We start from the raw sequence: 52,370 nt of genomic DNA on the forward strand, positions 1-52,370 counted from the left end.
ACGTCGGGGCGACATCATAGAAAGGGCTTTAAAAGAAATGCCACAGTCGGACGTCAGGGCGACATCACAGAAAGGGCTTTAAAAGGAATGCCACAGTCGGACGTCGGGGCGGCATCACAGAAAGGGCTTTAAAAGAAATGCCACAGTCGGGCGTCTTAGCGACACCACATAAAGGGCTTGAAAAGAAAGTAGAATACAACAATGCCACAGTCGGACGTCTGAGCGACATCGCAGAAAGGGCTTTCATTCACAAGTAAATAATACTCATAATAAACATTTAATTCATGAGAATAAATGGGTTAGTCCATCCACAGGAATAATCATTTAACCGGAATTAGCACTCATGCGAATCACCGGAGTCTCTGCCATCAAAACTGACATTTGATTAGGATAAGATAATATCGATCTAGGACAGGGAATAGATGATTTGGAGGAATATATGACTCTGTAGAGTTTGTACAAAATTATTCCCACAGCCAACGGATTTCCGTAGTCACGAAGGACTAGTTCCGTTTACGGTATTTCGGAAGAAAACACAGCTAACCAGTACACACCCATCCTACCTCTCGATGCTAGGAATCACCCTAGACATCATCCAAGAAAAACTTTTGAGACGGGGAGATCACAATCTCGAATAGCATGGGATCAAATTTATATACGCGCGCTCTAAGGGGTGCCCCCCTCTCGGTCCCAACCGGAAACACCCATGCCCCCTGACCGGATGACTGGCTTTAATCCAGGGCCATGGAACCATCATCACGGCCTCTCCTTTTTGGTGTGTACCAGGAAAGCGGTTTGCAACTTACTAAACCATATTCCTTGCAGAAAACATGTGGTAGTACAGGGAAGGAAATGAGAGGAACTGGACCGATACGGTTTGACACTGAAGTCACATAGTCTGGCATAAGACTGGCATGCTACGACACTGCTATCTTACCCATCCTCATGCCAACACATGGCCATTCATACTCACATCCATCCACTTATGGATCATCGAGCTCACTTACCTCAATATTGCATAAAATAACGTTCATCGATATGCTTCTCAACATGCCATGAAACTAACTAAATGCAAAACATGCCAAGACACTCATCATATCAAAAGTTCAAACATGCTTGCCCGGTTCAGAGTAGTCGGAGCCTAGCTCGGTGAAGTTCGCGGCTCCGTCACCTCCTTCCGTATCTACGGTATAAAGAAAATATATGCGCTATCGTAAATACCAAGGAGTGCACAAAAAGTATTCCAAATATTTTTCAAATAAATCTGATAAAAAACTAGACAAAATTTTAAAGAGAACAGAAAAGAATCAATCAAAAATACTTTTCTGTTTAAAAGTTATAAGGGTTTTTGTCCAGGGACTCATCTGTAATGAAACAGAAGATTTCCAGGGGCTAGCTTATAAAAACAGAAAACGTTCCAGTGTTGAATACACCAGCCCAGAGGGGAAAGCGCATTTTGCCCAAAGGCGCTTCCAGAAAACGATTCAATAGAGAGGGCAGAGAGGCTGATGGTGGGGTCCCACTCGTCAGGTTTGAACTTTCAAAAAAGGGAGGGACGAAGCTCGTCGACGCCCGAGAGCCGCGGTGGTCGCCGGCGGCGATCCACGGCGAGGCAGGGGGATCGGAGGGTACCTCCGTGTTCAGGGCGCCATTCCGCGTCGGTTGGTGGTGGTGGTGGTCGCCGGCGAGTACCACGTCGACGGCGAGCTTTGCTCCGGCGGACGGCGGCTCGGGTGGTCGAGGGACTCGTCGGAGAGAGCTGTGAAGTTCAAATTGAGGAGGGGGTTAGGCTCCTGGTAGCTAGAGGGAGTAATTGACGGGGTTAGAGCGTCGGAGATGGCCTCACCGGAGCGAATCGTGGTGGAGGCCGAGGCGGATCGGGGCGGCCGGAGTTGGGGGAGGAGACCTCCTCGAGGTCCTCCTAGTGGCCTGGCGTGGCGTTGGTGAGGAGTGGTGATGATGCGTGCATGAGGGTGAGCTCGGGGGCCCTTTTTATAGGCGGCCCGAGGCGGTTGCCGTGAACGGGGTCTCCGGCGAGTGATTACGGCGGTGCTGTGGTTGGGCAGTGGGATTAGGGGCTTGGGCATCGCCGTTGAGGTCCACCGGTCCCATTTAGGTGCTAATCGGGCTGGGATTTGGTGCTATGGGCGAGCTTGACGGAACGGGGGTGGCGCGGCCCATCGGCGGCAGGGAGCACGTTCCATGCTTGCCGGGCCACGGCGACGGTGCCACGGGCGTGCGCTGGCATGGAAGGGACACGCGGAGAGCCAGGGGGTGTTGGGCGGCGCCGGGTGGCGTGGCGAGAGGGCTCGGGCCCTTGTTGGCCGCCACGAAAGGTGCAGCCACCGCAGAAGCTTCCAACGCCGGCGAGGCTCGTTGCTACCGACGCCAGGAATCGGCCAAGCGTGCGTGCGGGGTGTTGGCCAGGGAGAAGAGGCTGCGTGCAACGCGCCAGGGCGCACTGTGGCCGCGTGACCGAGTCTGACGAAGGAAAAAAAATGACTGAATCTCTGAACTTTCTGAACTTGCAAAGGAACGGTGCAGCTCAGGTGTTCGACAGAATGAATTTGGCCTCTGGGGATTTTTCCTTGAGCTGATTTTTGGTGGAGTGGCTTCTCATTGCTCAAGTAGGCTGCCTGAATTTTGGTGGAATTTTTGGAGGAGTGTAGATATGAATTTCATCAAATTTGGCAAATCTGGTCCAAACTTGCAGAGACTGAATTTTGAAAAATTTGAAAAGAGAAGGAGTGGATCAAGATGGTTCTGGGTTGTGGGTACAAAGGACTATCCAGGAGAGTTGGTTTGAGGTCAAAACTCAAATGCAAAAGGGTACTTGCTTTGAAAATCACTCAGGCTCCAAATAATTTCCAGAATTGATTTGAGAGGAAAAATAATTAGAATAAAAACCAAAACTTGCTTGGATTAGTTGGGACAGAGAACTTAGGTTGATCACAAGGAGTAGGGGAGGTTTTGGAGGGGCTTTACCACATGGGCAAAAATGCAAAGTCATGGGTGGTTTTCAAGATATGAAAATCCCAAGCTTTTCATAGAGTTTCTTTTTAAAAGAAAAAGATTAAACTCCCAAAATAAATTTGAGAGGGAACCATCAGAGAAGAAGTTTCAAAATATCAAACATCAAAGTTTGAAAAAAAATAAAATCCTTGCCAAAGCAAAGGAAGTTTTTAAGAGGAAGGATTTTCTGAAAAAAATGGCCTCTTTTCAAAAACCACAAGGTTTTGCTGAGAACCAAAAAAAATTGGAGTGTCACAGATGAGGCATCCTTCGTGATGGCGACGGCACAACGGAACTCTCAATGAAAGCACCAATGTCGGTGTCAAAACCGGCGGATCTCGGGTAGGGGGTCCCGAACTGTGCGTCTAGGCGGATGGTAACAGGAGACAAGGGACATGATGTTTTTACCCAGGTTCGGGCCCTCTCGATGGAGGTAAAACCCTACTCCTGCTTGACTGATATTGATGATATGGGTAGTACAAGAGTAGAACTACCACGAGATCAGAGAGGCTAAACCCTAGAGCTAGCCTATGGTATGATTGTTGTTCGTCCTACGGACTAAAACCCTTCAGTTTATATAGACACCGGAGAGGGCTAGGGTTACACAGAGTCGGTTACAATGGGAGGAGATCTACACATCCGTATCGCCAAGCTTGCCTTCCACGCCAAGGAAAGTCCCATCCGGACATGGGACGATGTCTTCAATCTTGTATCTTCATAGTCCAGGAGTCGGGCCAAAGGTTATAGTCCGGCCATCCGAACACCCCCTAATCCAGGACTCCCTCAGTAGCCCCTGAACCAGGCTTCAATGACAACGAGTCCGGCGCGCAGATTGTCTTCGGCATTGCAAGGCGGGTTCCTCCTCCGAATACTTCATAGAAGATTTTGAACACAAGGATAGTGTCCGGCTCTGCAAAATAAGTTCCACATACCACCGTAGAGAGAATAATATTTGCACCAATCTAATCTGCTGACATATTCCGCGGCGTGACATCACGCCACTGCCAAGCCTTTATTCGAATCGTTTTTACTGTCCCACCTGAGCGCACTTAGCGAGGTGGTTTCCTTGGCACGTCTTGTCGAAGCAGAGATCGTGTCCCCTTATTCCGGGATTCTCATCAATACGGGCGTGGGCAACCCAACCGTGCATGTTGGTATGTCTCCTCAATCGAAGGCGAGTCCCAAATGGTCACGGGGAGGGCTCTTGGTATTCAACCTCTTTATAAAGAGACCAAGGCTCGACTCCTTTCTTTCAATCTCAATCGAATCCGCCTCTCACCTTGAGTTCCAACACCCAAAGCTCCAGATTCAGGCACTTCAGACCTCCGATGATGTCCGGCTCCGACCTTCAAGGCCGGTGGATGCCTTCCTCCATTACGGAAGAAGACGTGCTAAAGCTAAGAGATGCCAGGTATCTAACTGGCGAAATATCGCATAGGCTGCCTGCTCAAGGGCAGGTTATTCCCACTCCCAAGCCTGGTGAGAGCGTGGTGTTCGTGTCTCACTTCCTTCGGGGGCTAGGCTTCCCGACGGACCCCTTCGTGAGGGGGCTCATGTTTTATTACGGGCTGGAATTTCACGACTTAGCTTCGGAGTCCATCCTCCATATCTCATCGTTCATTGTCATGTGCGAGGCCTTCCTCCGTATTACTCCTCACTTCGGATTGTGTCTTAAGACCTTCAAAGTAGAGCCGAAGATGATCGAGGGGCAGCACGCGGAGTGCGGAGGTGCTGTTATAAGCAAGAATGCTGACGCTCCATGGCCCGAGGGCTATTTTCAAGAGGAGTTCAGCTTATGGCAACAAGAGTGGTTTTATATCACAGCTCCCAGGGGCACCAAGTGGGTGGCGCCACCTGCCTTTCACTCGGGTCCTCCACCACAGCTAGCGTCATGGGTCAATAAAGGGTTTAACTGGGGGCCGTCCAAGGACGTGCCCTTGTTGCAGGGCCGCGTTCGAGATCTCTTAGAAAGAGACATCAATCTGGTCGTAGTGACATAGGTCATGTTGATTCGCCGCATCCTGCCCTGCAAACGTCGACCCCTCCGCCCGTGGGAGTTTAATACGGAGGGACCACGAGCCCTCCAACATTTTGTGGGCGCGACGCCCATGGAGATGTACAAATTGTTCTTTGGATCACAAGCAATGTTTCCGGACTCGTCCGAGGATGCAGGTCCGAGCTGCAATCGTCCGGATACTCAAGTAAGTAGCCCTGTACCCGGACATGCTATCCGTATATCTATCATAGAATTGCCCTTAAAAGAGTTGTCCCTTAAACAGGAGTGGATAGCGAAAGCAAAGCTAATAAGGTGTCCGGCCCCCCTCCCCGAGACTACGCCGGATCCCGTGTTAACCAGGATGCTGGAGGTTGCGCCTTTGGAAGAAGGAGAAGAGGGGAACAAGGAAGCTACTGCCTCCCCGATGGAGGCTGCCAGGAAAGGAGGAATCAAGAATTCCTCCAACCAGGGGAAGAAGAGGACCGCCTCTGAAGACCCGGAGGCATGGTCTCAAAGCGGGGGAAGAAATCTTCGTCAAAGGGTCCGGCGCCAGGGGGTGCCTTGGTCGCATTGCGCCCCCAAGGGGATCAGCTCTCCACCGAGCCGTAAGTAAAGAGGGGAGTTTTAAAATGAGAGACATCCCTATTCTATTTCTGAGGAAGATAACTGAAATTTTACCTTGTAGTTCGGATCTCAGCCCTTCTCAGTAGAGCTCATCTTTAGGGGATCTTCATCCGGAGATGATGGAGAGCAGAACACCTCCCCATGTCGTACCACCTTGCGAGGCGGGCGAACCTGAGGTGTCGTCACGGAGGGTTTCTCCGAATCCGACAGGGCCGGAAGGCAGTCGTATGGCCCCCCAAGGCCCTCTGTGTCCGGCCTTCGAAAAAGGCCATCGGACGAGTCCGACACCGTCCGGTGCACGGTCGGAGGAGCTGAAGGATCTGCTCGGGCGAGCGTCTATCTCAGAAGAACACTGTGCATTGATGAATACGGTGATTGGAAGGATTTCATCCGCGGAGAGCGGGTTGTACGAAGTCGTCAGGAGTTTACTGACAGGTTTTGAGGTACGCGAAATGATGTACCTTTTGACAGATCCGCATATATAAGATGCGCCCTGTATAGATAGTAGCCCTTGAGACTCTGTGCTTTGTCAAAAATGACGGCGCGCCGAGGATCATAATCCCAGGTATAATATGTCGCCTTTACTATGTAGGTGACGAAGTGTTCGGTGGCTAGCCGGACTGATGAATTTGCCGAGCTAAAGTGGCAACTTGACGTGGCAGATGCCGACATCGCACTTGTCAACAAGCAGCTTGACGAGGCACAAGGTATGTAATTTCTCCGAAGACACCTGGTAAAGAGGAGCTTGATGCCCGTACCTTACAACATGTGTGCTTGATGCAGATGGTGCCGCTGCCATGGAGAACCTTCGGGTGGAACTTGCCCAAGCCAAGGAGCAGGCCAGGAAAAGCGATGCGGCTGCCTTAAAGGCGGGTGAAGAGCTGAAAGTCGAACAAGCTGCTCACTGCCAAAGCAAGAAGGAAATGGCCGAGATGGCTGTAAAGTTGAAGAATGATGTCGACCGCTGCAAGCTTCTTGAAAAAGAAGATCGGGTGGCACAGAAGGACCTAGAGAAGGCCACTACTGAGGCCAAGGATACTCGCTCTGCGATGAGAGCTATGAAGAAGGAGCTACGTCAGGCCGAAGATATCACGGCTGGAAAGCCCTTTATGCTGCGGATGAAGTTCGGGGATCCTAAATATGCTCCGTTGGACCGGCTGTGGAGTGAGGCGAACACTTATCTGGACTTGGCGGCGAGTGTCGCGGACGCGGCCGAACACTTCCAAGATCAAAAGGACCCCGAAGTGGAAAATCTTTTTTGGTCGCAGTTCCACAATCCAGAGCGCCCACTTCCATTAACCGATCGTTTGGCCGCATGGGCGGAGCTGAATAGGTTATCCGGACTCGCCATGAAGTATGCCGTGAGTCATCTGCGGCCGGAAAGGCCCGAGCCGAAGAGTTATTTTAGCTTGGTGCAGCAGTTCCTTGGTGCGGTGCCGCATATTAATGCAATGAAAAGGTCAGCATGCATAGAGGGTGCATGGATGGCTTTTGCCCGTGTCAAGACATACTGGGCGGAGATGAAGGCCATCGCTGTTGCATCCCAAGATTCGGACGAGAGCCGAGTACCTGCCGAGCACTATTTTCAAGAAGTTCTGCAGGGCGCTCATTTAATAGAGACGCAGTGCTCAAAGGATATTATGTTCGAATAACATGTATTATTGTAAAACAATGTTTTGATGGAATATAAAAGCTTTTTATACTTGTGCCTTCAAGAATTAGAATACCTCATGTGCGGCCGTTAATGTATATGTGTATATAACCTGAAAGATGGCAGTCTTCGGCTTCAGCCCCCACGCATATAATGCGGGGGTGTTCGCAGAAGGCGCATTTTCACACTTGATCCAACGTCTTGGTCCTATTAAGGAGGTGATAGCGCAGTGAACTAGGCAACCAGACTATAATGCTTTATCACTTTCACTTAGCCATAGGAGTTTGACAGTGGGGCTACTATATAGCCCCTAGGGGCACCGCGCTCACCCGAATTCGGGGCGCGTGTGTGCCTGGCCGGGAAACGGCCCTTCGTTAATGCGGAGGAATCCTAAAGATTCCGGCGGGTCATCGAGTGGTTGACCAGTCTCACGCTGTATCATGACAGTCAATTTTCGGCTTTCTCTACTGAGTTGCTCGCCTGGCCAAACCGGGGCACAATCACAGTAGTTCTCCTAGTGCCGCCTTAGCCGATAGAGCGGAACGTAAGGCAGCAAAACACAGGAGCCGGGCAAACCCAACATTTGACCAAAGACATGATTCGGATCTGATGCATATAAGGCCAAACTCGCGACGCCGAACACTCCCTAAGGTATTCGGTCTTTATGAAAACGGGCCGAACAACGCCCTTGGTAAGAAGCCCCTGGTGTCCAGGTACGCGCAAAATTCTGACGTGGCCACATGCCAAGACGCCAGCCTCCTCCTCGGTTATACCAAGAAACCGGGGGATGTGTATCAACAAGAGACAGTGAGAAAGGTTTACGCAGGGTCTTAATCTGAAAAGAATCCTTGAAACGGGTCCCTACTACACGTCTGCGCATGTGTCTCTGTTGTGCCGTATCCTGGATGGGTGTAGCACGGTGTTCATCTATAAAAGAGAGGAACTTAGTTGAAAAAGATCATGCAAAAATCTATGTTATATTAAATAAACAAAGTATAATTCAGAAAATGGGTAAAATTAAGCTTTATTGTCTCTTGTTGTACACGCGCGGAGCCCCTTGTACAGGGGGTATGCGGCTAGTAAGCCCTTGTATGTTTACGCCGGACTCGTCTAGCCATGTCCGGGGTCTGAATGACCTATTCAGGTGCTTTGATTAGTGAAGTTGGTTTAGTGTGTGGCTGTGAAGGCAGCCGCACAGTCTTCCGTGCTCGAGGAACACTTGACATTTCCCTTTAATGAGATGATGCCTCGCGGACCGGGCATTTTAAGCGTAAGGGATGCATAATGCGGTATTGCGTTAAAGCGGGCGAAAGCTTCACGTCCCAGTAGTGCTTGACAGCTACTTGTAAATGGGGCGATGTGGAAGGTTAGCTTTTCACGGCGGAAGTTGTCGGGGGAGCCGAACATAACTTCTAGCAGGAGAGAACCCGTACAATGGGTATCTGGGCCTGGCGTTACCCCTTGAAAGGAAGTGTTGCTATGGCGAATTTTTGTTGGGTTTATCCCCATTTTGCGGATTGTGTCCTGATATAGCAGGTTTAGACCACTGTCGCCGTCCATTAGGACTTGTGTAAAGTGGAATCCGTCAATTATCGGATCTAATATCAAGGCAGTCCAGCCTCCGTTCCGGATACTTCTAGAGTAATCCTGATGGTCGAAGGTGATTGGTTTTAACAACTAGTGGCGGGACTCCTCTGGGACAGGCCGTATGGCGCGTATCTCTATAGGCGCCACTCTATTTTTCCCTTTTGTCATGTGAAGTGAGTTTACTGTTTTGACTTTTTGTGGGAACTTCTTTTGTTCTCCGGTGCTCTGCTTGTGGGGTTCGTCATCGTCCTCGCTTGGTATGTCGAGCCCCTTGTGTTCGGCGTTGAGTTTGCCGGATTGCTTGAAGACCCAACAATCTCTGTGGGTATGGTTTGCAGGCTTCCCGGGAGTATAGTGGATTTGGCATATTTTGTCCAAGATTTTGTTTAGGTTGGATAGCTCGTCCCTGTTATCCTTGAGGGGCAGCTTTTTCTGATTCTGCCAAGAGCTTTTGAATTCGGCGTTGACTGTCATGCTCTTCGGGCTGCTTCCCTTGGTCCAGTGCTGGTCCTTGCTACGTCGTGGTTTCCCGTTTCCATCCCTAACTTCGGATGTACTTGGGTCGCTGGTACTGCTTCTTGCCAACCAGCTATCCTCTCCTGCGCAAAAGCGGGTCATGAGGCTTGTTAATGCGGCCATAGTTCTTGGCTTTTCTTGGCCGAGGTGTCTGGCGAGCCATTCGTCTCGAACGCTGTGTTTGAAAGCTGCTAAGGCTTCGGCGTCCGGACAGTCGACTATCTGGTTCTTTTTAGTAAGAAATCTGTTCCAGAGTTTCCGGGCTGACTCTCCGGGTTGTTGAGTTATATGACTTAGATCGTCTGCATACGGAGGTCGGACATAGGTCCCTTGGAAATTTGCCCGAAAAGCATCCTCGAGCTCTTCCCAACTTCCGATGGTGTTTTCGGGAAGGCTTTTAAGCCAATGCTGGGCTGGCCCTTTGAGCTTGAGGGGTAAGTATTTTATGGCGTGGAGGTCATCTCCTCTAGCCATGTGTATGTGGAGGATATAATCCTCAATCCAGACTCCAGGGTCTGTTGTTCCGTCGTATGCCTCTATGTTTACGGGCTTGAATCCCGCTAGAAATTCATGGTCCAGCACCTCATCGGTGAAACATAGGGGGTGTGCGGCACCCCTATATTTGGGTGTGCCATGATGTTCGGATATTTGTTGCATTGCATTGCTTACTAGAGCTTGCTTTCTTGGCCCGTAGATAGATCTGGCTGGGCCGTCTTTTTGATGCGAATCCTTGTGCGGGTCGCGTGCCGGCTTGTGTGCGGCGCCGTTTGCCGCTCTATGTTGGCCATGGGGTTGTTTATCCGACCGGGTGGCTTCCTTATTTTTTGATTGCAGGGGCTCTAAGGCCTCCTCATCAAATTCTGGCTGTAATTTTCGTTTCGGATAGCTCTTTGTGTGGCGACTGTCGCCGTATTTGTCTGCGGTGTTGAGTACTTTGCTCCATCTAATTCTGAGTGCATCTTCCGCTGTTTTGAGCTTCCGCTTCTGCTTTTTCAGGCTACGCGCAGTGGCGACAAGCCTTTTGTGGAGGATCTTCTGCTCCAGCAACTTGTCCGGCGTGAGGTCGTCCGGACTATTATATTCGTCGGGGAAGGGTTGTTTGGTTTGTTTATCCAAGTTGCCCTGTTCGGACGGTTGCTCGATGGCGTGTTCGTCGTCCGCCGGTTCGCCCTGCTCTGTGGCTGGGTCTGTATGGCTGCTATCTCTGTCGAGGTGGGGTTTGGAGCGGCGCTTACACTGCCGCTTTGATTGCTTTTCAAGGGAACGATCCCTCGTTGCGTCCCTTTGTTCCTCGCCGTTGTTTCTTTTAGGTATGTCCACCATGTATACATCGTGAGATGAGGTGGTTGTCCAGTGCCCTATAGGCGCTGGTTCCTGTTCGTCTCCTACATCGTCGTCCATACCGTCGATGTCTTCGGAGTCGAAGTCGAGCATGTCGGTTAAATCATCGACAGTGGCTACGAAGTGGGTGGTGGGTGGGCTTTGAATTTCTTCGTCATACGCATCCCATCCTTGATGACCATAGTCCGGCCAGGGCTCTCCTGATAAAGAGAGAGACTTTAGTGAATTCAGAATGTCGCCGAAGGGCGAGTGCTGAAAGGTGTCCGCGGCAGTGCACTCCATGATCGGCGCCCAATCGGATTTGATCGGCAGGGGCGCGGAAGGTTCGGAGTCCGAAGAGGAGTCCGACACCTTGGAGTCACGGGCTTCATGGAGGACAAGGCTGGTGTTCGGCTCGATTGCCGTGGAGGTGCAGCCCCCGAGGCGGTGTCTAGCCAACCATCCTCGATTGGCACAGTCGGCTCCGAGCTAAGGGTCGGAGCAGACACGGGTGCGGCCTCCAGGGCACTGTTCGGCGACAGAGCTATATCATGCCCATCATGATAGTGCGGCGCGCTCGGCTGTGGCTCGAACCCATCGAAGATCAAGTCTCCACGGACGTCCGTCGTGTAGTTCAAACTTCCAAATCTGACCTGATGGCCAGGGGCGTAGCTTTCGATCTGCTCCAGATGGCCAAGCAAATTGGCCCGCAGTGCAAAGCCGCCGAATACGAAGATCTGTCCGGGGAGAAAAGTCTCACCCTGGACCGCATCGTTGTTGATGATCGGAGGAGCCATCAGGCCTAAGGATGACGACACAGAGGAACTCTCAATAAAAGCACCAATGTCGGTGTCAAAAACCGGCGGATCTCGGGTAGGGGGTCCCAAACTGTGCGTCTAGGCGGATGGTAACAGGAGACAAGGGACATGATGTTTTTACCCAGGTTCGGGCCCTCTCGATGGAGGTAAAACCCTACTCCTGCTTGATTAATATTGATGATATGGGTAGTACAAGAGTAGATCTACCACGAGATCAGAGAGGCTAAACCCTAGAAGCTAGCCTATGGTATGATTGTTGTTCGTCCTACGGACTAAAACCCTCCGGTTTATATAGACACCAGAGAGGGCTAGGGTTACACAGAGTCGGTTACAATGGAGGAGATCTACACATCCGTATCGCCAAGCTTGCCTTCCATGCCAAGGAAAGTCCCAGCCAGACACGGGACGAAGTCTTCAATCTTGTATCTTCATAGTCCAGGAGTCCGGCCAAAGGTTATAGTCCGGCCATCCGGACACCCCCTAATCCAGGACTCCCTCACCCATGTTTCTGCACCAGAGTTTGACCTCGTCGGCCGTAAAGTTCGTGCCGTTATCAGTGATGATGCTGTGGGGGACGCCGTAACGGTGTACGACCCCTGATATGAAGTCTATCACCGGTCCGGGTTCGGTCGTCTTAACAGGCTTGGCTTTTATCCATTTGGTGAATTTATCCACCATGACTAGTTGGTATTTTTGCTTGTGGGTTCCTCCTTTAAGGGGTCCAACCATGTCAAGCCCCCAGACCGCGAAGGGCCAGGTGGTGGGTATAGTTTGGAGGGCGGTGGATGGCATATGGCTTTGGTTAGCAAAGAGCTGGCAACCGACGCATCGTTGGACTAAGTCCTGAGCATTTGCCCGGGCCGTCGGCCAATAAAATCTTGTACAGAAGGCCTTGCTTACAAGGGCCCGGGCTGCAGCGTGGTGCCCGCCGAGTCCAGCATGAATTTCAGCCAGAAGATTCTGCCCTTCCTCTTCGGTGATACACCTTTGAAGGACTCCGGTGGTGCTTTTCTTATAAAGCTCTCCCTCATGGACTTTATAGGCTTTAGATCGCCACACTATGCAGTGTGCCTCGTTTTGGTCCTCGGGAAGTTCCTGCCTGGTTAGGTAGGCTAGGAATGGTTCTATCCACGGGGCAATGACTGCCATTATTACGTGGGCTGAGGATGTTACTTCGTTGGCCCAGCCTCCCGTTGTGTCAGAATGTTCGGTATTGGGCGGTGCGGTTGGGTCCGGGCTGTTATTTCCGGATTCCCCTTCCCATAATACGGATGGCTTGAATAGCCTCTCCAAGACAATGTTGGGGGGGACTGCATCGTGCTTTGCACTGATGCGTGCCAAGACATCTGCTGCCTGATTGTTTTCCCAGGCTATATGGTGAAATTCGAGCCCCTCGAACCGAGCTGACATTTTTAGGACGGCATTGCCATAAGCTGCCATTTTCGGATCCTTGGCATCAAAGTCTCCATTTATTTGGGATATCGCAAGGTTCGAATCCCCGCGCACCTCTAGGCGTTGGATGCCCATGGAGACTGCCATCCGGAGACCATGTAGAAGGGCCTCGTATTCGGCTGCGTTGTTGGAGTCTGTATACATTATCTGGAGTACGTATTGAACTGTATCTCCTGTTGGGGACGTCAGAACGACGCCAGCCCCCAGACCAGCTAACATTTTGGAGCCGTCGAAGTGCATGATCCAGTTGGAATATGTGTCATACTCTTTAGGGAGTTCGGCTTCAGTCCATTCGGCGACGAAGTCGGCCAACACTTGTGACTTAATAGCTCGCCGTGGCTTATAGGTTATGTCGAACGGGAGGAGCTCAATGGCCCATTTGGCAATCCGTCCCGTCGCGTCGCGGTTGTTTATAATATCATTAAGAGGTACTTCGGAGGCTACTATTATTGAACACTCTTGGAAGTAGTGTCGCAGCTTCCGGGATGCCATAAACACCGCGTACGCTATCTTTTTATAATGCGGGTACCATGACTTGCATGGAGTGAGGACAGTGGACACGTAGTAAACTGGTTTTTGAAGGGGGAATTTGTGTCCGTCCGTTTCGCGTTCGACGACGAGCACTGCGCTTACGACCTGATAAGTTGCTGCAATGTATAATAGCATTGGTTTGCCGAAGTTAGGCGCGGCCAGGACCGGGTTTGTTGCCAATATGGCTTTTATTTCTTCGAGTCCGGCTGTGGCGTCATCCGTCCACTCGAAGTGTTCGGTGCGCCGGAGGAGGCAATAAAGGGGTAAATGCCTTTTCTCCCAAGCGGGAGATAAAGCGGCTTAGAGCCGCCACGCATCCAGTCAATTTTTGTATTTGTTTGAGGTCCTTTGGAATATCCAATTATGACAGAGCTCGGATCTTGGCTGGGTTTGCTTCAATTCCTCTACTGGATACAATGAAGCCCAAGAGCTTTCCGGCTAGTACACCGAAAACGTATTTTTCTGGGTTGAGCTTGATGTCATATGTTCGGAGGTTATCGAATGTGAGCCTCAAGTCGTCTACTAGAGTTTCGACATGCTTGGTTTTGACGACCACGTCATCTACGTATGCCTCCACTGTTTTGTCGATCTGGTTTGCCAGACATGTCTGAATCATGCGCTGATATGTTGCACCGGCGTTTTTGAGCCCAAAGGGCATTGTGTTGAAGCAGAATGAGCCATATGGGGTGATGAATGCCGTTGCGGCTTGGTCTGGCTCTGCCATCTTAATTTGATGGTAGCCAGAGTATGCATCGAGTGAACACAATGAATCGTGTCATGCGATAGCGTCGATAATTTGATCGATGCGGGGGAGGGGGAAGGGATCCTTCGGGCAAGCCTTGTTGAGGTCCTTGAAATCGACGCATAGGCGCCAGGATTTGTCTTTCTTTGGTACCATCACCAGGTTTGCTAGCCAGTCTGGATGTTTTATATCTCTGATGAATCCGGCCTCCAGTAGTTTGGCTAGCTCCTCTCCCATGGTTTGTCTCTTAGGTTCGAAGAAACACCGAAGAGCCTGCTTGACTAGCTTGAATCCTTTTAGGATGTTTAGGCTGTGCTCGGCCAGCCGGCGTGGGATTCCTGGCATGTCTGAAGGGTGCCAGGCAAAAATGTCCCAATTTTCGCGTAGGAATTCTCGTAGTGCGGCGTCTACATCAGGGTTTAGTTGTGCCTCGATGGAGGCTGTTTTTGTAAGGTCCGTTGGATGGACTTGGAATTTGACTATTTCGTCCGCCGGTTTAAAGGAGATGGAGTTGGATCTTTTATCGAGTATCACGTGTCCCTGTTCACCGTGGAGCGCAGCGCAGTTAGTTCCTCGGCCGCTAGGGCTTCGGATAGTGCCTCAAGGGCCAGTGCGGCTGTCTTATTTTCAGCGCGGAGTGCTATGTCCAGGTCACTAGCGAGAGTGATGATTCCGTTGGGTCCGGGCATTTTGAGCTTCATGTACCCGTAATGGGGTATAGCTTGAAAATTGTGAATGCCTCTCGCCCTAATAGAGCGTGGTATCCGCTGCTGAATGGGGCCACTTGGAACGTGACCTCCTCGGACGTGTAATTATCCGGCGTGCCGAACACCAAATCCAGTGTGATTTTTCCTGTACAACACGCTTCCCGACTGGGGATTATTCCTCTAAAGGTTGTGCTGCTTCGCTCAATGCGGCTCCAGTCTATTTCCATTTTTCGAAGGGTTTCCTCATAAATGAGGTTCAATCTGCTGCCACCATCCATGAGTACCTTGGTAAGGCGAAAGTCGTCCACTATTAGACTGAGGACCAATGCGGCTGGTGCTCGGGCTGTTCGGAATTTAGGTTCATCACTAGCGTTAAACGTAATAGCCGTGTCACTCCATGGGTTTATTGTTGCTACCTGGTAGACTTCGGCAAGGCTGCGGAGCGTTCATTTCCGCATATTATTTGATGCGAAAGTCTCGAAGACTGTTAATACCGTACTGGTATCCCTGGGCTGGTGCTCTGTGAATTCTGGAGTTAGAAGCTCTTCGCCACTTCTGGCCACCTGCCGGAGTATCCAACATGCTCTAAGGCTATGAGTTTGTGTGGCGCCCTCTATACTATGAATTTTACAGGGTCCATTGAGCCATCCCTCTAGTACAATTCCATGCCCTATAGAGGGTTTTTGCTTTTTGGTGTTTAACCCAGGTGCCTGGCGATAATGCACCCTTTTATTTTGGACTGGGTTGTATTCAGGGCCAGATTGTCCCAAAAATTTATTTCGGTTTTCCAGGCGTTTTCCATCGCACAGTACTTTCGTACTATGGATGCCAAGTCAGCGAAGCGTGTAATTTCACGGCGACTTATGGCGTTGAGGATTCCATTATCCATGCAATTATTGCAGAAGAATGAAATTGCATCCTCCTCGTGGCAGTCCTTTATCCTGTTCATAACCAGGAGAAATCTGGCCCAGTAATGGTGTACTGTTTCTGCGGGCTCTTGCTGAATTTGGGATAGATCCCTTATATTTGGGTGGGCGGGTGGAATTAAATCCGGAACCTCGCCCAATCTGAAACTCAGGGGCCAAGGAGTTTCTGAACTCGAAAGCTTGGGTTCTTGGATGTTGTCCAATGAATCTAGCCTGCTGCCTGACTTTAGGTTCAGGGCTTGAGTGACGTCCTTCCCTCCGCGGGTATCCGGCTTGGAGGGATCGGTAATCCGGACATAACTAGTCCTTAAGATAGATGAAGGCTTGCCGCATTGTTCCTCCACCATTGCGACGTGGTGGGTGACCTGGGGAGAGTTAATCTCTCTCAGATCGGGTTTAGGCCCAATCTGATCGTAGTCTGTAGCGACTCCCAGGGCGGCGATGCGATCCAAGAGCTCGTTTAAGGAAGATAGCTCCATCGGATCTAACTGCTCGGCGAGTTCCGAGTTGACGTGGAGATTGCTTTTGATGACCCGAGAAGTCATCGTTGGCGCGGCGGCCTAACAGGCGGTCATAAGAAAACCGCCTAGCCGGAGAGTTTGGCCGATAGCCAAAGCTCCTTTAGCAACAGTGTCGTCTTTAAAGACGGGATGAGGCATCCTTCATGATGGTGACAGCACAGCGGAACTCTGAATGAAAGGACCAATGTCGGTGTCAAAACCGGCGGATCTCGGGTAGGGGGTCCCGAACTGTGCGTCTAGGCGGATGGTAAGCCCTCTCGATGGAGGTAAAACCCTACTCCTTCTTGATTGATATTAATGATATGGGTAGTACAAGAGTAGATCTACCACGAGATCAAAGAGGCTAAACCCTAAAAGCTAGCCTATGGTATGATTGTCGTTCGTCCTACGGACTAAAACCCTCCGGTTTATATAGACACCGGAGAGGGCTAGGGTTACACAGAGTCGGTTACAATGGGAGGGATCTACATATCCGTATCGCCAAGCTTGCCTTTCACGCCAAGGAAAGTCCCATCCGGACACGGGACGAAGTCTTCAATCTTGTATCTTCATAGTCTAGGAGTCCGGCCAAAGGTTATAGTCCGGCTATCCGGACACCCCCTAATCCGGGACTCCCTCACCGGCCCTCCTCCCCGCCGGCCGCCCAGCTCCCCCGCGTCGGCCTCCTCCTCCGCCCGCGGCCCCGGCCCCCGCGCCGGCCCTCCTCCACCGATAGGTACTCCTCCATCCTTCCTCCTCCTCCCTCCCTCCCTAGTTATAGTTATTAGAGTAGTTATTTTGAATCCTATGTAGTTGAAAAAATGTAGGTTGTTAGAGTAATGTAGGTTATGATCGAACCCTTGCTAGGACAAATTAGGTATGAACCCTAGTTAATTCATATGAACCCTAGGTTTTTAAATTTAGCTAGGTTTTAAAGTTAGGACAAAAATTCAGCTAGGTTTTTAATTAGGCGTAGTTAATAGAATTTAGGTGTTTTAAGTGTATTCAAAAGAGTTTTAGGTGTTTTAGTTGTTTTAGGTGTAGTTAACAGAATTTTAGGTGTTTTAGTTGTTTTAGGTGTAGTTAACAGAATTCTAGGTATTTTTTAGGTAAAGCAATTGTTGTTGTTTTTTTAGTTAAAGCAATTTTTCATGTTATATGCAAATTTGCAGTGGACATGTCATGTTTTGAACATGTCACGTTTTGGACATGTCATATTTTTCTGAGTGGCCTATGTTTTGCCAGAAATGTCAATTCGTTTACGTTCTGGCAAATTTCAGGCGCTCGATATGTCCTGTTTTTAGCAAATGTCATGCCAAATTTTGTTAAGTGTTTATTAATTTTGTTTTCATAATTAAGCATTTTGTTCTCGACATCGATGATGCCTATCCTGCATCCTCGTCGTTGACTCGGCGGAGGACTCCTGGTTGAGCCGAGGGGCCATGTCCGGGACTGGGCTCCGCCGGGCTGGTACTAGGTTGTGCTACCTTCTGGTGAGCGCAGCTTAGTGAGGAGTCAGCCCGTCGTCGACCCGGAGCTTCTTTGGTGACGGTCACGTGGGCCTGCATCGGTGGAGAGGCTTGAGTCCCCCGCACAGGTGGTACAACACCGTGTCACGGAGGAGAACACGCACGTCCAGCGCTACTTGGTTGCGTTGGCAAACGGCCGGTTCTCCAATACCTGGCAGTTTCTTTGGGGATCTCACCGGAGCTATGTTCCGGTGATGGTTCCTTCTCTTTGGGTGTCCACCACGGCACACTGAACCTAGAGGAGCTATTATTCGAGATATATTAGTGATATTATATGATGATCTTTGCTACAAACTACTATATATGTATTTGATGATGGCTTATTAATTACCTATTAGTTATTTGCTTATTAAATGCAAAAGATGAGCGCGGTTTGTGCTACAAACTACTATATATGTATTCATGATGGATTATATGATGATCTTTGCTACAAACTACTACAAACTACAAATTTTAGGTGTTTTAGTTGTTATATGATGATCTTTGCTACAAACTACTATATATGTATTCGATGATGGATTATTAATTACCTATTAGGAAATGTCTGACGATGAAAGGGAATTCGCTATGTGCGTTTACTGCGAAGATAAGTGCGGTATGTGCGACATGCCTCACTTGGTAGAAGGTCGGCGCTTCAGCATCAAGCTCCAAGAGACCTTCGATGTTGATACGGTACGCAACGATGACAAGTGTTTTTTTGTTATTTTTGCACGACTTCTCTGCTTCTTCAACGTGTAATTTCCGTCTTTTACAATTCGACTAGCTTATCCCATGCCATGCAAGACGCTATGTCTTGAAAAAGATGGGTTTTGAAGATCATGAAAGCACGGAGACAAAGATAATTCAACTAAGAACCCATCATGGTTATGATTTTGCTGTAAAACTATACAATTCTGTGAACTCATCCAATTTTGGTTGCCCGAATTGCGAAGCCCTTTCCAAGGCGTATGATTTTCATGAGGGTATGCTTCTCACCTTCGATCTTGGTGATCCTGACATCGACGAAAATGATATGACCATTTGGGTCCTTGTTGACACGCTTCTAGTTCTACCACCGTGTGAGTTTCTTAAACATATTTACTAAGTAATTTATATTGTTTATTTCAAAATATTTGACAGCTTATTTCCATTGACAGCTTATTTTCATTCTTTAAAAAATATACGGAAGATGGTAGACAGAACCTACTACTACAATGATGAAGCACAATTAACTTATAAGGAGAAAGATGGTCTTATCACATTTTTTACTGATCTTGAGAATTACAATAGCTATTATCGAATTCCTCAAAATTATGGTCCATATGTGCCACTAGTGCACGCGGTGTGCTACGGTAACATCAATGGAGATATCATGCTAAGATTTTCTACTATTACGACATCCGTGCATCTTTTGCATCAATTTTTCTAAAACTAAACTACATTGCTAACTACAAAGTTATTACTATGTTTTTGAACAGAAAATCCGATGGATTGTGTGCCTCATCTGATGTTGCCAAGAGGTCGCGTTGATGTTATGAGCTTACGGCCACCACGGCCAGGTCAGCCACAGGATCCACATCACTCCTGTCCATACCGGATTTCTAAAAGCAAGGAAGCCATGATAATAAATGATTGGAAAAAATGTTTCAACCATCGTAGAGAGCTACTTGGAAGCAACATTGTGCGTAGGCCAAGACTTGGAGACAGGATGATCTTCGTTCTTCATTATGGAGAGTTCAGTTTCCTTAATGAAGAGTCAATGCCTATCTTGTTTTATGATATTTTACCTAAGAGAGGGTAGAGTAGGTCCTATGAGAAGAGTAGGTCCTAGGTAGAATGTGTTATTATGTGCTATAATATGTTAGAGTTGGTGAGGAGGATGAGGAGTTGTGATTATGACTAGTGACCAACTTGTTATATATATGATGTCTCATTGACGAACATTGTTTGGTGGTGATGACTAGTGGTAATGAATATGCTATTTAAACAGACTAGTTCATGATGAGTTGTTATTGTATAAAAGATATATCTGTTTAAACATGTACAACACCAAAATATAAAAAAGACATAAATGTTAGCAATAGCGCTGGCCTAAAAACGCGCTACTAGTAGTTGAAGTTAGCAGTAGCGTTGGTCTAGAAATGCGCTACTGCTACAAAATAGATGTAGCGCCGTAGCAGTAACGCTGGTGCCCGCGCTACTGGTAGCAAAAAAAAACAGCGCTACTGGTAAGCTTTTCTCTAGTAGTGTTCTTTACCGTCTTTAATAGTACAAGTATGCAATTGTGGTTCATCATTCTTTATTTGGTTCTTATGTAATTCTTGATGTGTACCTATGAATCGAATAATGCATTGGTTGTCTGAACCTGATGGATATGAATAAAACTATAGCATGCATTCAATTTCAATTTCAATTTCAATTTCAATTTGATATAGCAGCAATTAAATTATGGTGAAATTACGCTCTCCAGGTTGTTACAACACACACGGTTGGTAAAACACAAACATTTGCGATATACATCATAATCCGAGATGGTTCACAGAGAGGAAACATGTGCAAGCGTGCACACAGTTGCCGTTTGCAAAGTGTGTGCGATGTCAGACAATATCACAAACGGTGCTGGCAAGCTAACCGCTTGCGATAGTTGCCTTATCGTACACGATTCGCAACCATGAACTGTTTCTGATGAAGTATGCATCGTAAACATTGCACCACAGAATATCATGTGCGATAGTTGCCTTATCATACACGATTCGCAACCATGAATTGTTTCTGATGAAGTATGCATCGTAAACGTTGCACCACAGAATAGCATGCGCGATAGTTGTCGTGGACGATGATGTTACGACGGTCCGACGTTTCATAATCCTATCCTACACTCGTGTGACGATTAGCTAATCTTCTTAATTAGTTATCACATACGTTTTGTGAAAAGCGAATGTGTGTGATTGGATGCTTATCATACACGTTCTATAATAGTGAACTGTTTGTGATGGGCCGCGCATCGTAAACGTAGCACCAGAGAATACCGACTGCGATGGCAATGCGAGCACAAACGAATGGAGTACTGTACATGCATCTTGGCTCCCTATCCCCGACGGTTTCTGGGGCGTGTGGGAAGGACCCCCCCTATTGCCCACATTCACTTTGCGACGGTTCCAAATGTCGTCGCCGATAGGGGTTAAAACATTTGTATAGCACCGACGCGTACCAGTGCATGTAATGGGGTTTTCCTCTTAATATCATATTCAAGAACCAATACAATTATAGCACAAAAATAATAATTATGAACATGAAAAATATAATAATACATTCATTGTTGCCTTTAAGGCATATTTCAAACAGGCCATGTCTTAGGTGATCATGTATGAGTTAAATGATGTGTGAAATGAACCCAACTCTTCACCTTGGTATCTTCCCCTCTTAATAGTGTGAGATTCCTACCAACTCAAATTAATAACCATAAAGACTACCCTAAGTCGCCAAGGATCCGCATTTTTGTGTTTTTGTGAGGTCGACGATTATCCATCAACCACCATGCATGTCATTGATACTTGAGATACACCATTCAGGGCTATATTGACCCTCCTCCCTCTCGTCCTATTTGGACGTGGGTTCAACGGGGTGGTCGCGGTCTTCGGCGTTATCCGGAGTGTCATTATCTCCGGTGCTGGTATTACTATCCTTTGCCCGACGCGATCGTGAGTGGCGCCGCTGACGCCGACGCTTTGGTGGTTCATCGACGGGCTTGTCCTTGCCTGGATCTTGAATGTCATTGCCGTCCTTCTTCTCATGAGTGTCCACCATGTTTACATTGTAGGTAGAAGTGGCCATCCAACGCCCAGTGATAGGCGGGTTTTGGCTTTATTCGGCGTCGACATCATCGTCCATGCCGTCGATGTCTTCGGAGGCGTAGTCTAGCATGTCGGTTAAATCCTCGATAGTGGCTATTAAGTGGGTGGTGGGTGGGGTGTGAAATTCCCTGATCTCAGCCCCCAGCTTGAGCTAGGTTAAGTTTGGAGGCAAGGCTTCCGTAATGTCGAGAGATTGTATTAAGCCCAGTGCTTCGTCTAAGAGCAAAAGTTGGATAGGAGTTTGTGGATCTACGGGGCCTAGCACTTGATCGAGCCCAATGGACGCATACCTCGACAGTTTGGAGTTATCGTCCAGAGGCGAGTCCAGCTCTCCGATGACTGAGAGAGTCCATTTGACTCTGGGTTTACCAACAACGCGATCGCATCTGGGTCTCCGGTCGGGAGCTCCATGGTAGGAGAAGGTCCGGCGGGGTCGAGCCCCCCGTCTATGGACGACACGATCTGCCCCAGATCTAAGACCAAGGCAGGTGTGAAAATTGACCCCTGGATGGGATTTGATAGCGGATCCGAAGGGCCTTCTTCATGAGGGTAGGGAGCGGCAGTCGAGGCCGCGAACCCCTCGAAGATCAGATCTCCTCGGATGTCAGCGATGTAGTTCAGGTTCCCAAACCTGATCTGGTGACCGGGGGCGTAGCTATCGACCTGCTCGAGTTGGCCGGTCAAGTCGGCACGTAGCACGAAACCGCCGAACACAAAGACCTGTCCAGGGAGAAAGGTCTCCCCGGACACGGTGTCATAATTGACGATGGGGCGCGCCATCAATCCTTCTGTTGACAACGCAACAGAGCTCTCAATGAAAGCACCGATGTCAGTGTCAAAACCGGCAGATCTTGGGTAGGGGGGCCCAAGCTGTGCGTCTGAGGATCAATGGTAACAATGGACAAAGGGACACAATGTTTACCCAGGTTCAGGCCCTCTTAAAGGAGGTAAAACCCTACGTCCTGCTTGATTGTATTCGATGAGTATAGGGGTTACAAGAGTTGATCTACCTCAAGATCGTAATGGCTAAACCCTAGCTTATCTAGCCTACGAATATTATGATTGTGCCTGCAGACTAAACCCTCCGGTTTATATAGACACCGGAGGGGCCTAGGTTGTACAGAGTCGGTTTACAGGGAAAGGAAATAGCATATTTGGACACCAATCTTGCCGTTCACGCATATAGGAGTCCTACCCAGACACGTGAGGTGGTCTTCTTCCTTTATCTTCACGGCCCATCAGTCCGGCACATATCGAATAGACCGGACGCCCGAGGACCCCTTAGTCCAGGACTCCCTCAATGGGAGATGATGACCCAGTGTGGAGATGGCGTGGTTGTTGTGTAGGCGGTGTGCGGGCTAGTAGATATGCCTGTCGACATTGGCGTTTTGTGAGAGGGTGGTGGTTACGCTACTTCAGCGAAAGCTTGGCCGATGACTACCGCCTGGCGATGATGGCACCCAATGGCGTCTCTATCCTCCTTGGAGGCGTCATCGAGGAGTTCATGTATCGTCAACCCCTGGATTAATCTCTTTTGAGAAAGTCATGCTCCCGCACGGGGGCGTGAGGTAGAGGTGTCTCAACGTCATTCCCCCCCTTTGGGGTGTCGTCTTGAAGTTCTTGATTCACACACACTTCCTTGGTGCTGGACGTGCCTGATCGTGTGGTGTGGTTGGTTGGCGTTGCGACTCGTGTGACAACGATAATGGTAACAAGAGGAGTGGGGTAGTGGCATGTCCTCTGTCGTCGACCGATCGACTTGTCTCTACGGTAAAGTCAGTTGTATAGTTGCGGGGTAATGCGGTGGCAACGATGATGTGTAATGGTCATGATATCCTATGTTTCGCAAGCCGTGCTTCTTTCTCCTACAAAACTTGTTATCGTCAGAGCCGCCTAGCCCTCGGCGCGGTTGACCGATTGTTTGGCATAGGGCAACATGTTTCTAGTGCATTGTTCGTCCCTGGGGCTCTTGGTTGGTCGTCCTGGTGAAGTTAGAGTCACTTGCTCATGGACAAGCGACGACGATGACATCCCGTAGGCATCTTCGGCGTTGTTCCTCTCGTCGGTGGTGTGTGTGTGTGCGTGTTCTAATTATTTTCATCAGATTTTTCATATATTAATTTGACAACTCTATTCGATCTTTTCTAATGAATCATGTTGTAAAGGGTCAACTTCAAAAAAGAAAAGAAAAACTGAACAAGTTTTTCCAACGGTTTGGACCGTTCATAGCACAGCCAAATGAGAGATACTACCCCACGGATCACGATCCGTGGCCAACCCGCACAAACACATCTCCAACGTCCATTCCGGCTGATCCAACGGCTCACCCGACCCCGCGCGCTCCTCCCCCGTGGCGCCAACAATCCGTCCAAAACCGGGAATTTCCCACTCGAAATGCCCCAGCCGCGCGCCATCCTCCAAATCCTCCCCAGTCCCCACCCCTACTTAACCCCTCCACCTCTCCCCCGAATCCTCACAAATCACAGCGCCGCCGCACCCGATCTCCCAACACACCACCACCGCTCGCCCATCCCACCCGCGCAGATGGCCCGCACGAAGCAGACGGCGCGCAAGTCCACCGGCGGCAAGGCGCCGAGGAAGCAGCTGGCGACCAAGGCGGCGCGCAAGTCCGCCCCGGCCACCGGCGGCGTCAAGAAGCCCCACCGTTTCCGCCCCGGCACCGTCGCCCTCCGGGAGATCCGCAAGTACCAGAAGAGCACGGAGCTGCTCATCCGCAAGCTCCCCTTCCAGCGCCTCGTCCGGGAGATCGCGCAGGACTTCAAGACGGACCTGCGGTTCCAGAGCTCCGCCGTCTCCGCCCTGCAGGAGGCCGCCGAGGCGTACCTGGTGGGGATGTTCGAGGACACCAACCTCTGCGCCATCCACGCCAAGCGCGTCACCATCATGCCCAAGGACATCCAGCTCGCCCGCCGCATCCGCGGGGAGCGCGCCTAGGTTTGGGGTCGCCGGTAATACTGGGTGTCAGCTGTTCTTGTCTTGTGATCTGGATGTGTGTCGGGTGCTTCTGTTTGCTGGTGTTGATATGATTGTAACGTCTGGTCCTGTGATTCGTGATGCTCGAATGAAATTGCAATGGGAAGTTCAGTTATAATGCGATGGTAATTTTGCCTCCCAGTTCTATTGTTTGCCACTTTATTCCTCTGTGATTCTGCAACGGTGTTCTTGCCACATGTTGCCTTGTGGCAGTGGTGGATGCATGATTCAGTGTCCCATGGGTGCTGTGGTTTTGCTGGCGTGGTCTGTTATTTTTGTTTGGTTTCTGTGTGATTCTGTTTTGTAGATGTACAGGGATTTGGTGAACTCATTTTGGCTTTCTGATTTGTTCGTTGTGATTCTGAATTATGGTTGGGCTGGTTGATGTGGACTATCTGAAGGTGAAGTGGCTACATGCCATGCGATTCTGAATTATGCGCCGTCTGCTGGTTTGAAACTTGCAAATGATGTGGTATATTTTAACTCCATTTCTCAGATCTGGTTAATTAAGTTCTGTGCTTGATGTTATGTCTGGTGAATGATATAATCCTGGGGATGATTCTTGTGCTGGAGTTTTCATGGTTGTGATTCTTCATGTCTTCATGATGATTCTTGTGCATCAGAAATTTGCAGTTGATAACTACAGTAGAGACTACATTTTTTTGTCTAATCTTTCAGTACTACATGTAGTGGTGCATTATAGCAGAAACAAGTCTAACAGGACACACTATGAAGCTCTTATTTTCTGGTATCATTCTACACAGCTTTTAACTGACAGAATGAGTATTTTGGTGTGAGCGACACTGTCTCTGACTAAACTGGCCTATCTGACAGCGGGATAAGTTGGTTTGAGCAAACACTATATCTGAGTAAACTTGTGCTTTGATCAGAGATCAGGCTATGGGGTCATGGCTGGCAAAGTTTTGAAAGATCTGAAGGTGGATATGAGTACGAACCACTCATCACTGCAGATGCTATGATATTGTTTGCAGCTTCAGTGGCATGGATTCCATCCCAGCTCACGTAGTTCTGCGGGTCTCCGCAGGCCGCCGCACTCGCGATGTTGCCCTTCACAATCTTGCTGGTGCCACAGTACAGATCTGGGTCAAAATTGTAAGCTCCACCGCCGTATCCGCAGCAAGCCTTTGTCCCATACTTGAGCCCTGAAATCATCAGCACCAAACCAGTTTCAGTAGTACTCGATGCTTGTAATTTCAGATACGGCTATGAACCGAACCGATTCACGTACTCGTTGGATGGCAGAAAAAGATTGGAGAGAAAGCTCACCATGATCTTGTGGATGCCTGAACAGCTCGAGCACGACTGAATATTTGTCGACGCATTCTGCAGCGTCTTCCTAACCTCGGCCAAGCTGTTGTTCAGCAGTTCATTGTAGTGGACAACCGCGGTATTGTAACTTGTCATGCAGCCATACTCATCAAGATCACTGCTGCTATCCGGAAGCTCCACGAGAAAAGCCGGGTAACACCCGATCGGCGCCATGTTGAACACCATGAATTTGCGAGCACCAATGCTGTGCAAGTCCTGCAAATAGTTGAGCATGTGCCATACATGATGGAGTCCACCAGATTTGCCAATTATTTTGTTCATTTCAAGTCATACTAACCACCATTTCTAGTTTTCTACCACGGAAAATTACCTGTATTGTCTCTGAGATCTGGCTGATAACCGAAGGAAGCGTTTGCTTGACACTCTCGATGCCCTGCGACCCTAGGTTGGAGGTGAAATCATTCTGGCCGATGTCGATGGTGTACAGAGAATCGCGGAGAACACCGGGCGGGGGAAGTTGGCCTGCAATTCAACCGAACGACCAGTCTCTGTTTTAGCTGTAAAATTCAGAAAATTCAGACCGTGCACTACTTTTTTTTATTTGTCAGGACATTTTTCCTTTACCACTGGTGCCGCCGGCGGCGATGGCTCTGTTGCTGAGCTCCTTCATCTGCCGGAGCTGGATGGCGAGGGAGAAGGGGCTGATGCCGGTGACGAAGAGCGACGTGTTGGGCAGCAGCGCCGTCGAGGCGAGGGTGGCGAAGTTGGCGCCGTGCTGGAAGTCAGAGCCGACGGACCGCAGGTAGGGGCTCAGGAGCGGCAGCCCCATGGCCTGAGCTGATCACCAGCATCAAGCCGTCAGAATTATACCATCAAACCAATGGCGAGCGTAGGTACCTACCTATGAAGTCGATGACGAGGCGGCCGTCGGAGGCGCGTCCGGCGGGCCGGCCGAAGTAGGTGACGCCGAACGGGGGCGGCTGCGCCGGGAAGGCGGCCCAGAAGCCGCCCGTGTCGGAGTTGGAGTCGCCGAAGTTGAACACGGCCGGGAACCTGCAGCGCCACCCCTGGCCGGCCGCGCCACCGATGCAGCAGCAGCAGCACAGCACCGCCGGCAGGAGCAGCTGCCACGCCGACGCGGTCCTCATCTCGGGGGAGCAAAACCACGTGCGAGCGAGCGAGCTCACACACTCACAGCGGCGGTGTCGTGGTGCGTGTGCAAGACGGCGTGGCTGGGCTCGAGATTTGATTGCGTGTCGTACTGATCGAGTTCAACCTGCGTTTCGAAACTGCAGATATATGTCGTCACAGAAGATGTATGCATATCTCCAGAGGCATTTGCTTGTCTCGCTTGGTCCGTACGATGGCGCTCTTCTACCTTTGGAAGCACGTCGCTGCACCAGCTAGCTACTGGATACCTACCTACATACACATGTAGTACCGGGTCCTAACATTAACTTGGCGCCGGCACGGTGGTCAGCCGAGGGGCCGGATGACAAACTACACGCAGACAAGAAGTTCCAGACGAGATCTTCACAGCAATACACACACACATATCCGAAATAACGTACTGTGATGAAAGATTGTGACACGCTCATCACATGGCCGTCGGGACTCCATTACAAGTTACAAGTGGTACAGTGTAGGCATAATGTCGGCTAGAAGCGGGACCCGTCTCACTGTACATACGCGAAGACAAGAATCGCGGACAATGTTATGTCGTGCTGAGCAGGTGCTGGATAACTTTGTCGGGGTCGTTGTCGTGCATCGCCAGCAGCTCGGGGACGTTCCGGGAGGTGAACCCCATCTCGTGGAGGGCATTGTAAGCTTTCACAAACTCCTTCACCTGCACCACAAGGTAAACAAACCACCAGTCCAGGTTTATGCTTTTGCCACCACAACCGAAAATGAAACGTCAGGACAAAATTGTACATACAGAAGATAAAAAGCGCAGAAGCACACATGCGCACTATCGATGGAATGAATGATAGACATAACACAAATGCATACTATTGTTCGACTACTACATGACTGTTGCTCGTTAAACTATGTGATTTACAGCTTTAGCCAGAACGAAAAGTATTCTATTCATTATTTTATAACTGTCCACATCAATTTTTTGGTAAGAGGATTTCTAAGTAGGCAAGCATTTTCTCCCATAGAGACAACTATTGCGACAAATTTTAACTCAAGACTGGATACAACGACAAGCACAATACAGTTCTCCAATCGATTAGTGTGTGGCACTGGCACACACACATACAAAAATGGACCAAATCTATAATACCTAAATAGTTCATCTCCACTATCTTATTTCTTTTCACATGCAGCCCGTCCACATCAGCAAGCATGCCACGTCGTCACCTCAGTGCGTTCCGTTACCAGCATCAGCAAGCATGCCACATCGTCACCTCAGTGCATTCCGTTACCAGCATCAGCAAGCAAGCATGCCATGTCGTCCCCTCGGGGCGTTCTATTACCAGCGACAACGAGTACATAACCGACAAATACCAGCTGTATCGCTGTTTCCAGCCGTAAACCATTGACCCTCCCTACCCGAACGAAAATAAAATGATCGACCACCATCTCCGCCAGAAAGAAAGACACCAATTTCTCCCCGACGGTTGGGAGCCAATCTGCCTTCCCCGGCGCCCATTTGGTTTGTCAAGAAGACTCCCGTGGAGCCGCAGTCCTTATCTCCCATGTGGGGATGAACTATTTAGGTATTATAGATTCCTGCCAAGGGAGCTCCGACGCCATTGGATAGGTTGGTTTTGCCGTTTTGGTAGGTTCCACCAGAATCAGACCACTCGTTGTTGAATTGAAACTATTGAGTTGGTTTCCTTCTCAGCCTTGGTGGTGCGACACCAGGCAGGTCCGCAGATCAACAACGAGAGGACCAACACACACATATGGACCCCACAGCAACCCTGCAGACTAGGCGCACCCATCTTGGGCCACCTCCATGCGCGACGACTCCCGTGCCCCCGTCGGCATCACAACCTCTCCAACGCAGGCGGACCCGCCCACCTGCACGTGAGGATGGAGGCTTGGATCCTGCTAAAACCCCAATTGGAGCCTCTTCTCTCTGCCATGCCCGTCCTCAACGTCCCACAGTTCCGTTGGCATCATGAAGGTGCTGCCACAACCGTGCCTAACCTGTCTCTACCTACAGCTGATGGTAACCAAAGTAGGGGCTCAGTATTTAATTAGCCCCACATTCACCCTTCAATTTTGTTTATGGATCTGAGGCAGTGAGGGATTGGAAACAGATTATGTAGATGTGTTACTTTGTTATTGTAGCTGTGCTGATGTTGTTGCCTGTAAGATGTACTATGGTTTTCCCTTCCGCAGAAGTGCAAAACTTGGTCAGCTGGCTTGTGTGATGTTGAGGCCAACATTATCAGGAAGAGTTTCAGAAATAATAAGCTAGCACAATGTTATCTTGGCTTGCATCCATTCTTCCATTAAATCATGTCTAATGTGAAGCTAATGCGTGTGAAACTATGAAGTATTCCCCACAAAGGTAAGTGTTGTAATGTTTTATGCAGTTTCTCCAAGTGTTGTACCATTGCGGTTAATTCAGTGAGTAAGTCAGTAACTATTGTGCCCTTCCAGCTACTTTTTCCTCTATGTATGTTTTATTCATCAGAAATTAAGCAATTTCCTATGGTATCACACTATCACTACAGGTGGAGCAGAAAACCTGAGGAGTCTCTTCCAAGAGTACAAACAAACTAACCCAAATCGTAACAATTCTGAAACTGAATTGTTTAACTATTGTGCCCTCCAACCTCATAATATGCCCTTCTCTCCAAAATGGAACTTAATAGTTTTTATGCCTTCGTTTTGCATTGCTTCGTGTCTACTATTGGACTAATAATTTATAGGTATAATAGTGTGTGTTTTGTGATCTTAACCAAATGCATCTTGCTTCACTTGGAAAATATATTCTGAATTGGTTGAGACTACCTTTTTCTAAAAAGGTAGAGTTTCATTTTCTTTACTTCAATAGGCATTTGTACTGAACATTTAAATCAACAAGTAGTGACTTTCCTTATTGATTTATACGTGGATTTATCCAGTCAAGCAGGGCAGCCCGGCGCATGTAGCTCCCGCTTGCGCAGGGTCCGGGGATGGGTCCAATCACTTTGGGTCTATAGTACGCAGCCTTTCCCTACATTTCTGTAAGAGGCTGTTTCCAGGACTTGAACCCGTGAGGTCACTGAGGTCACAAGGCAGCAGCTTTACCACTGCGCCAAGGCTCCCCTTCACACATCAAAGCAGGGATTGAATATAATTTCTTTCGTTCGAACTCAGAAAGAGGGTAAAAATGAGATGAAATATGTTCATATGTTTTTTTACACCAAAGAATTTGGCATGTTTTTTTTTCTCATTAGAAGAAAGTTAGAAACACTATGTTATCTTTCCTAGTTTTCTGCAATTTTTCTGCAGACTAGGCCTCTCTTAGCTCTTGATGGTTACTTCACACATCAAAGACCTGGTAAAGTGGCCCATCCATTTGATTATCTAATCTTGATGCATTATTTTTGTCTTTTTTCTCTGATGGTCTGTTATTTGCACATTGTTTTGTCAGCAAAGCTCAAACTACCATTTTTTTGTCTCAAGTGTGATCCCTCTTTCCCCAAATAGTTACTGATAGCATTTTTTTTGTTTCATATGGAATCCGTCTAATATTTCTGGCAGCATGCAGACTGAATTGGAGGGCGAGAACAAACTTGTTATGCTAAGTTTTTTTTTTGGTCATTTGAGGGCTTCATGTCACGTCTATGTTATTCAAGTTTGAGGTTTCTGATTGTACTTCAGAAAGAACATTTAGTGATTGCCATTTTTTTCATATACATGCACAGAATATCAACAAATGTAACACTCATTTTATTGTTATGTAATTTAGGAAATCTGTAAATGTGTGATATCGAAATGTGGCCAAGATTGTAACATCTTCCGTGAACATCTAATTGGTTGAGATGATATTACCAAATTGAAACCTTTTAGTCTAACCTCAGGTATGAACAGGAAACTTTAAGTTATTATAAGTTACCTTTTGTTAGGTGACTTGATTTTTTTCCCTTAATGGTCGAAACATCATTTGATGTGCTGATAACGCATACATGACACTTCCACATAAGTACATTATTTGCTATCACATGTATATAATATATTTGGTATTTGTTTCCTTGAAAATTAATTGCATAAATTCCCGCCGCAACGCATGGGGTATCATCTAGTTAACTGTAAAATGTAGCAGCCATCAGCTGTTTGTACCTATGTGATTGGCCACAATGAAAGATAGTATTGGTTCACCGATACAGTCACATAATACAGCAAAGCATTGGTTTTTTGTAATTGATGACGATGAAAGATAATATTGCTAAACAACAAGATAAAAGAGAAAGATCATGCCTTCGTTGGGTTATCTCCATAATTTAGCACAGCAAATGAAACAGCTTCACGTCCAAGCCCCATAGACATATACTTCTCCACAAGTGGATCTCCTGGGGTAGCCTGAAAAAGGGACAAAACAGAAAGAAAAACAAGTATTCAGAGATACATTATTACACTAAAGACTTCAATGAATATACCCAACTGTAATAAACATCTGGCGTGCATTTATCATGTGGAATAACACAGCTAAGTTACGGATGCAAAGGAGGTGAGGAACCTCTAGCGGAGTCATAAAATAGACTACAGAGAAATGTGCTAATATCTACAACATCAAATTTATATACTACAAAAATATATTTATGATGAATCTAATGAAGCTTATTTCATGCAGTAGTTTTCATATATTATATTATAAACTTGGTCAAACTTAAAGAAGTTTGACTTAGGACAAAGCTAGGACTTAGAATAATTTGGAACAGAGAGAGTATAACCAATCTTTTTATTTATATTTAATAAAAGTAGCAGAACCTTGGTAGCAAGCTGGCAATGGATAGCACAGACTTCACTACATAACTTAAGGTTGTGGGCTTAACAACATAATTTTCATGCAATGCTCTAAGTAGGCAAGCCTTTACTGCCATAGAGACAACTATTTCAACAAGTTAGAACTTAGAATGGATAGAACAACAAGCACAAACATAGGCCTGAGGCTAAACTAGCTTAACCAGTATAGCCTCATGATTTTCTTGCAATTTTCAAGGTAGATTTAAATGGATTTTCAGTCATAGGCCATGGCTGCCCCAGGCGAGTCTCTGCCCCTGCTTAAGGTTAGAAGTGGTAAGTGAGAGATATTGTTTACCATAGAAGTAGTGGATGTTGAGTGTCTTGGCCCTCTTGGCGGTTGTGGTTGTTGTTGTTGTTGTGGCGGCGGCGGTGGTGGCGTCTGCCTTTCGATTACAAACTTCCCCCAGTTGGGGCTTTCCTTCTCTGCCTCCGCAAGAATCTTTCTTTCATACTCAAAATCAAAGTTAAAGGTGCTGCGGGGAACTTCTACCATCTGTGGTGCCAACTGAGGCTGAAAACATACACTAATTAAAAGGGTGCCAATTATCTAAACGCTGTGAGGGGAAGGGTAAATAAAAAGCAGCGCATGCTTTTGTAACAAAGAGTATATGCCTTGCATAAGCATACATGTTTGCAGAATGGCGGGATGCTTCTGTAGAAAATGAACAGAATAGGATGAGTTTTGAGGGAACCCACAAAACTGGTGAATCATGCCCTCGTACATTTCAACCCATACTATTAACTATCACACCAACATTCTACGATCAAAGTCTGAAATAGTTACAACAGCAAGGGTGGCCACCCAACTAAAATAAAATTATCTAACATAAGTCGCATTCAAGTTCTTCTACTGTGAACCATAACAAGACTATTTCCATGTATTCCTTACTCCTTAGACACTTCCCTTCAGACACATGTTACATCCAGTGTTTAGATATGCCATCAGTATGGAACAAGCTACACCATCTATATTTCAATTAGTCTGCTAACGATGGAGTGGTCTATCAGGAGAACCTCAGATGCTCCTGCAAACTTAAAAAAACCTCCTTGCTGTCTATTATATGTGGGTCCAGATCCACATGGAACGGAGAGCCTAGGATAAAAAGGATAAACCACTAAAACTAATCAGCGGTGCTTAAGATCACCAAGGGCACTAATTGACAGCTAAAGCTGACTCCTCGCTGACCATATGATGCTAAGTTGCTAACAATCACTCGTTTGTACATTTCTAGCACATACCCATGCACTGAATGAGGACAGAAACATACATGAAGAACAATTAGTTATTAGCTAAAATATCTTGCTCGAATGCATCACAATTTATTCACTACTCCAATGAGTACTATTTCTCACAATCCCAAGGAGAATAACTGGCAATAGAAAACAAAACACCCATGGTAGTATGTTGATGTCCAGTCAATGCACAGAAGTTAAAGGCACCCATTTAAATACGAAGCAGCATTTTTTTGGAGCAACACTCTTAACAATGGAGAATGAAAACTGAACTCAGTCATTACTCATTAATACAACTTTTTTGGTAGCAAATTAGATTGACAGCTCTTGCATAAGAGAATAGGAAAGTAGTGATTGAATAAGAAATCATATAACTTACAGGAGGGGTTATCCGATATTCTGGCTTTATAACAACTTGTATGCCCACTGCAGAGAAACAATGAATTACGTTAGTAACCATGAACTGTTCTCAATAACAATACAGAAGGGCACAATATTGGGCAGTTTGTTAGTCTGGCATGGTAGCAACAGTAAAATATATACAAGCAGGCACTCCCTTCTCTATATATCAATTCAAAGTCCAGCCAATGTCTCCCAATATTTTTCAATTTTCAGCATGACCCCCTTCTTCGCGAGGAGGCATGCCCTGACAAGCTAAATTAATGGCCAAATTGGGGGAAATTACTAGCTAAACAAGTTTAAGCACACACATATGCCGGTTATAAGAGAAATGATGGGATTATAATAGTCCAATGGACAAACTCAGGTAAAACTGCTTCAGTTTCGGGTCTAGATTGTTCAATTCCTCTTTCCAGTCAGGGCCCTCTTAAATCAGAACTCAACTAAGAGATCCGCTGATCTAACGCGCACGAAACCACTCTCAATTCGATCGAACGAAAGATCTAGTGAACCCTACTCGACACAGCACGGAGCACGCGGGGTTCTCCGCTACCGAGCAGCCCACCAACCAGGGCACCAACCGACCGTACAGCGTCGAGCCAGTACGGAGCAGGGGGAGAGGGGATTACTCGATGTGGAGGACGAGGAGGAGGAGGACGGAGCGGGGGGCGGGGCGGCGGGTGACGACGGGGCTGCGGTGGCGTGGAGGTACGGCGCGGCCCGCTGCGGTGGTGGGCCGGCGGCGCCGTGGGTGGGCTGGCCGACGCGCGGGTAGAGGGACGAGCCGCCCCCGCCGTAGGAGCCGGAGCCCGACCGGCTGCGGAATTCGTAGTCCATCGGCGCCGGCGCGGTGGTGGTGGTGGTGGTGGGGTCGCCGGGCGATCGGCCGGTCGGGGGAACGCGGTTTGGAGGGGGCTAGCGATGGAGCGGAGTCGTGTTCGTCTTCGCCGGGGAAGACAGAAAGCGTATACGGAATTACGGATTCCCTCGAAGAAAAAAAGTGTATACGGACCCTTCGCGCACTCGGCCCCAAGCAAAGCGCGACGTTCTCTCTTGTGCCGATGGGCTGTGCGGGCCACTGGTCAAGGGGTCGTAGCGAGCCCATAACAGATGAACAAAACAAACCCAAAAAAAGGAGTGCTCCTCTTCGGCGCCTTCTGCGCCGCGTTCGTACTTGGCGCTCGAAGGAGCCCGGTAGTGGGCCGGCCCAGCATCGCTAGCGCCAGATGCTCAAAAAACAACCGGCGAGAAAAAAAGTTCCACGAGGGATTCGAACCCAGATGCCACAGCTAACAGACCTGGCGCGTCAACCATTGCACCAGGATACCTTTGTGTCTAAAATATACGAAAACAGTTCTATTTGACCCATGCTTCAGCTCCATTACAAATTATTTGTGAAAAAGGGAACGAAAATTTAAACATGGATTCACGAATTTTAAAACGGTTCATCAATTTTTGCACAAAGATCATGGATTTCAAAAGAAATGTTCTAAAAAAATCAAAATAAAAAAAGTTCATGGATATGAAAAAACTTTAGTCGGTTTGGATAAAAAAAAGTTCACAAATTTGAAAAAAGTTCACGGATTTAAAACAAGTTCATCACTTTTGATTAAAAAGTTCACGAATTTGAAAAAAGTTCATCAAGTTTGAGAAAAAGTTCATCGAGTTTGAAAAAAGTTCATTGAGTTTGGAAAAAGTTCATCACTTTTGATAAAAAAGTTCATGAATTTGAAAAAAGTTCATCGAGTTTGAAAAAAGTTCATTGAGTTTGGAAAAAGTTCATCAAATTTGAAAAAAGGTTCATCGAGTTTCAGAAAAAGTTCACCAAATTTGACAAATATATAGTTCATCGAATTTGAGAAATAGTTCATTGATTTTTCATCGAACCATGAAGAAAGAAAAAAAGAAAATGGAAAGAAGAAAAATGGAAAAAGAAAAAAGAAAAAAGAAAAAAGGAAAATGAAAAAAGAAAAAAGGAAAATGAAAAAAAGAAAAGTACATGGAAGAAAAGAAAGAGAAAGATGCATGTAATCACCTTAAGGTTGGTGGCGCGGCGGTTATTGCGGTGTACAACGAACCAGCAGGTTGCGTGTTCGAAACCCAGTGCACCCACTTTTCTTTTGCTGCGCGTTTTCAGAAACAGAAATAAGCTAAAAGGGCCGGCCCATATATAAACGATGAGAGTTCTGGGGTGTGCGCCCTGTACGAACAAAAGCCTGTATCTAGGATTTGGCCAAAAAAAAGGCATGTCGTTATCAGTTTGCATGGCATACGATGATTGAAACGAAGAAGCGAAGAAATGATGATGTCAAAAGAAAAAGAAAAACGAAGAGACGATTGGATAGAGAAGAGACCACATGCTTCAGACTCAGTGGCGGAGCGCTCCTGATGGAAGAGGCTATGCAGTGTTAAGTACCGGGGGAGCTGCGATTCTTCGCTTCGTTGTCGACTGGTGAGGTGCTCCATGTTTGGCATATGGCTGCCTTGACAGCATGCTCGATCTGCAATGCTGAAAATGACTCGTGGCATCATTCTCTCCTGGAAGGCAATATGTCGCGGAGTGTGTGTGTGGGCTTTGGCTGATTTGGAGCTATTCGATGAGTTAGTTTGGATGAGATTCCAATAGCCAGGCTCTCGCTTTTTGAGTTGGGCAAAAATCTCTGTCAAAACGAATTTGCAAAGGTGCTTGTCAATTTACGGGCAATATGGTTGTCGAGGAGGGGGCTATTCACATGAATGAATTCCAGTTGCCCTTGTCAACCCATGCTTTCATCACGAAGTACCTAAGTGAGCTGGATATTTATGTGACAGAGAAGAAATTGAATCGCACATATGTTCGTATCAAAAATTATGGAATCCTCCCGAAGTGGGAATTTTGAAAATCCATGTTGATGGAGGTTTGACAAAGACTGAATGTTGTGGAGCAGCGGTTGATGTATGCAGAGATGGAATATGAGTCTTCAGAGGTGCATCGGGCTATGATTATCAATGGACTTCTATCCCCAAAAGCTCTTGAGGCCATAATGGTGAGTGGTGACATCTCCCTTGCTACTAACTTGAATGCGACTTTGGTTGCTCTCTCGTAAGAGAGGTTTTTAACCCCTAAGTGTAAGGGTGAAGTAACCTAGCAATAACTATATCTCTTAATTTGAGAACCAAAGTTTATCGAAGTAGAAGGATTTATTTTAGCAAACAAAGTCATTGGTACCTGCACGCAAAACACAAAAAAATCTTGTCCCCAACAAGTCAAAAAGGTTGTCAAGCTTCTTTTTTTGCGGGGGAATAGTTTTTTTTGTTACTCAATCAAAGGGCAGTCCGCCTTACAAAGTTCTGGAACAACACCCAGACCCGATCGAATCCACAAAGTAGTGCGATTCTCACATCTACCAAAATTAGCTAAAAAATGACTAATAACATTTTGATCACGCTTCACATGTGTGATCTTCACTTCTCAGCCCTCCTACAGGGATTTCAAGATAGTGACAGCGAGTTATTCTTGTCCTCTGTAATTTAGCTTGGGGTTTTCACTTGTGTAAAACTGTAACAAATAAAGCAGGGCATGTAGCATAGGTGTAGCTCATGTCCTGGGCACTGTTGACATGCTCTGCACACGTATAGCAGGCATGGGCAAGGTGATAGTGTCGTGCTGTACTGCATGACCTGGACACACGCAGTGAGCGTGAGGCTGTAAAGGAGAGAGCAGTGTGTAGCTTCTCCTCACTTCAGTCATAAACCAAAAAATAACAAAAACGAACTCAGCACAAAGTTAGTGCTGGGGGGAAACCATCGAGTACCTGGTGTGCATCCTTCTCCGGTTGATTTCCTGCTGCTGATTCTTCTCCGACGACCCAAGATCCGAGTCCCGTGTGTGTCCACCGTTAGAAAGGGAGACGAGCGAGACTTTGGGCCTGTCATTTGGCACCAGAGCCGAAGTTAGGAGCTAGGAGAAGGAGATGGCGCCGACGCCGCAGGAGGAGGCGGAAGCCGCCAAGGCGTTGGCTGATGCGGGGAAGGGGGCTGCTGACAAGGCGGATGCGAAGACTGCCGGCAGCAGCGAGCTGCTACCGTTGGCGGTGTCGGTAGCGCAGAGCGGGCGGCCGCGCGGGCCGCTCGTGTGGCCGCAGCTGACGAAGACGAACTACTCCATCTGGGTGATAAAGATGAGGGTGGCGATGCAGTCAGCGCGCATTTGGGAGGCGGTGGAGCGGACGGCCGTGGATTATGAGGTAGATCGAGAGGCCCTGTACGCCATCTACCAGAGCGTGCCGGATTCCTTCATGCCGTCCCTCGCTGGCAAGGACTCGGCAAAGGCGGCGTGGGAAACCATCCGCGCAGCGCACGTCGGTCACGACCGCGTGCAGCAGGCGAGCCTTCAGGCGATGAGGCTTGAGTTCGAGCAGCTCAAGATGGGTGACGCCGAGGCCGTCGACGACTTCGCAGCACGGCTGAACACCCTGGTCGCCAAGCTGCGGACACTTGGTGACATGGTCACTGAACTGCGGTCAGTTCAGAAATTTCTTCAGGCTGCTCCTGCAAGGTATATGCAAATTGTGACTTCAATAGAGCAATGTGTTCCGTTAAACACACTTTCTGTGGAGGACTTAATTGGGCGATACAAGGCATATGATGAGCGTGTTCGTATGAGATTTGGTGATCCACAAGAAGGGGAACACTTGATGTTCTCAAGGTCACAATGGCAGAAGTATGAGGAGAAGAAGAAAGGAGGTGATCGAGCTAGCAGTAGCTCAAGGAAGAACAGTGAACAGGGGAAGCCAAAAACTGAAGGGCAGTCCAGTGATTCACAGAAGAGCGACTGGAAATTTGACATTAGGAAAGTCAAATGCCACAACTGTGGTAGGAAAGGGCATTTTAAAAGAGATTGCACGCAGCCTAAGAAACAGAGAGCACTTCTTGCTCAGCAAGATGGGGGTGATGATGGCCCAGCCCTGCTTATGATGCAAACATGTTCTTTGTCACATGGAGAAGAAAAACATCAAAGTGAAGTTTTTCTGATTGAAGACAAGGTACAGCTCCAGGTCTGTAACGAAAACAGAGAAACTGGAAGTTGGTACCTAGACACAGGAGCAAGCAACCATATGTGTGGCTGTGAACAAAAATTCAGTAAAATTGATCCAAGTGTTACTGGAAGAGTAAAGTTTGGGGATGGATCGACAGTGAAAATACACGGCCTAGGTACTGTGCTCTTCCAATGCAAAAATGGGGAGCATAGGGCACTAACCAATGTGTATTTCATACCAGCTCTGAAGAGTAACATTATAAGTATTGGTCAATTGTCTGAACGTGGCTGCAAGATGATAATTGAGGATGATTATCTTCAGATCTTCGATACTGAGAGGAAGTTGTTGGCAAATGTGAAGCGAACACGGAATAGACTCTATATCCTAGATCTGATTATGGCTAAGCCCGTGTGTCTGAAAGCTAGTACTGGTGATGAAGCATGGAAGTGGCACGCGAGATATGGACACTTAAACTTCAAGGCACTTAGGGAGTTAGCAAGAAAAGGGATGGTAAAGGGGTTACCATGTATTGATCACATTGATCAAATCTGTGATGGATGCCTCATCAGCAAGCAGAGGCGTGCATCATTCCCAAAAGCAACTTCTTACAGAGCAAAGAAGCCTTTGGTGTTAGTTCATGGAGACTTGTGTGGCCCAATCTCACCAGCTACACCTGCAGGCAAAAGGTATTTCCTATTGCTTGTAGATGATCACAGCAGATACATGTGGGTAGTGCTCCTGAAGACGAAAGATCAAGCGCTAGATGCTTTCAAATTGGTAAAAAACCAAGCAGAGAAACAAGCTGAATCAAGCCTCAAGTCATTGAGAACAGACAGGGGTGGGGAATTCAATTCCAAAGAGTTCAAGGCATATTGTGGGGAAAATGGAATCATTCATTATATGACAGCACCTTACTCACCTCAGCAGAATGGGGTTGTGGAGAGGAGAAATCAAACAGTGGTTAGCATGGCAAGAAGTTTATTAAAAAGCAAAAATGTACCTGGAAAGTTCTGGGGTGAAGCAGTGGCCACGGCTGTGTATTTATTGAACAGAGCGCCAACGAAAAGCTTGACCAATATTACACCTTATGAGGCCTGGAAAAACAAGAAGCCAAGCGTCCAGCACCTGAGAACATTTGGTTCAGTTGCTTATGCCAAGGTAACCAAACCACATCTGCCAAAGCTTGCTGATCGAAGTGTCAAAACGGTAATGCTTGGTTATGAAACTAATGCAAAAGCTTATCGACTGTATGATCCGGTCAACAAGCAGCTCCTAGTCTCACGTGATGTTATATTTGATGAAAATGCTCAGTGGGACTGGAGTTCTATGCAACAGCAAGAAGATGAAAGCTCAGATGCAGAGTTTGCTGTATTCTACCCTGAAGATGAAAATACTGAAACAAGGGAATTTTCAGAAGTGCCGAAACAGGGGGAGGAAGTGCATGGTGATGCTGATCTTGGCTCACCACACACACCTGCAGCTCAAACAACATCAGGAGAAGACACATTCTCAACCCCGCTTGCAGCACCAGCAAGAGGCGTTGGTAGTGTTGATGGGGATGAGACAGGAGCAGCAGCATCTGCAAGTGCTGGACCACAAGGCTATAGAAATCTGCAAGAATTGCTAGATCAGACTGAACCATATGAACTTATTGATTCAGATTTATGCATGTTGAGTGCAGAGGAGCCCTCGAATCTTGTTGAAGCAAGAAAGGAAGCATGTTGGTGCAGAGCAATGGATGAAGAGATAAACTCCATTGTCGAAAATGAAACTTGGATCATGGTAGATCCACCTAAGGATCAGAAGCCCATTGGTTTGAAATGGGTGTACAAAATAAAAAAGGATCCTTCAGGAGCAATAGTGAAACACAAAGCTCGTTTGGTTGCAAAAGGGTATGTCCAAAGACAAGGAATTGACTATGAAGAAGTATATGCCCCTGTAGCCCGGTTAGAGACTGTGAGGTTGCTCGTTGCTCTAGCTGCACAGGAGGAGTGGCAAGTTCACCATATGGATGTAAAATCTGCCTTCTTGAATGGGGAACTGTGTGAGGATGTCTATGTCATCCAACCTCCTGGGTATGAGAAAGAAGGCCAAGAGCATAGAGTGCTAAAATTGAAAAAAGCCCTATATGGGCTGAAACAAGCTCCACGAGCTTGGAACATCAAACTTGATGAAAGTCTCTTGTCACTTGGTTTTGCAAGATGTCCACTTGAGCATGGGGTCTATGTGAAGTGCTCAAGGGGGGCTCGGCTGATTGTGGGTGTGTATGTTGATGATCTGATCATTACGGGGTCCAGCCAAGATGAGATAGAAAAATTCAAGGACCAAATGATGGAACTCTTCAAAATGAGTGATTTAGGGTTGCTATCATATTACTTGGGCATTGAGGTAGCTCAAACCACAGAGGGGATTACAATCTGTCAGGCAAGTTATGCTGAGAAGATTTTGGAAAAGGCAGGCATGTCTGAGTGCAATCCCAGCCAAGTACCAATGGAGCCAAAAATCAAACTCTGTAAGTCAACAAAGGATCAAAAGGTTGATTCTACTTACTTCAGAAGTTTAGTTGGCAGTCTCAGGTACCTTGTAAACACAAGACCAGATTTGGCTTTTTCAGTGGGCATAGTTAGTCGCTTCATGGAAGAACCAACTGTGCATCACATGAATGCAATCAGGCAAATTCTGAGATACTTACGTGGTACTATAAACTATGGCTGCCACTACAGAAAAGGAGTGGAAGGAGAACCAAGACTTTTGGGTTATTCTGACAGTGATCTTGCTGGAGATATTGAAGACAGGAAGAGTACATCAGGGACAGTGTTCTTCTTGGGCTCAAACTTGGTCACTTGGGCATCTCAAAAACAGAAGGTTGTTGCTATATCATCATGTGAAGCTGAGTACATTGCTGCTGCCACAGCAGCATGTCAAGCAATTTGGTTGAGCAGATTGCTGGCAGGGTTGCAGGAGAAAGAAGAGCAAGTAGTGAAGCTGAAAGTTGACAATAAGTCAGCCATATCTTTGTGCAAAAACCCAGTGCTACATGATCGAAGCAAGCATATTGACATTAGATATCATTTCATTCGTGATTGTGTTGAAACAGGGAAGATCACGGTGGAACATGTGAGCACCGGGGACCAACTTGCAGATTTACTGACGAAGCCATTGCCGCGGGTCAAGTTCATTGAGCTGCGAGAGAGAATTGGCATTCGCTCGGTGAAGAACAGAGAACAAGCTTAAGGGGGAGACTGACAGCGAGTTATTCTTGTCCTCTGTAATTTAGCTTGGGGTTTTCACTTGTGTAAAACTGTAACAAATAAAGCAGGGCATGTAGCATAGGTGTAGCTCATGTCCTGGGCACTGTTGACATGCTCTGCACACGTATAGCAGGCATGGGCAAGGTGATAGTGTCGTGCTGTACTGCATGACCTGGACACACGCAGTGAGCGTGAGGCTGTAAAGGAGAGAGCAGTGTGTAGCTTCTCCTCACTTCAGTCATAAACCAAAAAATAACAAAAACGAACTCAGCACAAAGTTAGTGCTGGGGGGAAACCATCGAGTACCTGGTGTGCATCCTTCTCCGGTTGATTTCCTGCTGCTGATTCTTCTCCGACGACCCAAGATCCGAGTCCCGTGTGTGTCCACCGTTAGAAAGGGAGACGAGCGAGACTTTGGGCCTGTCAGATAGTATCCACCATCGTGGTGTATCTCGAGCGGCCTGCCAACCCTTGAGAAATCAGATTCTTCGCCTCGAGACAGTGGGTCTCCACAACAATCGGCAGTGTAGTCCATTGCAAGGCAAACACGATCCCCTCCCTACAGGCTGAGAGCTCTGCCTCTAGCGCATCCACACAGGAACTCAAGTATCAACAAGCTGAGAAAATAATGGCTCCTATATCATCACAAAAGATCATTCCTGCTCCAGCCATAGCATCCACGTCACAGAAGTACCCATCAACTGATAGTTTGGTCCATCCGGCTGGTGGTGGAGACCAAATAAGCCTTGGCTGCTGCTCCTGCTCACCCTTGGGTTTTAGCACTTGCTTCCCATGTGGTAAGACCACCACTTTTGCCTTCACGTGGTCCACCTTTGGATATTGCTGAATGCTCTGGAGCATGTTGACGTAGTTAAGAAGAAAGCGCATGGAAGATTCAGTATCTGGTGACTTCTTGTTGTGGACGATTTCATTTCGCACATGCCAACACCTCCATAAGTCACCAAGAGGCACATGCGATCATGATCCGACAGAGCCGCGAGCACCGGAAGCAGCCACCCCGGGCCCTCGTCTCTCACAGTGCGCACATCCGGGATAGTCCAATGTTCCGCCATAGTTTGCCTCAATGTGACCGCCCTCGGGCACCTGCAAAAGGCGTGATATGTATCCTCCCGCCCAGTCATACAAATGAGACAAACATCAGATACTTCAAGAGTTCGGTGATGCTTATTTTCCCAAGTAGGGAGGGAATTAGTAACCAGCAGCCATGCAAAGACACGCACCTTTGGAGGAGCAGGAAACATCCATAAATAAGCCCAGATGGCTCGTCGTCCTTCCGGTGCCCTGCTTGCTGCGACTGAAGATGGTCGAAGGCGCTCGTTGAGGCCCAACTGATAAGTGCCCCAAACAGTAAAGACTCCAAAACGCTCTGGCACCCATGCCAAAACATCATCACTGAGCCTTGGCGAGGTACGAATCTTGAGAATAGCACCAATATCTGGAGTAATAAACCAGCGGTGAAGGAGATCCAACCGCCAATTGCCATGTTCATCCAACAGCTAGTCCACATGGCAAAGACGACACCTTCCCTGAGGAGAAATTGGCACGGCAGGTTCCCCTCGTTGAATCCACTGATCGCGCCATATGCGGATGGATGCATCGTTTCCTACCCGCCAAATAATTCTTTTTTCAACATTTCAAGTCCGTGCACAATTGATTGCCAAGTCACTGAAGCATTTCCAGAGAACACGGTATCGAGCATGTCCCCATTTAGAAAATAGCGTGCCTTTAGGACACGTGCACATAAACTATCTAGGACTGTGAGGATACCCCACGCCTGCCGGGCAAGTAAAGCTTGGTTGAAAATTCGCATATCTTTGAATCCCATTCCACCATGTGACTTTGGTTGAATTAAATCCTTCCATGCACGCTAATGTGTTTTTCTCCTACCTTTTGCTGCCCCCCACCAGTAGTTTCGAAGCATACTAGTAATATCATCACATGTAACAGCGGGCAACCTAAAAACACTCATCAAATATGTTGGCAAGGCCTGACCTACTAATTTGATTAGTACCTCTCGTCCACTTTGAGCTAGCTGAGAATCCCCCCACAACACAAGATTATATGTGAGTCTCTCTTGAAGGTTTTGAAACCATCCCTTTGACATACACCCTTTTGGAGTTGGGAGCCGAGATATTTTTCCTCGAACTGAACATTCTGCACTTGTAATACTTGAACCACCTCCTCATGATCTGAATTCCTACATTGTTCTCCAAACAAAATAGAACATTTAGCAGGGTTGATCAATTGTCCCGTAGCTCAAGCATATGAATTAAGGACCACTCGGATCCTCGCAGCCTCTCCTGCCGTGGCATGAAAGGAAACAATGTGTCATCCACAAACAGTAAATGTGATATTCCGGGCGCCCGCGGACAGACACAAAGTGGAGTAATATGCATATTGTCAACATTCTGTCTCAATAAAGCAGCAAGACTGTCAGCAATAAATAGAAACAAAAAAAAAGGGAAAAGAGGATCTCCCCGCCGAAGACCACGCTTCGGTGCAAATGAATCTGAGAGGGCTCCATTAACATTAACCTTGTATCTCATAGTGGTGACACATGACATTATCCATTGCACCCGTCGATAAGCAAAGCCCACCTGTTGCATCACTCGCTCTAAGAAGATCCAATCCACGCGATCATAAGCTTTAGATAAATGCAACTTATATGCGCAGAAACTCCTATCCGGGTCCTTTTCTTGCTTGATAAAATGAGTACACTCAAAGGCCATAAACACATTATCAGTAATCAACCTACCAGGCACGAATGCACTATGTTCCAGGGAGATAATGTCATCAAGAAGAGGTCAAAGGCGATTAACAAGACACATGGAGATGATCTTGTACACCACATTGCATAGGTTGATAGGCCGAAACTCAGTCATCTTTGTCGGGTTGTCTACCTTAGGGATGAGGATGATGGTCATGGTGTTGAAGCCTTGGGGCATTTGATCTATATCAGAAAACATTTGAACTGCAGCAACAATATCCATTTTAAGAGCAGCCCAATGACAATGAACAAATCTTACTGGGAAGCCATCCGGCCCCGGTGCCTTAAGTGGTCCCATCTGAAAGATCGCATCGGATATTTCCTTTTGTGAAAAAGGTTGAAAAGGCTTCACATTCATATCATCAGTAATTAACTTCTCAAATAGGTGGACTACATCCTCTTGATTTAATCAGTTTCTGCCTCAAAAAGTTGCTGAAAATACTCCATAGCTAGCCGACCCATACCTGCTTGGTCATCACGTTTTACACCCTCATCATTAACCAGATATTTTATCTTATTTTTCCTAGATCGCCACACCGCTTTCTGCTGAAAGAAATTTGTGTCTTGGTCACCTTCCTTAAGCCAGTCAATCTGTGATCTCTGCCTCCAAAGCATCTCCTCTCTGTAAAAGGAGTTTGTTCATATGATCCGCTTCCTTCCTAATTTTTCACGATCTGCATTCATGTTCATTAGTTCCTCCAATCACGACCGTGATTTTTCTAGCTCCCTTGTGACATCCCCAAACTTTTTTGGGCTCCAACCTTGAAGCTTTTTCATAACCGAGCTGAGTGCCTTGATAACATCAGCCAGCCCATGGATCGCACCTTGGTCCTTCCATGATTTATCCACTACATTAGTTAATCTCTGGTCCCTTTCCCACATGACTTCATACCTACAGGATCTCCCTGGCCTATCATCACTCTACTGTACACATCGCACAAGGATAGGACAATGATCTAAACATGGTGAAACCAAGTATTGTACCGCTGCATCAGAGAAAATGTTACGCCATCCAAGATCAGCCACCACTCTGTCAAGTCTTACCTGCACATTTGTGTTGCCACTTCTACCATTATCATATGTGTAGGGATATCTAGAGAACCCCAGACTAGCTAATCCACAAGTATCAAGCATAACTCAAAAGGCCAACATCTGAGATGGTGCACGAGATGCCGGCGAAAGGTGCTCAAAGTCCCTCGTTAAAATTCCCTACTATCAGCCATGGAGTATCATTCATTAAGCGTAGCCGCCTCAAGCCATCCCACATAAGATGTCTATTTTCGACCCACGGTTCTCCATAAACAAAAGTAATCATGTCTAGTCTGTTTCCAGTGGATGGCCATTGTATGTCAAGCTTGGCCCAGCATGCTGCACTAAAGTTGCACGTAAAGAACAAGTGTTCCACTGTTTCTTCGACATGTTTCCAACATAGGAGGAAGTCCAGGTTGTTACCAATATTGTAATGCCTCCTCTTGAGTTCCGATGTTCAAGCGATCCGACAAGAGGAACCATCCAAAGACTTTGATCTTGGGGATACATTTGGATTTCCACAGCCAGTTAAAAGCATCATGGGAGACCATCTCTTTGAAATAAAACTTGTAGTAAGCCATGGTTCTAAAGACATCAGCTCCCCAGATGCACGACCACACATCATGCGTGTCACTGAATGCTTCACGGAAGGGGACATAGAGAAATGGGATACATTCCTTGTGGCTGCTTGGAGTCTTTGGAAAGAAAGGAACAAAACAACTTCTTCAGGAAAGTGCAGCCCTCGATTCTGGCTTGGAAGACTAGATTTATCTCTGATTTTTTCCAACATTAGCTTTAGAGTGCCCCCTCATAAAAGGTAGATCATCACTACCATTGTTAGATCAGTTATGTAAATTCACTTAGGCCCCTGTAACCCTCTCCCTTTTTGTACAGCTGTAACATTTTGGGAGCATATTAATACAAAAAGCAGTAGGAATTCTTCCTACTGTCCTAACTTTCAAAAACAAGTAACCCTCCAAAGAGGGCTGTCAGGTGACACACGAACATGAAGATCAATCCACCTTTTATTCTTGTCTTAAACATCAACATGTAGAGTCTCATTCCAAAAAATTGCTAGACCACCAATGTTTCTAGAACTACTAACTCCCTCAAAACCACGAAGACCCAAACGATTACAAAGACTATACATCTTTTCTTTTGATTGTCTAGTTTCACACAAAAACACCAAACTTGGAGAATGGGCTCGAATTAGAGCCGACAAATCACGAACTATACGAGAGTTCCCCGCCCCTCGGCAGTTCCAACTTAAGCAATTCATTGCTCCTGATGGGGTGCCACATATGGCCCCGTCAGGTTGCCGGCAGCCCCTGGACCGGTCGCTTCCAAATCGTCCTGCTCCTCCCCCAACTTGCCCTCCTTCTGTACTGCTCCAGACGCGCCTTCAGCATACATCACAATTGTCTTATCATGCATCACCACTTGTTTCTTTTCTGTAGTAGTCCTTTTACCTGAAATTGATTTAGCATTTGACATCTCCTTTTTTCTCTTACCATAGGGCCTGATCATTGATACGTCTCCAACGTATCTATAACTTATGGAGTATTCATGCCATGTTTACAACAATTTTATATGGTGACAAATGCCAATTTTCCTCCCACTAGGGGTAGCTCTTGGGACAAGCTCCAAACCCTCACAAACGAGCTCGGAGGACAACTACACAACTTGAAGGTGCATGTGCATTCGGTTGGGCCTTTCACGCTTGCATGGTGGCCGACATATGTATAGCATATGCTCGTGAGAAGAGAGTTGGGCCATCCAAAATGTTGAGAACTGATAACCCACAAGTATAGGGGGTCGTTTGTAGCCTTTTTTGATAAATAAGAGTGTCGAACTCAACAAGGAGCTAAAGGTAGAATTTATATTCTCTCAAGTTCTATCGACCACCGATACAACTCTACGCACACTTAACGTTTGCTTTACCTAAAACAAGTATGCAACTATTTCGTAGGTGTGATGCTAGAACTACTTTACAAGAATAAAACTAGGAGTAAATTGTAAGATAATAAATGTTAGTTGTTTAGTAGAAAGCTTTTGTCACACAAGAAAAGTCATTTGTCCCTAGGCGATCGATAACTAGAACGATAATCATTATTGTAATTTTATATGAGGAAGAGGCATGAGCTAACATACTTTCCATACTTCGATCATATGCACTTATGATTGGAACTCTAGCAAGCATCCACAACTACCAAAGATCATTAAGGTAAAACCCAACCATAGCATTAAGTATCAAGTCCTATTTATCCCATATGCAATGATATGTCTCCAACGTATCTATAATTTATGAAGTATTCATTCCATGTTTACAACAATTTTATATGGTTTTGGTATGATTATATTAGAACTAACCCGGACTGATGCTGTTTTCAGCAGAACTACCATGGTGTCATTTTTTGTGCAGAAATAAAAGTTCTCGGAATGGGCTAAAAATTTACGATGATAATTTATGGACCAGAAGAGACCCGCGAAGCACCGGAGCTGGGCCAGAAGAGTCCCGAGGAGGCCACAAGCCTCTAGGGGACGCGCCCTGAGGGCTTGTGGGCCCCTCAGGCACCCCCTGACTGGTTTCCAATGCCAAAAATGCTTATAAATACGGAACCCCCGAAAAGAACCCTAGATCGGAAGTTGCACCGCCGCAAGCCTCTGTAGCCACGAAAAACCAATCGAGAACCCGTTCGGGCACCCTGCCAGAGGGGGAAACCATCACTAGATGCCATCTTCATCATCCCGACGGTCTCTATGATGATGAGGGAGTAGTTCACCCTCGAGGCTGAGGGTATGTACCAATAGCTATGTGTTTGATCTCTCTCTCTCTCTCTCTGGTGTTCTTGATTTGGCACGATCTTGATGTATCGCGAGCTTTATTACTATAGTTGGATCATATGGTGTTTCTCCCCCTCTACCTTCTTGTGATGAACTGAGTCTGGCTCTTTGAGGTTTTGTTATGTTGGATTGAGTATTGGATTTGAGAACACTTGATGTATGTCTTGCGATGGGATATCTGTGGTGACAATGGGATGTTCTATTGATTCACTTGATGTATGTTTTGGCACTCAACTCACGGATTCCTGAAGTGACATTGGGGTAATCTGTGCATAGGGGTGATACGTCCATTTTGCATCATGCTTTTATATCAATATTTATTGCATTATGGGCTGTTATTACACAATATATCTCAGTACTTATGGTTATTCTCTCTTATTTTACAAGGTTTACCATGAAGAGGGGGAATGTCGGCAGCTGGAATTCTGGCTGGAAAAGGAGCAAACGTTGGAAACCTATTCTGCACAACTCCAAAGTCCTGAAACTCCACGAAACAACCTTTTGGAATTAATAAGAATTTCTGAGCGAAAGAAATACACCAGGGGCCCACACCCTGTCCAGGAGACAGGGGGCGCCCCCCCTATAGGGCGCGCCCCCTATCTCCTGGGCCCCCTGGTGGGCCTCCGGTGTCCATCTTCTGCTATATCATCGCTTTTACCCTGGAAAAAATCGTGGGCAATCTTACAGGACGAAACTCCGCCGCCACGAGGCGGAACCTTGGCGGAATCAATCTAGGGCTCTGGCAGAGCTGTTCTGCCGGGGACACTTCCCTCCGGGAGGGGGAAATCATCACCAACATCATCACCAACGATCCTCTCATCGGGAGGGGGTCAATCTCCATCAACATCTTCACCAGCACCATCTCCTCTCAAACCCTAGTTCATCTCTTGTATCCAATCTTGTATCCAAAACCACAAATTGGTACCTGTGGGTTGCTAGTAGTGTTGATTACTCCTTGTAATTGATACTTATTGGTTTACTTGGTGGAAGATCATATGTTCAAATCCTTAATGCATATTATTACACCTCTGATTATGAACATGAATATGCTTTGTGAGTAGTTACTTTCATTCCTGAGGACATGGGTGAAGTCTTGCTATTAGTAGTCATGTGAATTTGGTATTCGTTCGATATTTTGATGAGATGTATGTTGTCTTCTCCTCTAGTGGTGTCATGTGAACGTCGACTACATGACACTTCACCATTATTGGGCCTAGAGGAGGGCATAGGGAAGTAATAAGTAGATGATGGGTTGCTAGAGTGACAGACGCTTAAACCCTAGTTTATGTGTTGCTTCGTTAGGGGCTGATTTGGATCCACATGTTTCATGCTATGGTTAGGTTTACCTTAATACTTTTATTGTAGTTGCGGATGCTTGCAATAGGGGTTAATCATAAGTGGGATGCTTGTCCAAGTAAGGGCAGTACCCAAGCACCGGTCCACCCACATATCAAATTATCAAAGTACCGAACGCGAATCATATGAGCGTGATGAAAACTAGCTTGACAATAATTCCCATGTGTCCTCGGGGGCTCCTTTATCATCATTAGAAGTTGTCCAGGCTTATCCTTTGCTACATAAAGGATTGGGCCACCTTGCCGCACCTTATTTACTTTGTTTACTTGTTACTCGTTACTATTTATCTTATCACAAATCTATCTATTACCTACAATTTCAGTGCTTGCAGAGAAAACCTTACTAAAAACCGCTTATCATTTCCTTCTGCTCCTCGTTGGGTTCGACACTCTTACTTATCAAAAGGACTATGATAGATCCCCTACACTTGTGGGTCATCAAGGGGTTGATGCACATTTTCGTCCCACATTCTTCGGTAGAAACTTCAGAGTGATCTTTGTTACATGTTGAGGGATTTTTATATGATCCAATTATGTTATCATTGTTGAGAGATTTTGCACTAGTGAATGTATGAACCACATGCCTTGTTTTCAAGCATTGCAATACCGTTTTTATCACTTTTGTTACTTGTTACCTTGCCATTTTTATATTTTCAGATTACAAAAACCTATATATACTATCGATATTACACTTGTATCACCATCTCTTCGCCGAACTAGTGCACCTATGCAATACCATTGTATTGGGTGTGTTGGGGACACAAGAGAATCTTTGTTATTTGGTTGCAGGGTTGTTCGAGAGAGACCATATTCATCCTATGCCTCCCATGGATTGATAAACCTTAGGTCATCCACTTGAGGGAAAATTGCTACTATCCTACAAAACTCCGCGCTTGGAAGCCCAACACGAGTCTACAAGAATAAGTTGTGTAGTAGACATCACGCTCTTTTCTGGCGCCGTTGCGAGGGATGTGAGTGCTTGAAGGTATATATTTAGATCTTGCAATTAAATATTTTTTTATTTTGTCACTAGTTTGGTTTATAAAAGAAAACTACCAAAAAATGAAATTGAGGTTGCCACATATAATTCATCTTTATAATGTCTTTCTTGAAAATGATGGATCGGAAAATTGTGCCAAAGTGTTAGAAGAAGAAGTCAATTAAATGTTTGACACTAAATGTTTGAATGATGAGCATGATTGCAATGTTGCTAGTAGGAATTATTTGAATGTCCATGATGCTAGTGATATGGAAAGCCATAAGCTTGGGGATGCTATGTTTGATGAAGATGATATTTTTAGTCCCCCATGTTTTGATGCGCAAATTTGTTATGATGATTGCATGCCTCCTATTTATGATTATATTGATGAAAGTGAGTTTGGAAGAGTGTCAACTCTAGGTAATGATCCCACTATTTTGGAGGGTGTTGAATCTTATTATAATATCTATGAAAGTGGATTTGGAGAGGTCATGACTTTATTTAATGATGAATCCACTATTTCAGAAGAGGTTACAATTGATTATTATGAGAACAAAGTTGATATCTATGATGACTATTGTGATGAAGTTTATGCTATAAAGAATAATGATAACCATGAAACTTGTCATCATGATTTTAATCAAGTGTCATATGATAGTTATTTCATTGGATTTGCTCCCACTATTATGAATGAGAAGAAATTTGCATATGTGGAGAGTAATAAATTTTTTATGCTTGTGGATCATGAAAGGAATGCTTTAGGTGATAGTTATATTGTTGAATTCATTCATGATGCTACAGAAAATTATTATGAGAGGGAAACATATGCATTTACATATCTCAATAATAAACTTTCCTCTCTACATGTTGAAAGTTTTGAAGCCATGCTTGTTTTGCCTTCCTATGCTAGTTGATTATTGTTCCCATAAATTGTTTGCTCACAAAATCCTATGCATAGGAAGTGGGTTATACTTAAATGTGCTAGTCATAAGCTTCACGATGCTCCCATTATGTTTCAATTCTTATCTTGTATGTGAGCATCATTGAAATCATCATGCCTAGCTAAAAAGGCATTAAAGAAAAGCGCTTGTTGGGAGACAACCCAATGTTTGTACCTACTGTTTTTGTGTGTTCACATGATTATGATAATGTAGTAATCATGTTTTATAGCTTTTGTTTCAATAAAGTGCCAAGTAAAGTGATACGTCTCCAACGTATCTATACTTTTTGATTGTTCCGTGCTATTATATTATCTGTTTTGGATGTTTAATGGGCTTTAATATGCTCTTTTATATTATTTTTGGGACTAATCTATTAACCGGAGGCCCAGTGCAGGTTTCTGTTTTTTTTGCCTATTTTAGAGTTTTATAGAAAAGGAATACCAAACGGAGTCCAAACGGAATGAAACCTTCGCGATTATCTTTCTTGGACCGAAAGCAATCCAGAAGACTTGGAGTAGAAGTCTGGAATGCCACG

At 46.6% G+C, this 52,370-nt stretch overlaps 2 protein-coding genes and 1 pseudogene across 2 annotated transcripts; 1 reads left to right on the plus strand and 2 right to left on the minus strand.

The window, feature by feature from the left end:
• Positions 1–24,207: 24,207 nt before the first annotated feature.
• Positions 24,208–24,878, plus strand: LOC119341215 (histone H3.2-like). Its single transcript, XM_037613083.1, has one exon. It carries the CDS (start codon positions 24,289–24,291, stop codon positions 24,697–24,699), a length of 411 nt encoding a protein of 136 aa, XP_037468980.1. The 5' UTR covers positions 24,208–24,288; the 3' UTR covers positions 24,700–24,878.
• A 580-nt stretch (positions 24,879–25,458) lies between these two features.
• On the minus strand, positions 25,459–27,416 carry LOC119338069 (annotated as a pseudogene).
• A 166-nt stretch (positions 27,417–27,582) lies between these two features.
• On the minus strand, positions 27,583–34,467 carry LOC119338068 (proline-rich receptor-like protein kinase PERK10). The gene is made up of 5 exons (XM_037610364.1): positions 34,260–34,467; positions 33,611–33,657; positions 32,294–32,509; positions 31,453–31,554; positions 27,583–27,874 (listed from the first exon to the last, which is right to left on the minus strand). Exons 1-5 carry the CDS (start codon positions 34,465–34,467, stop codon positions 27,743–27,745), a joined length of 705 nt encoding a protein of 234 aa, XP_037466261.1. The 3' UTR covers positions 27,583–27,742.
• Between the last annotated feature and the right edge of the window lie 17,903 nt (positions 34,468–52,370).

Source organism: Triticum dicoccoides, chromosome 7B (genome assembly GCF_002162155.2).
Source record: "Triticum dicoccoides isolate Atlit2015 ecotype Zavitan chromosome 7B, WEW_v2.0, whole genome shotgun sequence".
Taxonomy (NCBI): domain Eukaryota; kingdom Viridiplantae; phylum Streptophyta; class Magnoliopsida; order Poales; family Poaceae; genus Triticum; species Triticum dicoccoides.

Coding starts and splice junctions, on each gene's coding strand:
- LOC119338068 (XM_037610364.1), bottom strand. CDS start 34,467: ATGGACTACGAATTCCGCAGCCGGTCGGGCTCCGGCTCCTACGGCGGG. Junction 33,658..34,259: donor CTCCTCGTCCTCCACATCGA/GTAATCCCCTCT, acceptor GTTTCTCTGCAG/TGGGCATACAAGTTGTTATA. Junction 31,555..32,293: donor CAACATCCACTACTTCTATG/GTAAACAATATC, acceptor TCCCTTTTTCAG/GCTACCCCAGGAGATCCACT.
- LOC119341215 (XM_037613083.1), top strand. CDS start 24,289: ATGGCCCGCACGAAGCAGACGGCGCGCAAGTCCACCGGCGGCAAGGCG.